We start from the raw sequence: 72,089 nt of genomic DNA on the forward strand, positions 1-72,089 counted from the left end.
ATTAAACAACCGACCACTCCCAACCCTCCTAACCCACCAAAGAGGAGGTGGTATCTTGGAGGTACCAACGGTTAGCTCTATTATTAATTAAGACTTGTATCTTAGTTTTTTGTATTTTTTTAATTGATTAGTTAACTCTATTACTAATTAAGACTTATATCTTAGTTTTTTGTATTTTTTTAATTGATTGGGTTGAAAAATATATGGTTTCTGTATGTTATGGTTTAGGAAAGATGAAAAAAAAAAAAAAAAAAGATAAAAACCGATATGATAGTGGGTTAAGTGGATTGGAACTTTGAAAAATTGTAAAATTGACTTTTCTAGTTTCCATGCAATTTGAAAAACGAAAATTTTCATTTTCTTAGAAAACTTTGGAAAACTAAACTAAATAAACGCATTTACAAAATTTACGTTTTTCTTTAAGAAAATCTAAGAAACTGAAAAAAAATTCACAACCAAAAATTTTTGTACAAAAGCTCTAATTTAAAAAGAAATGTTCAGATGGGAATGGGAGTACTAGTATATAAAGTTATAATTTAAATAGAATGAAGCCGAGTCCAAAAGTCACATTGATGAGCTTCTAAGGGTTTTTAGTTTTTATAAGCCACTTTCAGATTTCAGATTTTGAGTGATTTTAACATTAAAGAGTTTAAGGAAACTTTTGCATAAAAGTTTCAAATTCCAATTATTTTTGCCAAACTTCTCTAAAAGTTACATCTTTTAGCTATTAGATTCCAAACAACTAGTTTTGTCAAATACAGCTTTTTAGATTAATAACTTTTGTTCTAAAATAAAAAGTTTTAACTTTTAAACACGTATTACAAATCTCAAACCTCAAAAGCTCTTGCGTTGCCAAACACCATAATTATCAAACAATTACTTTTTTTTTCATTGCATAAATTAATATTTGAAAGACAGCCACTAATCAATGTTAAATGTTACAAAAATTGCTTACATTTATGATTTAATTCAAAAGCTAATAAACGCTGTTAAGTTTCAAATCTCAACAATTTATTTAGAGTGGATGTGGATCATCAACACAGCACAACACAGGATGAGGTTTAAACCAGAAGAAAAGACAAGCAATCTACAAACTCCATTTCCAATCCTCCATAACACCAGAAAGAGACCAATCACAATCACTGCAATCATAAAACACAACTGTTACATATTACACCTTAGAATGGAAGAATAGAGAAACTAAACTCACTAACTTAGATATGAATTAAGGGAAATATAAAGCTAGATTCTTTATCATGGCAATATGGCATTTATATTGGACTGGAACATACATATAATTAACAAGCTAGGGCTCTACAACTGACATTCTACCAACAAGAACCCGAAATACCACCTCTCAACATATATTATAATGTTCTGCAAAGTAGCACCAGAATCCTATTTGAATTTATCAGATGTAATCAAAACCCAATTAATTTGCAGAGGATCGATGCGGGTGCTTTTTAAGATATCAGTGCTCAGTATAGATTTTTATGAACCTAAAAATATGTAAAATTGAGCGAGAGATGAAGAAAAACAATAAGTGACCATAGACTTGCTAAAATTGATCACGCCCCAAACATTTGATAAACGGTTATGCCACAAGATCAAAAGGAAAGGGAATCGAATAATCAATGTAGAAGTGTATAACCCACCTTGAATATGATGTGCAGATTGTTGCAGCAATCAGTGGCCACCGTGCTCCTTGATATGCTGCTGATGTTCAAGGTGACGGCGCTCCTCTGGAAGGGCGATGAGGTAAGAGAAGATCATGCCGCCGAAGCAAAGATGATAGAGAGGTTGGATGGAGTCAGTTTGAATGTATTTGACATGGTAATTATCCAACGCTCTCTGTGTAGATGTTTTCAAGTTGCTCACTGTTAGCAACGGTTTCACGTGCGCCGCCGCATCTTTCACCTTCATCCCTCTGATCTCGTTGAGAATTTGCCTCATCGCCATTTTCAGATTGATTGACTCGGTGAAACCCTAACCCTAAACTTGGATCTACTTCTCTACGATTCCGATTGTATATTTACTCACGAGTCGCGAGCGTAACTATCCGGACCCGGATCCTTATCAAATACTGGGCCAATTCAAACAGAAACCGGTTCATTCCTATGGACAACAATAAAATTTTAAAAAATTTATGGTGTTATTTGAAGATAACAAATTTTTATTTTTGTTAGTATTTAGTTATTTCTACTTTATTATTTATTGTTGAACTTATATTTTATGTTCAAAAAATATCATCGTGAGGATTATTATACATTATTTATCATTAAACTTGTATTGTATGTTTTCATTTAACGGGTTTCCAATGACTTTGCATCTCCAATCATCTTGTCCACTGAATGTCCAACTTACATGAGTTTTCCTGTGAGTTACAACCAAACATGCACTTCTACATATTGGGTCAAAAACCCATGAAGAAAAGCTTTAAGCTTTTAGAAATGAAAAGCCACATAAAAATCGAACTTCCGGATCAAATGGGTTTTTCTAGGTTTTCAAATTCTTGAAGGTGAAGAGAAGCTTCGAGTTCTTATGGGTTTCTTAGAGACGAAGATTTGGTGGGTTTTTCTGATGTTTATGTTTTCATGATGTGCCAAAACACACCGAAAAATTTATGTTAGTTAGAGACTAGTCGTAGGGGACATTAATATTTTTTAGGGCACCCCTTAGCCCTGTAAAATGTGTTTTTGGCCAATTTTAGTATTTTTATTGAAAAACCTTGTACGTATGAATTACTAGTATAAACTATCATTATTTTAGTATAATATTTTACTAGGTGTGAGACCCGTGTAATACACGAGTTTTAAAAAAAAATTAATATATTTTATTAAGCATTACATGTTAAATAATTGACAAAAATGAATTTGAAAGAAATATCGATATTAGTTGTGAATGAACCAATTTTTACAAGGTTTCTGCAAATTATCTTGAACTTAAAAAATATTTGTTGAAAATTATGTTTTTCAATTAGGAATGTTGATTTAAATTAAATTGAACTTAATACATTAATTGACAAATTACATGAAAATTTATAGAAACATTTAAGTTTTCTTATTTTCTTTATTATATTTTTAGATTAGATTTTTTATAATTTAATAAAAATCCAAAAAACCACAATTTGCCAAGTGGATTTAAATGAAATTGAAATTTTTTTAAAAACTGTCACTTGACCTATTGAATTAGGTGATGGAATATAACAAAAAACCTTCTTTTATAGGATAAAACATTGTAAATTTGACAAATAACTGTGAACAATTCATAACAAATGAAGAGTATAATAGGACCGTTTAAAACTGATAATATCAAAAGTCAAAACTAGAACAGCCTGGTCTTCTTCCTCTCATGATTCCGACAATAGGAACGATGTAATTTGGATGAATACGTAACCCAAACATTAATTAATTCGACTGATCCAATTTTATAACAACAGACTATCCACGGGGATTAATATTTATATCAAGAAAGATGCATTGCTTCATAAACATTTTTAAAAAAAAAATAATAATAACAACTAGACACTTCCCCCACACCAAACAAATATAAATTAATCAATAATCATGTGTTGTACGTGTGAAAATAAATGTACAACAAACACAACATAATGATACTCTCTCTCTCTGAAATCTCATATATGAATATACAAATGTTCAATACAGACCCAACATTCTTAGCTCTGTGATATGACTGGGGTCAAGTTCAGTAACACCCTTGTTCACTTCTCTGTCTTCAACAATGTACTCCTATTATAGCAACCAACTTTCCTCAATAAAAATTTAACAATTACAAAAAAAAAATCATAATATATATATAAAAATTAGCAGGCTTTTGTTAACCTTTGTGAGTTCTTGTTTGGCAAGAATGTGATAGTGGCGCTCATTGATTCGTTGTCCACATATTATGGCTATAAAAAACCCATACAGCAACCCCACCAAAACAATTGCTAACACTGAAATTACACAACATCACTCTAAATAATCATTACAAAAACCTAAAAATTAATTTCCACAAAATGTAAAACAAGCAAAGAGATAGAATCGAACTTACCAGCCATGGTATAAAACCCATAAGGATGCTCTTCATATCCAAACATTTCTCTCAGTTCATCTCCATAAAATTTGTACACCAACACACCTAAGAACGCCACAATCTGCTCAAAGTGTCCAAACAAAATTCTTATGTTATAACACACACCAAATGGTATCAAGAACATACAAAGATAAATGAGTTGCATTTTTGCATACGAGTTGAACAATGACAAAAATGAATGCATGATCTCTAGCAACCAGCAACTGAAATTTCAATCTCAACCACCATCTATCAGGAGGGACATTTGCACGCAGTATAAACACTGCCCTACATTCTGTGCAATGAGAGAAAGCAAATCCTTCCTGCAACAATGGTGGACACACATCAGCAGTAATCAATAGAATCAAGTTAGTGCTATTAACATGTTTTAGAACATACCCTGGTTGACCTCCAATTGTCTAGACATGACCTGTGGACATATTTCTGAGTGCCTCTACAATGACATGGTGCAATCAAATCATCTCCTGTGAATCAGTTGAACAGGATAAGAAATGGATCTTCTTAATCACATGATTCACATCCATAAAATTGTTTTTAACAGAACTTTGAAGCTTTATGAAGAAGAAAGAGCTACAGAGTTACAGAAAAACAGACCTTCTGTATCAAGGCATATGCGGCACTGTGGTTGGTCTGAAGCAACCAGACTAGTATTTTCATTGGCATCGGAACTTTGTGAATCTTCAACAGATATGGAGCAATCACTGCTACCTTCGGTTCTTATTTCAAATGTAGATGAATGGTTGTCAACTCCCTCTGCACTTCTAGACTCGTTTAAGATGGGTTCTGTTTCTGAAGAGCCTTCTCTTGGATTGTCATCTGACATTAATTGCATCTTGAGAAACTTGGAATTTGGATCAAAGTAAAGCTTGCAAAGAGGTCTCTCCTATGTACCATTTCAACAGCAACTCCAAACCCTACACTTAAATCAGAAATTGAATTTAGGATTGGAATCGGCAATAAGATACCTGCAAAACATTCAAACCAAAATTATTTGTAATGAATCTCTTTGATTACTCATATAATTCTAACATCGCTAAGCCATGTCTCTCCACCTATCCTATTATCATACAGCCAGTAGATCTAGAAATGCTCTTTGGAAGGCTACCAGCTCATAGCATAGCAGAAAGAGGACCAAAGTAAGATTAACAATAAGGAATAGAAACAGCTTGAACTTTCATAAGACAGTGACGCTTAAATCAGAAGAAAATAATTGGTTGTAGCAGTTGGATACAAATCACGGCAATGAAGAATTCAATGCTCGCACAGGTGTTCAACAATCCATTAACATCAAAATCATAAAAAGTTATTACGATTGTAGCAATCTGTATGTGCTGATAATGAGATATTGAGAAAAAAATTGCAGAAAAAATAGGGATAATTGGGTGAGGAGCTGACCTAGCTTTCAAGAAATGATAGGTTTTCTACAGACATTTGAGGATCGTAGGGCTGAAACAAGTCTTAAGGATTGGCGGCAGATGGAGATTGGGAGCCTGAAGGAGATCACCAGAAAGACCTGGATTTGATCAACACGAATAACGATGACAAACTCAACTTTTGTCTTTATCCATGATTAATTACTTACAACTTTTATTCAAGAAAAGTTGTGTATTTTTATTTTATCTTAAAATGTGTCAAACGATAAATTCAATAATCTGCATTTTTTATGACAAAAATAGTCGGATTAATTAAAGATTATTCGTTAAATAAGAGTAAAACAAATAGAAAAAATGACTAACATAGCCATATTTCTAAATGATTTTTCACTTTTTAGTTAAAAATTAGCACTTAGCCCTACATAGCCAAGCAAAACATAGATTATTAAAATCTACCCTAATAAATGAAAATGACTTTGTCACATGTCATTCTCTCATAAAATTAGCCACATGTCATTTTGTCATAATTTGAAATATATTTATTTTCCACTTGTTATTACTTTAATTTTCATTTTCAATATATCACTAATTTAGTTTCCATAAATTAAACATACCATAATAACTATTAATTTCAAATTTTAAATTTCAAATTTAATTTCAAATAAATTTACAGTTTAAACCTTTATGTTTAATATTTTGTTATAATTAACCCGTTTAGTACACACTAAACACATAATTTTAATTAATTTATTTTTTGCATGTTTTTTATAATTTTCACTTATTTCAATTTCAAATTCAAATAAAATTTCTATTTAATTGTTCGTACTTAACATTTTGTTTTAATCAACCCGTATAATATACGGGTCTCACAACTAGTTGTCTATTATTTCGATTAGGTTTCACCCTCGTGAATATAAGAAAAAGAAAATCAAAATTCATTACGAAATAGTAGGCAAGGCTATCGTTTCCTTTGAGAAGTCCACGGCTTTCTAAACTGTAGATTTCAAAAAACTTATGTTTTTTTTTTGTATTTGACTACTATTTGATAGGAGTTGATTATTATTTGAATTCACAAAATATACATTACCTGCTATGCTACCGTAGGTTCAAATGAAACCTACAATTTCCTTTTTTTTTTCAAATAAAAATCAACACATTCATATTATAAGAGGATTGTATACATACAAGCTACAAGCAAAAAAATCGAAAAACATATACAAATACGGTAGGTTCATATGAAACCTACGGTGTACAAGAAGTTATGCACAAAATATGCATTACCTACTTCTACTTGTACATCGTAAGGGTACGTTTGGTACAGAGAAATGAAATTGTTGCAGATAATGAAAATGCAGAGAAAGAGAATTGACTCCTCTGTTTCGTAGAACTGAGAATTCATTAAAGAAATGTTTTTTTGAAAATCATTTCTCTTGTTTGGTTGTATTAATAATGAAATGAAAATGAGTTTTTTTACCTTGTTTATTCATTTTCAAACAACATTCTTTTATAAAAATGCATTATGATGTATATCTTATTTAAGAGTAAATTACACGAATGGTCCCTGTGGTTTGGGGTAATTTGCACGTTTAGTCCCTAACTTATTTTTTTAACTCGGAAGGTCCCTATTGTTTGTTTTTATTACGCGTTTGGTCCCTACTGTTTGTTTTTGTTACACGTTTGGTCCCTATCTTACCTAAAAAGACTATTATTTAAATAGAAAAAAATGATGGGGTAAGTAAGGAAGGTGAAGGGTGTGGGATTGGAGGTGTGTTTATTTAAATAAATAAATAAATCAAGGGAAAAATAATATTTTTAGGTAAGTCAGGGACCAAGCGTGTAACAAAGACAAACAATAGGGACCTTCCGAGTTAAAAAAATAAGTTAGGGACCAAACGCGCAAATTACCCTAAACCATAGGGACTATTCGTGTAATTTACTCCTTATTTAATCAAAATATGCATCTTTTATGTTTTTACTTTTTTTTATTTTAATATTGATTGTTATTAAATAATTCATTTTCTAATTAATTAACATTATTTTTTATATATCTTGTATTGGAAAACATATTTCTAATATAAAAGAATAACATACAAATAGATGCTAAAGAAATATAACAATCATATTATTCAAAAACTATATATAATGTAGCATATGCAAAAAAATATAATTCAATATTCCTAACAACCAAAAAAACATAACTATGTCCAATACATAATGTGCAAATAGTCAACTTTAATATTCATAAAAAATAAAAATAAATAAAAATAAAATAAAACATAACTTAAAAAAACCTAATCATGATATTAAGTCATCCCCAATCACTTCCATGTAACAATTCTTTTCTTCTCCTGTCATCTTAAAAAACATCCAGGCACAAAATTGATCTTTGCTAAACATGTCAATCGCCTTAATTCGTTGTTTGACATTGATATTTGGCATGCATTATATATCTTCGATAATTTTATCTATCATATCACATGCTTCCTTATTTTCTTGCATTCGTATATTGTATATTGTATATTGTATATTGTATATTGTTTCATTAAGTTTTTCACCAACCTCCTTGAAAGTCTCTTTCATTTCTTTCGCAACTTCCTTATAAGAGCTTTCGGTGTCATCTGTTGGAGGCCTTTTGCGTTTACTACTACCACGAGCAATCTGTTACGTCTCTTTGACAATATCTTCCAACCCTTCCACATCAACAAGTGAGCTTCTTTGTGTCTCTTCAGTCATATCTTCTCCAAGATCAATAGCTTCATGACCAGTTGCTCTATCCTTACCGAAGATTTTACATAGGTTATCAAACTGGGGAAATGGTTTATCGCAAAAACGCAGCACCTTTATGACTCTATAAGAATGGCACAAAAATAATTGGTTATTATTCATTTACAATATGTTTTAATGATACAAAAATACTACAAACATAATCATTATAGTACCTTTATGTACTCATCCCAAACTTCAGCATCGACGGTAACACAACATTTATCTGTATCCCAGCCGAATCCACTAGTGTTTGTTCTGTATACCATGTCGTGCATGATGTTGAAATGATTTTTCCATGTCTTCATCCTCGATTTAATATGAGGCTCTGCTTTCAAACCCGAGTTAGGAATACTAACATCTAGTAATTGTTGCACTGCCTTTAAATACATGGTTTGGTGAGTAAATGGTGCAAGCATACAAGTCAAAGTTTATTCATTCCTTTTGCCTTAATATGAAAAACGATATCTTTGGTCCCCTCGGTGATTTGGTGTTGACTTATAGTGTCGGGCCCGAGCATGACTAAATTGATATGTTCAATTAGAAGTTCTATGTCATTACAAATCAAAAATCGGGAAACAATAACATTCGACAGTGACTTCTGGAAGCTACAATTTTGTTGATCTGTAACATCCCAAAAATCGAGACCGGAAATTTTTTTGTTTTTAATTATAATGCTTGTAAAATTGTTTGAGTAAACCATTATTGATATCACATCAAACCACAAAACCATAGTTACATGTTTCAAAAACCATTATGTCAAATAGTATAATGTCATAGTACAATCCCAAGGTTCTCAAATGCGGAATCATGTGTGCGATGCGTTGCTACCCTGTCGGTTCCTTCCCCTTAGATGAAGAGGTACCTGAAACCAAAACTGAAAACCGTAAGCACAAAGCTTAGTGAGTTCCCCCATCATACCACATACCATACAACCATACATATTGTCGGGCAGTTATGGGGTGCCCGACCTACCCATGTCAAGCCATTATGGGGTGTTGACCTACCCATGTCAAGCCATTCTAGGGTGTTGACATACCCGTGTCAAGCCATTCTGGGGTGCCTGCCTACCATCCGTTCTATCTCACCCAGTCACGGGGACTATTTCACCCCCTAATACTATCACATAATAATTTATCATAATCATCATGTCAGACATATATGGGGTATCCGACCTACCCTTCGGTCCTAACGACCGAATCGGGGACTATTTCCCCTCCTACAACCACTATCACATAGAACATATCATACCGGCACATAGAACACGTCAAATAATAGCAAACCAGACAATTATCACATAGACAAACATCTTCGATGTAATCAACTAATAGTGGGTCGGCCTTGGTGCCTTAGACCTACTTCTACTGGAAGGTAACTCACCTCAATGTCGTGTAGTGTCTGCACTGTCCTCGGTATGGAAATCAACTCTTCTCGACTCCTCGATCCCTACAAAACATCCTTTATAAGTTACCATTTCATGCTCATAACCCCTACAAGGGTCAACTCAAGTCTAAGTCAAAGTCAAGGTCAAAACCTTGGTCAAATTCAACATTTGGTTGACTCGACTCGTTGAGTTTGTCCACCAACTCACTGAGTCCCCACGTCCATAAAAGGCTACAATATCGTCCCTACTCGTTGAGTTTAACAGGAGCTCAACGAGTTATCCTTTAACAAACATCGAGACCTTCTTCAACTAACTCGCCGAGTTCGTCCTTGAACTCGTCGAGTTCATCTTCATCTGTATGAAGGTATTTAGTCTATGACTCGCCGATTTATCCCTGAGCTAGTCGAGTCCTTCTTCATGTGGTTGGGACATTGCCTTCAACTCGCCGAGTTAGCTCATACACTCGTCGAGTTCTATGATTTCCTGGTCCCTAATGAGCGTAGACAACTGAGTGATCTTCAATATTATTAACTGGTCCTTTAAAAGAAAGGATTTGATGGAAAATACGTCCCGACTCATCGAGTCCTATGAACTACTCGTCGAGTCCTTCTTTGTCCCAAACTATATAGTTGATTTTACTTGGTCTAAATGCATCCAAACTATAGATCTGACCTCCTAGGGTCCATATTATACATAAAGCTACGAACTTGATGTCCATGCATGGGGTCTTTGGCTCAAAAAACCATAAAAAAGGGGTTTATATGTTGCATGGGTCTGTCATGGCCATAAAGTTGGCACCTTTATGCCATGGGAACCCTCAATGGTTCCAGATCTGAAGTACAACTCCAAATATACACACAAATCCTAATATAGCTTCACTACAGCTTTGAAAAGGTAGAAAATAGCCCCAAATCAAGATTTAAGTAATGAATAGCCAAGTTATCAGCTTTATACCTCAAATGAGCAGGAAATGTGCCAAGACTTCTGGATCTACTTGCTCACTCTTGATCTCCCAAGCTTCCTTCTCCTTTTCCAACTTCAAATACACACAAAAGGCAACAAAAAGCTCAAGAACACTCAAATAAGGCTTAGGGTTTCGAGTTAGGGTTTTCTCTGGGTTGGGAGGGGGACGATGGGGGCTGGTTGAGGCAGAATAAGTCGTTTAAATTGGGTGCAAACCCTAAATATTAGGGTTTCATCTAGACAACTTCTACTCGTTGAGTCGGTATCCTGACTCTTCAAGTAGATCATTAAACTTCCCAGTCAAAAATCGAGTCTACTCGACGAGTTGGGCCTCTATCTCGTCGAGTCCCAAAGCAAAACATGAACTTACTAGAATTTAAATATGTACCAAGAACCGGGTGTCTCATGATTGATTTTGAAGTTATATTGACAATTGTAGTTATAGACTTATCCATGTGGGAGACTATTAGATTAGGTGTCTAAGCCCATAACCAAAATTGGTAAATACTTGCATTGATAGTAGCACGGCCCTTTTGGGTTACCCTCAAACTTAGCAATTGGACATGACGATTTTTTGGAAAGATGGGTTAATTATTATGTGAATAATAAATTAAATAAATGGTTTATTAATGTGTTATGAAAATAATATATTAATTAGACATCATATTATTTAATTAATAATTAATTAGATATTAATCATAATTAATTTTGTGATTAATTAAATTAAAAGTACATATATTGTTTTGTTATTTATTAATAGTTGAGAAATGAATGTTGTAGAACCTCTTGAAAGCGGTGGACGAAAATTTCTAGGGAAACCCTAAGATATTTCGCCTTGAAAATTTATAGGGAAACCCTAAGATATTTCGTCCAAGGCCTTAAGGTAAAGGGATTGGGCTACTTAGTCACCAAGCAAAGGGATCTAGGCATATCTCTTAAACCCTGGCTTTGGCACTAAGTTTCCTCAACTATATAAAGATCCCCCTAGCCCTTGATTTCGTCGATGCCTTCCCTCTACAAGCCTTGGAAGAAATTCCCTCATCTCTCTCCTAATTCATTCTCTTGCTAGTTTGGGTGTGATTCCATTAGAGGCACAACATGTGACAGCCCTATATTTTTCCAAAAGCAATGTAACACTCAAAAGTCAAATACAACGAAAACTATTTGGAATCAACGAAATTAACCTCAAAAATAAAGTGTTCAAATATCTAAATTGGGATGCATCAAATGTTAGATATCGTGCCAAGGTTTCCAAAAACATAAAGAACATTCGAAACCGGGTTATATTGAAGAAATTATAACCACTCAAATATTTACGACACACCCAGTAAAACACTATTTAACGTAAAAAGTGAATTTACAATGAAATGCATTTTAGCCTGAAGTATCTAAACAAAAGTTGTAGAGTTCGTTAAATTGTAAACGTACATAAAAAGATCGCCCAAATTGGACCTCGTATGAAAAAGTTGCGAATTTTCTAAGTTTCGTGACAGTAGTAGAGTGTTAAAAACTCAAATTGAAGATCGAGCGATATTTAGCTAATGCAACCTAAACGAAAGTTGAAGGTCTCCACAATAGGAGTAAGATGATAAAAAGACAAACGAAAACCGACGTCGGATAAAGAAACTATGAATTTTTAACGGACTTTAGCAGTCCCGACCTATTAAAAACATAGCATTAAAAATAAATTCAAAACTAGCCGACGGAGTCTAAATGAAAGTTGTAGAGCATAATCTCACCTACGCGTGGATATAAAGAACGCGAAAAACGGAGCCCGTACTCGAAAGTTACGGAATTTAGAAGATGGAAGCCAGGATTACGCCCAGCGTAATGTAGGGGTACGCCCAGCGTACTCAGGTGCAGGGTCGAGTCCCATCAGCTGCAGCTCTACGCCTAGCTAGACTCGATTCGTAAGCCATGACGCAAAGTTACGCCCAGCGTAACCGAAGTACGCCCAGCATAACGCGTACGCCCAGCGTACTCGCATTTTCAGCCCTATAAATAGAAGGCTTAAGCTCCGGATTTTAGCACACCTCTCACTAAATCTCACTTACTCCCACACACTTTCAAGCACCAGAGGCCGTCCTGACACCCTCGATTCCCGCACCCGAGCCCCCGACTAAGGTTCTACGCTACTGAGATCCCCGAGAAGCTCGAAGACGCAGCTTTCCGCGGATGAAGTTCTGCTCGACTATAGTCCCACTCTCTCCAAACCAAACAAGTGAGTTCATACCCCTAATTTTCAAGTCTTTTCATGTTTTAGGGGGGGGGGGGGGAATACAAGTACAATACAAGTAAATGTATCGTTTTATAAACATAAATGCAACATCTATCTTATTATTTATCGATACCAACATCTTACTTTACGTATAAAGTTTAGTATATCACCAAGTTATTTTCACCAAATGGAACATACTTTCTGAAAAACTATAATGGGTATAGTTAGCGAGTTATTCATACATTCTTACGTATACATCTTGAAAAACGAAATACTTTCATCTAAAGTGAAATAATGACTTTCTTATCGTAAATCTAGTGATGTGAGATATTTAAACTTCAACGTACTCTTATGTATGCATTTCAAGTCCTGTATTATAAGTCATAATCTCTTGGAGGGAGAGCGTGATACTTGTGTATAGATCTATACGGGATTGACAACCCCTCACCTAAACTGTTAGCTACTTAGACCGGCAGGTCTGGGGTGACAAATGTCATAACACTACAACACCTGAAGAATGTTGTTACAGACAGTCTGTGTCAATAGTATGGTTATAAAACTCACACGAAAGTATAAAAACAAGATGGATTTACGAGACTCATATATGCATTCAGTATTTACATTATTTTGAGCACAAAGTTTATCTTTATCATTCGAGTACGAAAAATACTAACGCACTCCAACTTTGGAAACTTTTCAAACTATATATAGAAAAATATTGGATTTTCTGAAAACCACGTTCATCGATTTTCTACCAAAAAGACATACTTTTCAATATAAAACACTTATGAACTCACCAACTTTATTGTTGACACTTTTTTCGAAACCACTTGTATTTCTTAGGGAATCAGTAATACAGGTAACTACCAACTTTTGAAGAAGGAACGCTAAGGACGTTTATTATTAAACATTTTACATCATCATATTGTAATATTCTTTTGGAAACATGTATAACGCAACAATGTACGTTTTTATTATATATATGATGGTTGTGTTACTTTCTTTACAATATTCAATTGTTATGGTACTACGTGAAGTCGTCCACCCCCGAATGTTTCCGCCATCTTGGTTTGGGGGTGTGACACAACACTTGTGGTGTTAGCTTCCAAGAGATCTTCAAGAGGAATTCTAGTTGTTTAATATAACAACTAAAAGGTATGTAATCCTAAAAACCTTCTAATGTTAATTTCGAAAATTGATTAGGGTTTGCATGTTTCTTTTTGATGTTCTTAGTTATAGGTATAATAGAGAAAACATAGATTCTATTTAGGTTGCATGCAAACTTAAGGGTTTATTTTTGTTTGTTTACCTAAATCCTATCAAAATTTTGGATTAAACCACATTATCTTCATGAAACCACCTTCAATCCTTACATGATTAAAATTAATCCACCAATACTCCATTTTTATGCTCAAGGGACGTTAGAAACACTAGGATCTCACATTATAACCTTCTGGAGTAGCTCATACTCTCAAGAAATACCTTAAGGACCATTTTATGATGAAATAAGCCCTAAACTACAAACTAACACATGGAGTCATCAAGCTAGAAGCTTTTTACCTCCAATAAGCTAGAAATGATGAGAAACCTCCGTGTAATGTCCCAAAAATAAGACCCAAAAATTTCATTTTAATATTTATAAAACGGTAATCCAGAACATTGTCATACAACCAAGATGGATCAAAGTGTATCACTACATTATAAAATACCAGAGTAGATCACAAAATGCAGCATGGGGTGGTGTGTGCTCTGCAATTATCATGAGCTCTTCCCTTTCGAACTAGAAGTACATGTTGTTGGATTAGTGTCTAACTCCATAACTATTTTGGTATGTACTTGACTCGATGGTGCATGGTCCTTTTGGGTTGCTTTCACCAAAGCAACTTGATAGGATGAATTATGGAGAGAGAGGATTAATTTTGATTTATTAATATATTATGAGAATAATATATTAAAGGAGAAATCATAGTGTTTAATTAATATTAGTCAATATTTAATTAAGAATTAATTTTGTGGCTAAAAGAGATTAATTAAGTTTAGGGGACTAGAACTATCAAGTGTGTGATAGTTGAATATTGGGATAATGGACTCCATATTAGAGGAGTGGACAAATTCTATGGGGAAACCCATTAGAAATCGTCCAAGGCCTCTAAGGAGGGAGTCCATGGGCTGCTTATGGTCTAAGCAGTCAAATTAGGGTTTCCTTGTTAGATAACCCTAATAGCCTCACTATTTAAGGACCCATAGGGCACCAAAAACGTGGCTAAGAGTTTCCTTAGGGTTTCTAGACGTTTTTGGGTGTCTCTCCTCTTCTCCTTCTTCATCCTCTTTCTCTTGGTGTTTGTGACCCATTAGAGGTGCAACATTTGAGGCACTAAGCTTTCAAGAGTCAAGATCAAGAAGGTTTGTGATTGTTATTGCTACATAACAATCAAGGTAAGATCTAAACCTTATTTACATATATTAATTTGATTATAGTATGCTAGATCTAGGGTTTATGAGCTTTGGATAATTTGCATGTACAATTAGATAAACCTAAATCCAAAGTTTTAGGGTTTTGCATGTGCACCATAGGATTGATGATTTGATCAAAACCCTTCACCTGTAAGATAAACTAAAAACCGTAAGCACAAAGCTTAGTGAGTTATCCAAGCTACCACATACCATACATAATAATAACATATTGGGCCCCTGCTCCTCATCGGGCCTCGCCCGACATTGAGTCCCACCCGGCCTCAGCCCGACATCGAGCCCCGCTCGTTTTACAATTACGTCAATCATCAGGCCCCACTTGACATCGGACACCGCCCGATACACATATAAAAATATAAACATATAATCATACTAATGTGTGCGATAATCACAAAGACAATAGCACACAATACAGTCATCAGGCCTCGCCTGACATCGAGCCCCGCTCGGTATGCATACCAATGCATACACATGCAAGAGTCACGTAAACATCTAACATCCTAACATAATAAGCCATGGGATGGCATTGGTTCCCTGCTAAACACATTGAGGAAACTCACCTCAAGCTTCTGAGTCACTTAGAGAAATCTCTATCTCCTGGTCCGATAAAAATCACCGTACTATCATCATAAGATAACATCCAATTAATAATTAGATTCCGACCTATAACTAAGTGTATAAACCAGGGTAAAAGACCATTTTACCCTTTACCTAACTTGGCCCAAGGCCAAGGCCCAAACCAACTGCTCAAAAGCCTGGTCCGGTCTTCCAAATTGCGCCAAAATCCCTTCATGGGCCTCCATCTAAAAGAACCCAATACAACAGAATCAACCCAAAAATATAAATGTGATGGCCCAACAAGACCATAATATCCTAAGGTTCAAACACGGGCCCAAAACCGAGAAGCTCAGATCCGAAGCCCACTTGCTGAGTACGCGGGGCGTACTCAACTCGTACGCTTAGCGTACACCGTCTGGGGCTAGTACGCGCAGCGTACCGGCTTGGTACGCCCAACGTACTCTCAGTTGGCCACCCACTCCATTAAGCACTTAATCTGTTGAGACTTCAAGCCAAACTCTCGTATCTGATTCTACAAGACCACCTATTACGTAAAGTTGGCAACTTTACACACATGCATGGCTTAATGGGGGTTCTCAAGAGCTCAAAAAGAGCTTAACAAAGGTCTTAACACATGCATGGTTCAATATACACCATAAAGCTTGCATTTTTATGATCGAGGGGACCAAAAGAAGCCTAGATCTAACACCAATACTTCTGGAGTGAGTCAAGAAGCTCGTCGATCACTCCAAGGACTCAAAAAGCATAAAATAACAACATAACTAGATCTAGCATCATGGATCATCAAGATGTGAGCTTTTTACCTAAAAAATCTTGCAAATGAAGAGCTAACCCCAGATCTTAAAGCTCAAGACACTTCTCCAAATGGTCCTCTTCTTCTTCTTTTTCATAAACCACCAACAAACACTATGTAAGACTCAAAACTCACAAAAACACACTAGGGTTTCGATTTCTGGACAAAGGAAGGTGGAGGATGGCTAAACGTGACCAAATGAGGCTATAATAAGGTTTAAATAGGGTGCAAACCCTAAAAATTAGGGTTTCACTTAAGCTCACGTACGCCATGTGTACTCCACGTACGCCCATCATACGTGGATGGGATCCACGATCATGATATCAGGCTAGTATGCTAAGCATACCACATAGTACCCCCCGCGTACTAGCTTAAGGACCAAAATGCAAAGTTTTTGATTAACAAGGGTTAAATGTGAAACTTAACAAACTCGAGTGTTACATTTTGGATCCACAAGCTCTTTCTAATCCAATGCTTCTTCACAATTCTTCTTCTTCTTCTTCTCTAAGCACCACACACACCCAAAACACACACACAAGCTCAAACTTTAGGGAAAATGGATCAGGGTTTCGAGACATGACTCAAGAGGCAAAGGAGGCTAAGAAGGTGATAAACTTGAAGGACTTAATGAGCTTAAATAGGGTGCAAACCCAAAAAATTAGGGTTTGCCTCTGGCTTGAGTACGCCCAACATATGTAGGGGTTATCATGAAACGCACATGCAAAGGGAGTACGTCGTACGTACCTTGAAATAATGTTTAAGGTTCATACATGGCGACTCATGGCGACTCAGGCATTACAACTTGGCTTCATAACACCGTTGCCCACACCCAATACTCTTAGACTGGTAGGTGTGGTCAACGCCCACACCACGTTATTAGGAAAATGACAAAAAAAAAAACACGTTATAACGTGTTATGGTGGTAACAGGGAGTAACGCGCAGTTTCATAACACCTAATAACGGGGAAGGGGAGCAGTGTTCATGTGTTATAATATGCAATAACACCCAGTAACGCCGTTGCCCATACCCACCTCTCTTAGCATTTACGTAAAGGCAAAGGGACAAGAGAAAAGTTAATTGTTTTTCTTTTTTCTCGAAATGACGTCATTTCGGTAATTCCATAAACCTAACAATTATTTTTGTGCGAAATTTACTTAGGAAGTTCTTTAATTTTTTTTGTTATATCTTGGAAAAAGCTAATTGTTTGACGATGAGCTTTGGATAATTTTTAGCTTATAACTTTTAAATTCAAACTAAAGAAAAATGTATGATTGGTAGTACGACATTAAAACTATACTTTATGAAAAAAAATCATAACGCAAAAGTTACTTAGAAGCTTTTAAAAGTTTTTAAATTTTAACTTTTATATAATTCGATACATTTAAAAACTTATAATTTTTTTTCAAACCATTATATACAAATAAAATCTATATTGTTTCATCTTTTATCTACCAATTTTCAATTTGCTACCAATTTATTTTATTCAGTTATATTTTTTTGACTTTCATCTTTTAAATACTCTGATATTTATTAATTAACATTTTATAATGTTTTATATACAATGTTTTAAATAACATCAGACGTGACTTGACGGCAATGTCAACCTTCAAACTTTTACGAGTTGTGATGATCCACATCGTTTGTAAAGCACAACTTAAGGCATGAATTTTTTATATAATTAATATTTTTTATATAGTTTTTTTATTATATTATTTATTTGTATAGACACATATGACTTAAGACGATATTTTATTAAAGTTTAGCGTCAAACTTTTTAGAACCTGAGTTTATATCTTTATATAACTATATGTGATATTGATAAGTAATATTAATCATGCGTGTGAACTTTATAGTCAATTTTTTGTCTGATTCTGTTAAATTTATGAATCTGTATGGCTAATCGATGTTTAAACTTTGAATACAGGTTATATGATGTTAAATAGGAATGGAGAAATAGAGTTCTTGTGGATTTCATTCTTATTTTTTAATTATATGTGATTTTTTTTGGAATGAAATAGTTGATGAATTTGACTTGATCCAAAATATTTTGATCTATCTAATTTGGTTCGGTTATATAGTTTGATCCAATGCCCCAACATGCAAATTCTTGGATTCGCTACTAACCACCATTACAACCAAGAAATTAATTATCTAAAACTCAAAATCAATTTGCAATATAACCATAAAAATCAATTCAAACTTAAACCTAAAAATTGCTTGAAACTCATATTCCAACAAAAAAATGCATCATTGAATGGAGGTGGTTACACGTGTTGCATGGTTCACAAAAAAAAGGGTGAGATATATAGGTGTAGGGTGGTTTGCGCAAAGAGATGGAGATGGAGATGAACATAGAAAAATGTGAGCGGCGACATGAGGGAGGCCAACTGTTGTAAACGGAAGATGGAGTCTGTTCACTGGAGAGAAGGAATAGGAGACAGTGTCTTGCAATGTTTTTCAAAAACAAATTAGTAAAATGATGTTTTCTTTCTTCTTTGAAATTATGTAAGCCGAAGAAGATCACTAAAAAATTATGTATTTCTTGAACATTATATGTGGGTTTAATTGTGTTCTTGAACAAATAAGTTAGACGGACCTACAATAGTCCAAAATGGTGTTTATTAAACAATAAATATGAATTTAATGCCAAATCATGCATAAAAAAGAATTAAATGATTAAATGTATACATCAAAAAGGCCTATCTCAATAAAGTCTATGATTGATTTGAAAAACTTCTCGAGATTCGGTCATTGCCGTCTTCATTTAATGTAATTAATAGAAAAAAATGAAAGACAAAGAATTTGACATGGTTAGGATTTAAAGTTATATAAAAATGAAGCAATTATGAAGTTTTGTTATTTGTAAATGATATTATTCCCATCTTTAAATATATTTATTAGAACATTGAAATAAAACTAATATTTTGTCATTTGTCATAAAAATCATTATATTTTTTCTATAAAAAGCTTAAATGGTGAAGTTGAACTTCGGTCATTATCTTGTTTGCTCGTACTTGGTGTTAAGTTGCTCTTTCGTGCAATACTTACAATCCATATTTGCTGATAAAATTGCACCTTAACTCCTCTCCAAAAATGATAAGACGTTTGTGAATTACAAGTCGTCTTGTCTTCCGATGCGTCAACCCACAAATTGGCTAAGATGACTTTTTCCTCAGTTGTCCACATTAGAATAGGTTGCTTGCCTTTTCTTATGAACCCAACTAAGTCCAGGTTGGATTTTTGGAACATATCCAGGAAAAGGAGTGAAGTTGGGAAACATCATTTGGGGTTAAGTTTTGTGTTAGATAAAACAATGACAGGTCTTGAAATTGAAATTGATTGGGAGAGTAGATAAGAGTGTCATGTTGTGGCTGATAACAGATGTTGTGGAATCGAAACAAACATTGTTTCTAGTAGGTCAACTTGAAGTATTTATCCATGAATATGATTGGTTTCTTACGGATATTGGAGAATTGTTGGAAACCAGGTTAAAAAATATAATTAAAAGAGTATAGAGCATTCGGTTTTACTGTGAGTAAATGAGTTATTTGGGTTGCTATATACATAGATTATAGAGTATGAACAAAAATTGTTAAGGAAGCTAGGAAAGAGCATAGTGAATTTCTACTGTAAAGTCCGACCTCTCCGATCTTATGATCCAAAAGAGTCGCATTTTAACCCTTAGCATATAAAAATCAGTAAATCACAGCACTCTCGCTAACAAATGGATAAAATCATGAAACTCAACATCTCTCTACGCTCCGCCGCTCCTCCTCATAGTTTTCTCATTTGCTCCTCCTCCTCCTCCCTGAAGGTCTCATGCTTTAATAATATCAAGAAAACGACATGGAATAACGAGATGAGGGCGATTCCGGCTCGGGACAGAGTTATAGACATCGGGAAACACAAAGGGAAGATGTTAGGGATGCTGTCGTCGGAGTATCTGAGATGGATGTCAAAGAATCTGATAACCGGAGATTCCGAGAAATGGGGGAAATTAGCAGAGGATGTGCTGGAAGACGAGGTATACGCGGACAGAATGGAATGGGAGGTGGCGGAGAGACTCCTGACTGGAGAGGGCATGGTGGGGTCGTCGGGTAGTGGTGTTGCCGGCGAATTGAAGGAACTGAGCAAGAGGTTTGGGTGGGACTACGACGACAAGGTTGGGTGGAGCAAGGTTGACTTTAGATTGTTGGGGACATCCAAGGGTGGTCGGTTACCTAGGGTTCAAGATAAGCGGCAGCAGGTCGAGAGCAATTTCAAGAAACCTTCCGGGAAAGGGAGCAGCGGTGGTGGTGGTGTTGGGAGGGAGAAAAGACGAGAGAGGGCGGCGAAGAGAAGGGAGAATCAGACTGCTGTAGCTGGTAAAAGGAACACTACTGAGAAAGAAGAGACGGATGACGATAATGATGGAAGAAAGGTGGAGGAGATTAGCCGGAGCCGATTTCCAGGGCGACAATCTCTTATTAACAAGGTGCTACATGAGGAATGACGACGTGTATAGTATCGAGATTAACAGAATCAAAGAAGATGGGAATCGGGGTTTGAAAAATAACATGTTGCTAATCAATTGTTGGTTTTTCCATATTCATCATATATCTCATAAATTGGATGATATTGTGTTGAACTTGGTATGCCGATTTTCAAAAAGAAGGGTTCAAGCTATCAATTCCAGTTTAGGATTGGTACAATTTCAAGGGTGATGGATTAATGGATAGGTTGTTGTTTGGCTTTCTTCAGATGTATGGAGAAATTGAATCTTTTGGAAGTTCGTTTCTTCTCTTGGGTTAAAGATTGTAATCATCTTATTCTTATCAAAGGAATGAACGATGGATTGTATTACAGCGAGCTTTGGCAGCTATATTCAAAATATGGGATCGTGATTGATTAGCATCTTGCTAAGAAGTTGAGTAAAGTTGGAAAACCTGTTGAATTTGTGCAGTTTATTAATGTTGATAATGTGGTATAATGTTTTCGTTATCTGATTCACACTTTGATTGTCCACCATCATGAAACTTTGTTCCTAGCAACTACCAAATGGCGAAATGGGGTTTGCAGCGGTGGGAAACTTTTTTTTTTTTTTTTTTTTTTTTTTTTTTTTTTTTTTCACATTAGACCATGAAAATCATGTTTTATGTTTTACCTGTTAATGTAGTCATTTTCCATGATTTTAATAGGTTTACCGGTTGTTTTGAGTAAGTAAGTGGCATTTAATATTTAGTTTTTTTTTTTTTTTTTTTTTTTTTTTTTTTTTTAAGAATATGGTGACATGTATGATGAGTAAAAGTCCCCACATCTTAAATCCCCATTCGTCTAGCCACACACATTCACCATATCCATCTTCTTCCCTAAATCTTATTTTCTTTTCTCTTTTACAGCGGTCAAATACCGGAAAGAAGATGTGATGGTGTGTACAGTTTTTTTTTTTTAATTTTTTTAATTTAGGGTCTTGATTAAAGAGAAAAAAGCTACTTATTAAAAGTTTAATAATAAAGTTTAACCGGGGAAACCGGAAAAAATTATGATTTTAATGGTCTAACGAGCAAAAAAAATAATTTAATGACCTAATGGGACAAACGTCATTTTCCAATATTAAGAAATATATAATTTACACCCTTTAACTTTTCAGATACGTCCAAAATGCAGTTAACTAACTAACTGCCCTCATGTTTTCATATATAGTCCTTTCCTAAAAGAATCTTGAGAAAATTACACGGTTGGTCCCTATGGTTTGCTCTTACTTGCACGCTTCGTCCCTGGAAAGAATTTTTAACTCGGACAATCCCTATAACTTTATTTCGTTACCCGCCTAGTCCTTTAGTTAACTTTCCGTCTTATTTGGGGTTAGGAACTACTCACGTGAGTGGCACGCTGGGGGCATTTTTGTCCTTTCAACCCTACAACGGACTTAAAACTACTTCTCTTTCCTTCTTTTCTCAATCGATGCTTCCAGTTCTCCTCTTCTACTCCATTTCTTTTGCTCGTGAAGATTGAAGATCCACAAAATTGATTATGGTGAAATGCAAGTGTGGAGCTGTAGGGATCATACGAACTTCAGGAACAAAGAGAAATCCTGGTAGGCCTTTTTATGCATGCCCTTTACAGGTATTGAGTTATCAATTTTTTTGGTAATTTCTAGGATGAACCCTAGTTTGTGCTAATCGAGGGTATTGAAAACTTCAGGGACCAAGAAGTGGATTTATTTCGTGGGTAGATGAAGAAAAGCATACGTATGAGGCTGAAAGCCAAAATCTTGAGCTTGAAATCCATAATGAAGAACTTCAAATCCAAAATCGTGACCTTGAAATCCAGAATGAAGAACTTGAAATCCAAAATCGGAACCTTAAAATGTTGTTAATTGTCAGTTGGATTTTGTTTTTGGGATAATTGTTTACAAGTTGTAGTATTAGGTATTTCAGTAATGGTTTTTGGTTGAAGATAATCTAATGAAAGGGTAATATTAGCATGTTTGTATTGCTGCATTTTAATGAAATGGTATATTTAGGTACAATTAATAGTTGCACTTTGTTGTCTTATAAAAGATTACAATGGATTATTACCATCTTGTATTGCTGGAATTGGGAGAGAAAGGGTATCTATTGGTACAATTAATAGATGCAATGCAACTGTAATCTTTTGGTATTTTTCATTTAACATATGACCAAAAACATGCCAAATGAAATGACCAAAAAACATGCCAAATGAAATGACCAAAAAACATGCCAAATGATCCATTATATAACATTAAATGAAATGACCAAACACATGCCAAATGAAATGTCCAAAAACATGCCAAATGAAATGACCAAAAACATACCAATAATTGATCCATTAGATAACATTAAAACAAAAGCATTACATAAGAGTTTAACCAAAAACAAATGTCTAAGTACCAACTGTAATTGTTTTGGTGATACTAAACACAATACAGTTTAATCAAAATACAAACATCACATGACATAATAGTTTAACCACAATACAAACATCACATTACATAATAGCTTAACCAAAATAAGAGCATCACATGATAAAAGAGTTTACAATGGATCCTTCTCTTTTCCTTTCTTCTTCTGTTTTCCTTTCTCATTCTCTTTTCCTTTATCCTTCTCTTTTCCTTTCTCATTCTTCTTTTTCCCTTCTTCCCAACAGTTGGTAACTGCCCTTTGCAAGTCCTGGCATTGTGTCCTTTGTTGTTACATTTGGTACATGTAACAGTTTTTTGTGCTCTAGAAACTGTATTCCCTTTGATCATATCCTCTTTTTCTGTAGCTGACTTCCTTCGTTTCTTTTTTGGTCTTCCTATTGGGACACGGTGTTTTGGAGGCAACAAAGTAGTTGGACAAGGTGACTTAATCCACAATCTTCTACCATTTATCGGATCCACTTTGAAAGAGTACATGTTCCTCCAGGTTGATAGCCAATAACATTCATGAACAAAGGTTTCTGGAATACCAATTGCACCATTATTTCTCCTCATGTCCCAGATTGCAGATACAGCATGTTTGCATGGCATTCCAGTTATTTCCCACTTCTTGCATGAACAGGTTCGTTGATTCACATTCACTACACACTGATCTTGCCAAGGTCCACTCACTTAGTACTTCCCATTTCCAAAAAATGATGCTGTATACTCCTCTGCCTGATCTTTGATCTTTTGCAATAGCTTGGTAGCTGTTGGAGTCAAAGGGCCTGTTGCTTTGTCAATTTCTTTTTCAACATTCACAATCCTCTTCATGATGTACTCCCGGATGAACTCTAAGCAATTGATAATTGGTGTGTCACGTCCGTCTATTATTTTGCTATTAAAGCACTCACATACTATGAGTCATAACAACTAAATAATATAAAATACCCATAATGCCCCTGTACCAACAAGATGCTCTTTATTTGATGATTACCCCAAACTACCCTTTCTCTAAAATAAGGTGACCAGAGTGGGTGCATAACAAGTATACAACAATAGTTATCATATATTATAATATATAACATGGTCAAACCTGTAAAATGAGAACGTGCCCAATGTTGAGGTGGTATTTGTTTAAGCCACTCATAACATTCTTGGTTTAATTTTCTAACTTCTTCCATTTCTTTTTCAAACTCTTGCACAGTATATGTTGTTGAACAATTCCAAAGCAGTTCTTTAAACTTATCCCCTCTCCAACGTGACCTCATATTTTCGTGTATGTGGCGAACACAATAACGGTGCTCTGCACAAGGAAACAAATCTGCGATGGCAGAACTTAAACCCTACAAGAAAGATACATTATGTCAATGATTTCTTTTCCTTTAGATATTACTATTCAAAACACAAGAAAATAACCTTTTGCCTGTCTGATATAAATGTAAAATTTGAATTTGAAGCCAACCCTAGGTCATCACCCAAGTGAGTTAAAAACCATGTCCAAGAGTTCAGTGTCTCAGCTTCAACCACAACATATGCTAAAGGATATATTCCATTATTCCCATCTAAAGCCTGTGCAATACAATCCAATAAATAAAAGTAAAAAATAAATCAAAATATATGGTTCAACCACAACATAAGAGAAAATGTACCACATCAGATAAAATTTGACCATGGAAAGGTCCTTTCATGAAAGCCCCGTCTACCCCAAGAAAATCCCTCTTCCCTGCTGCAAATCCTTGCTTCAAAGCACCAAGGCACACGTACACGCGTCTGAAGGTTCTTGTCTCAACATCAGGATTTGGTTCACTTTCGACATCAAGCTTGATAGTGGTGTCTGGGTTTTGAGTCTGCACTTCTAACAAATAATCTTGTAAGATCTTGTACTGAGTGGCATAATCACCCCTGATAATTTTTAAGGCTGCTTCTCTTGCCCTAAAGGCTTTCATCTTAGAAATATCTACTTTGTAGATACGTTGAAGTTGTTCCCTTAAAGCCTTGACTGGAATTTTTGGGTTTGCTTCCACCAGTTGTAGAATTTGCTTTGAAAGAAACTTGTAATCACAAGCCCTAACCTTTCTTGTTTGAAGACATTTATGTTCACTAACATATGTTTTAACTGTCCAATCCATGTCACGTTTCCACTTACTGGCTAAAAGAACCCAAGGACACTTACCTTCTTCATTGACTACTTCTTGACCGGTCCCACCACCTAGGCTTGTTATGGTTCCCCTGCATACAACCCTTACTCTGTTTTTATCATTCTTCTCAAAATCCAACTCCCTTCTTGTATCTATTGCATGTTGGTTAACCATATCTTTAAACTCCTTTGACGAATTAAATTTCTGATATAAATAGAAAGGCTCACTGACTTGAGCATTTTCGTTCTCATGCGCCCTTCTAATAGCTTTAATCTTTTTGTTTCTTTCTCCTTCGATCCCATCATCTGATGAAGAGTCGGACAAGAAAAGTTCCATATCTATAACTTCAAGGTATGCTTCATTCCCATCTTCTGTAACTACATGATTCTTTCTTTTAGAAGCACCTCCAATCCACTCAACATCTGGGTCAACATTCAAGTGGAATTCTCTCATGTCAACTTCAACATCATCAATGATATTGTCTTCGTCCAGAAGAAAGTCACCATCTTGACTCTCACTATCATCACCACTGTTGATCTCATCACCACTGCTATTATCATCACTACTATGTTCAATTTCAGTTTCCATGATGTTTGCGTTATCACTTACCATGTCCACCTTGTCAATTGAAGGCTCATTTCTAGTAGGTGAAACAGGAGGGTTGTTTCTATTAGGCTCAAATGTCAACACATCATTAGGCTCAACTTGTGTATCATGCCATTCCAAAAACAATCTTTTTGGGGTACAATCAATCTCAACTATACGTACCTTAGATGGGTTTGGTGACATCGAGTATGTGTGTAATTTCGTTTGCCCGTGCTCTGTATACACCTCTATTAGCTTATGCTGGCCAACATATTTTGCTAAATGCCTTACATCATCATCTGAAGCTAAAGCAAACAAGCCAAAATCCAAATCGCATAGTGGCCTTCGAAAATGATAGTACATCTCCACATGTAGATTTTCATCGATATACCCAAGTTTCACCATCATGTCATCAATATCGTGAACACAGAAAGTCTCGATGTCTATTAAGTCAACGTATTGTCTCTTTCCGTTTACATACTTCCTTCCAGGAAAATCAGTAAACTTTCCACCATGGTTTAATAGCATGCAAAACATGGTCGGATGATCACCTATTAAGGAAATGCCCCAAAAATTTTGATTAACATTTGATTAGGGTTGTAGGATTTCACGAAGCAAATGCAAATAAAAACGAGATTAGGGACTAGGCGGACTTACCATATTGAAGACGAACTTCTGCTTCACTGATCATCCGTCCTCGTGCTTCACTTAAATTCCAAACCGGCATTGTTGATTATTTGGAAAAGCATACAAAGTTTTAGCTAGCGACTAGGGTTTTCGTTTGAGAGAAGAAAAGGAATTCGTCTGACAAGTGTGTGTTTGTGTGTGTTTTGGTTTGACGATGATCGGAATCGTAAAACCATCCGTCTGTATTCTAAATGGCGCTAATATATTGTAGGGTTGAAAGGACAAAAATGCCCCCAGCGTGCCACTCACGTGAGTAGTTCCTAACCCCAAATAAGACGGAAAGTTAACTAAAGGACTAGGCGGGTAACGAAATAAAGTTATAGGGATTGTCCGAGTTAAAAATTCTTTCCAGGGACGAAGCGTGCAAGTAAGAGCAAACCATAGGGACCAACCGTGTAATTTTCTCAAGAATCTTAACATAATGGTAGGTTAGCAAAGTCAAGACTTGATTAAACAGAAGGGTTTTATTATTATTATTATTATTATAAATTTATCAAATAGTTTTACATATTTGCCAAAGTTAACCTTTTAATTTAGTTTTAACTAGAGAAGGTTCCCCCGCGTTGCGGGGGTTAGAAGCCTTCAGTATTTATGGTATGTACAACCGAAATGTATTTTTGGAGTACCATGGAGGCGAGTGAGGTACCTGGAACAAACGACATCATCTCATCTGAATTAACCAAACATAAAATGGGTATTGAATTGATTTTAAGGAACGAGAAGAGAGAAGCACCTGGTATCGTAAGCAGAACTAAATTCAATTATCATTTGAACCAACCAAATTACAATTCAATTTGTCTAATGTCATAATTAAATTCAAATAATTAAATCGACTAAAATAGTCGTCGGTCTTGTTGGTCGTGATATGGCCGGAATCGAAGAAGGCTATTGTCGATCGATCTCAGAAGTCGTTGGGGGTGTCATGTGACATCCCCATTTTCATGGCCAGAAAAGACCGATTTCGTTTATGCTTTGTTTGAAAATCAGAGTAACATTTTAAATAAAAGTGTTGCGGAATTTATCCCAAAACAAAATATGATAAAGATTTATCAAAAGAATTTCCATAGAAATGTATTTCATTAAAAGACTTGGGATGTCATGTCCGTACAGATCAAAAGCATAAACAATACAATATAAGCCTTACTACATTATTTCATATCTACAGGCCTATATCCGTAATCCCTCGTCCAAACATCATATTTATGCTCAAGCGCCACTACCTGTAATACATAAAATTGAGTGGGTCAGGCTTGGGAGCCTGGTGAGCACATATGGTTTTCAACCCACAATAAATAAGTTTATTAATTTCATCAATCATAAATAACCCGATTACCCATTCCCGTTATCCTCACTTTACGTCCCTAAACACCTATCATAAGGGACCTAGTCTAAGGATCATCATCGGGATGGACACTACTGCTAAGGGGATTCCTTAACAATAAATGTCCTAAAGGTAGAGATGGCAAAAAAAACCCGTACCCGATGGGTACCCGAAACCCTAACCCGAGTCGACCGGGTAAATCCCCGAGTCAGGGCCGGCCTGAAGGCTGGGAGAACCAGGCCATTGCCCAGGGCAGCAAATGTAAGAGGCAGGGCCGGCCTGAAGGCTGGGCGAACTGAGCCATTGCCCAGGGCAGCAAATGTAAGAGGGCATAATTCTCCGTACAATTTTTATGGGTTTGTATTCGTTTGAGCTAATTTTTATCCTCGATTAACTCCCTCAAACAGGGGCAGCGACGCAACGGCTTGTATGGGGGCAAAAGAAAATGCATCTCCTATTTCAGAACACGAAGAGACACGTCTTCACGCCATTTCAGAAAACGAGGAGACGGGTAGCTTGCATAATTGAAATCTGGAATGCATCGCTCTATGTTTGTGAAGAGTGGATTTAAAGTGAAAGGCTTGAAGCTTTTCGAGTGAATGTATGTTTTGTTGAAGTCCTTGAAATGAAATAAGTATCCAGAGTATCTATTTTGGATTGGAATTAGCAAATGTTTTTCTTATTCTGAAATGTTTTATTTTTTTAATTATTTCTTACTTTTGTGAGCATATTCATCAAAATTACCCAATGGTGCTTCGTCTACTTCCATGGCTACCATCTTTATGCTAGGGAGAAAAAGATTGACGATTAGCCTAAAGTATGTTTCAATTCGATGTTTGTATAACCATCGGTATTTGAATTTTCTAATATTATGTCTTTTTTTTTCCTTTCGTTACATACATGAAAAAACTTGAATTTATGGGAGCATATACATAGCAATTCTTATTAATTTTGGCAATGTTAAAAGCGTATGCCAAATGTTCGATGAAATGTCTGAACGAGATAAAAAAAAACATTTGTCACATATTTTTTATGCTGTGATTTTTCTAATCTATCCACCATGTCATGAAAATTCACTGTAATATGATAAAAGGGTGGGATAGATTTTTGTCATGTTACTGAAAGCTTTTATAATTTGTATACAATCTTATATCTTTCTTAACCATTTTAGATTTCGCCTTATTTGTTTGGTCACAAAGTGTTAGGATTTTATCTTTAAAATTTATTAAATGTTATTTTCCTGTTGATTCGAGATGTGTTTTACGTGTGGATTATAAATATGATTTTTTTGGCTTGCCTGTTAAACATTTACTCAAAACAATGGCTTGAATTTTTTTTTAGCTTGTCTATTATACATTTACTCAAAACAATGGTATTTTTTATATAAATCCTTTAACATGAATAATGGCTGCATTAAAAATAGTTATAATGTAATATCATGTGATTATGTTAATATCTTATGAAAACATGTTTGTTTCATAAAAAATAGTTGAAATATATAATGGCTGAAATTTAAAATGAATGAATATTAAATTTAGTACTGTTTTAAAGTATTGTTGAGTTATTTGTATCAATATATGTATTTTCTCCATTGTATAAACATTAGGGCATTATTTTTATTATCTCGCCCTGGGCATGAAAAATCAATGGACCGGCCTTGCCCCGAGTTGACCGGGGATGGGTATTACCCGAATATAAAAAGCTGGGATGGGGATGGGGATGGTTCTACTTGTCGGGTACCTATACCCGTACCTGAAACCGGCCCCGATGGGTACCCGATATATATATATATATATATATATATATATATATATATATATATATATATATATATATATATATAGTATTACACTATTACTTATGTTTTTATTTTTAATAATGCATAAGCAAATTTTCAGTAGACAAAGTAAGGTTTTTTAACAATCAAACGTATAGCTTTGGGAAGAATTTTTATATATTTTTTTTGTAAAAAATGATTTTATTTGTAACCTTGAATGTTATTGTTCATGTTTGAAGACATTCAGTGATTATAGTGTTTTATATTAGTTTTGTTAGTTTTTGTTTTGTTGGTTAATATATAATTATGAGTTATTTTTCATAAAAGTTCAAAACTTTATAACGGGGAAAAATCCCCGATTACCCATTGGGGATCCCCGATACCCATTGGGGATGGGGATGAGGATAGATTTTTAATCCCCGATGGGGATGGGGTCGGGTATGGGGATGGGGATGAGGATTCGGGTATGGGGATGGGGAACACGAAACCCGGTATACTCGTACCCATTGCCATCCCTACCTAACGGCAACCATGTGGGGGATGGAGTACACTGGTGAACACATCGTTCACAAACACCTACAGGTTGCGAGTCTGCTAGTGTTCCACTGGACTGTCTAGAAGAGTCCGTGGTCGTCATCCATACTCCGCTAGATGACAGAATCAACAACATCAACATCGAGGTCTCTCATCATTTTATCACACATCACCTATTACATCTACCCATGTTTTACCCCAACATTTTTGTAGATATAAAATACATATACAGTTTAAATCATTGAAAACATGTATAACAATGTTCATCCAGCATAGATAGCAAGTGTTCAGATAATATGCACACATAGCACGCAATTTATATAAAATACTTCATATCTATGTGTAAGCTGAAAGTAACTATGCACTCACCTGGTAAGGTGGTGACTCGGCACTCGGACAGCTCTTCGTTACTTCTTAAAACAATAATTCCTTGACCAAAACCTAGTATTAATACCACTAGAATTTAGTTTTAACGTTAATCGCGACTAATTAATAGTCTAGCTATTATTACTATTATATAAGCGTTAAATAACACTCAATATAACTCATAATAATAACCCAAATAATTATTTTAAAGTCCTAATAATGTTACTATAATTAAATAAAAGCTATATGAAATATAGTATAGGCGTAACTCACTTACAACGGGGTTTTATTAAAAATCGGGCTTCGCTGGAGCAGCGTTTCCGAACCGAAAGCTTTTCTTCTCGGAGCCGTCGGGCGCTTCGGGGCTTTCTTCTCGTGATAGGGAGGTTCCCTGGACTTGGGAGGGGTTTAGGGAGGTTAGAGAGAACTTAGAGAGAGAAATAAATGTTTGAAGGTGTGAGGAAATAATGAAGACTTCATCTCTTATTTATAGGAAGTGTATAGTAAAGTAGTCTCCAAGCTTCGTCCGTAACTTTTGCATACGAGCTTCGTTTTTGTCTGTCTTTTTACCATTGAGTTCCTATTAATGAGATCTTCAACTTTCATTTAGACCTCTTTAGTTAATTCTCATTCTATCTCTGATTTACAAAACTGTATCGAATTCGCCGCGCTCGAAAAGTAGAGACTAAACTTCGTCCATAACTTTCGCATACGAGCTCCATTTTTGTCTGTCTTTTTACCATTGAGTTCCTATTAATGAGATCTTCAACTCTCATTTAGACCTCGTTGGCTAATTCTCATTTTATCTCGGATTTACAAAACTGTATCGAATTCGTCGCGCTCGAAAAGTAGGGACTAAGTTTCGTCTATATCTTTCGCATACGAGCTCTATTATCGAAGTTCTTTATATCCACGCGTTGGTATTTACGAGTACTACAACTTTCATTTAGATCCCGTCGGCTAAAAATCGACCGATCTAAAATTCCGATTTCGGGCCTTGTACTGCTATGCTAAATCTTAGAAAAATCATAACTTCTTCATACGAAGTCAGATTGGGGCGTTCTTTTTATCGATGTTCTTAGTTTAACATATTCTACGACTTTCGTTTAGAGCGCTAAAGCTAAATCTCGCTCTATCATAAATTTACTATTTACGCTTCCCGGTATCGTGTCGGTTAAACTTCGACGGGTCATAACTTCTTCGTTATAACTCGGATTTCGGCGTTCCTTATATCCCCGGAATCCTTGTTTCGACCACTAAAACTTTATGTAGAGATATCGGGTTTATCTTACACTTTAATTTTAACGTTTATTTTTATTCTTTATTAATTATACATTTATAATTAAATAATAAGCCCAATAACACACATAATTCACATAATACTCAAATATTTCATCTTTATTACTTCAAAAAGAGTTACAATAGTTGACCTAGACTATTACATTGACAAATATGCTTAGCCCTGAAACCCGAGCATTACAATTCTCTCCCCCTTAGGATGATTCCGTCCCGGAATCATGCATCAATAAACATATGTGGATAGTGACTTATCATGTCATCCTCTGTTTCCCAAGTGAGATTTGGCCCATTCGAATGTTTCCATCGGACTAGCACTAAGTCGACCATCTTGCGTCGTAACTTCTTAGTCTTACGGTCAACAATTGCCTCAGGCTCTTCGATCAGCCTTTTATTTTCATCTATCCTTAACTCTGAGATTGGAATTATGTCGGGAACATCTCCCGCGAATTTCCTCAAATAACACACATGGAAGGTGTTATGAATACCATTGAGTTCTTCGGGCAATTCCAGCTTGTAAGCTTGGTTCCCAATCCTTTGAAGAACTTTGAACGGTCCAATAAACCTTGGACTCAATTTTCCTCGTTTCCCAAATCGTATAAGTCCCTTCCATGGTGAGACTTTTAGCAAAACTGAATCCCCAACTTCGAAGGTTATCAGTCGTCTTTTCTTGTCAGCATAGCTCTTCTGACGATCCTTGGCTGCTAACATCCTTTCCCTAATCACTTTCAACTTCTCAGCAGTCTCATGGACTATCTCGGGGCCCATAAACTACTTTTCTCCGGCTTCAAGCCAACAAGACGGGGTACGACACTTCTGTCCATACAAGGCTTGATAAGGTGCCATCTTGATGCTCGAGTGGAAACTGTTGTTGTAGGAAAATTCTACCAGAGGTAAGTGCTCGTCCCAATTCCCTTGGAACTCGAGGGTACATGCTCTCAGCATATCTTCCAGTGTTTGAATCGTTCTTTCGCTCTGACCATCAGTTTGCAGATGGTAAGCAGTATTCAAACACAACTTTGTACCCAACTCCTCTTGTAGACTCCTCCAAAACCTTGATGTGAAACAACTATCACGATCTGATACAATTGTAAGAGGAACACCGTGAAGTCTTACAATTTCCTTTACGTAAGCATTTGCGAGCTTATCCATAAACCACTTCTCGTTGGCTGCTATGAAGTATGCACTCTTGGTGAAACGATCCACGACCACCCAAATCATGTCGTGACCGCTCTTTGTCCTGGGTAGTTTGGTCACAAAATCCATGGTGATGTCTTCCCATTTACCCATGGGTACAGGTAAAGGTTCTAAACTCCCATACGGTTTTTGATGTTGTGCCTTAACCCTTGCACATGTTACGCACTCGACCACATACTTCGCAACATCGAGCTTCATCGTCGGCCACCAGTAGTAGGGTTTTAGGTCCCTATACATTTTATTGCTACCGGGATGAATTGAGTACATGGTCTTATGTGCTTCTTCCACAATCGTCGAGACGACTTCAATTCTCAACGCTCTTGGCCTTTTCCTTTCAAGATTGACTTTCCGACTGAGAGCATCATCAACAACATTTGCTTTACCTGGGTGGTAAAGTATCTCACAGTCATAGTCCTTGAGTAGTTCTAGCTAGCGTCGTTGCCTCATGTTCAATTCTTTCTGATTAAAGAGATACTGGAGACTCTTATGATTAGTGAACAACTTGCACTTCGTGTCGTAGAGGTAATGCCTCCATATCTTTAGAGCGAAAACTACCGCTGCCAACTCCAAATCGTGAGTGGGGTAGTTCTTTTCGTGCTCTTTCAATTGTCGAGATGCGTATGCTATCACCTTTTCTCTTTGGGTCAGAACACAACCCAAACCGACTCTAGAAGCGTCACTATAAACCGCGAAATCTTCAACTCCATCGGGTAGAGAAAGTATCGGTGCTTCACATAACTTCTTCTTTAGTTTCTCGAATGCCTCATTGTGTTTTTCACTCCACGTATACGTAGCTCCTTTATGGGTCAAAGCTGTTAACGGAGCAACTATCGAAGAAAAGTCTTGGATAAATCGTCGATAATATCCGGCTAATCCTAGAAAGCTTCGAATCTCCGTGGGACTTTTCGGACGTTCCCACTTCATCACAGCCTCGATCTTTGCGGGGTCTACCATTATTCCCTCCTGGTTAACAACATGACTCAAGAATTGAACTTCTCGGATCCAAAAATCACACTTAGAGAACTTTGCAAAAAGCTTCTCCTTCTTTAACACTTCTAATACTTCCCGTAGATGCTTGCCATGCTCCTCTTGGCTTTTCGAGTAGATGAGAATGTCGTCGATGAACACTATCACGGATTTATCGAGGAATGGTTTACAAACCCTGTTCATCAAATCCATGAATGCTGCAGGAGCATTGGTTAGTCCAAATGACATAACCAAGAACTCATAGTGTCCATATCTTGTCCTGAATGCAGTCTTCTCAATATCCTGCTCTCTCACCTTCAGCTGATGATATCCTGACCTAAGATCGATCTTTGAGAAGTAGCTCGAACCTTGCAGCTGATCGAATAGGTCATCAATCCTCGGCAATGGATACTTGTTCTTCACCGTTGCCTTATTCAGCTCTCGGTAGTCTATACACATTCTCATACTTCCGTCCTTTTTCTTCACGAATAACACCGGAGCTCCCCAGGGTGATGAACTAGGTCGAATGAACCTGTTGTCCAACAGCTCCTGAAGTTGCGTCATAAGCTCCTTCATCTCCGTCGGTGCTAATCGGTAAGGTGCCTTTGCTATCGGTGTTGTTCCTGGTAACAAGTTTATACGAAATTCCACCTGCCTATTAGGTGGTAATCCGGGAAGATCTTCGGAAAAGACTTCCGGATAATCACCAACAACCGGTATATTCTGCACCTCTTTCTTCTCCTTCTTAGCATCGATCACGAATGCCAAGTACGATGCACATCCTTTGGACAAACATTTCCTGGATTTCATCAGGGATATGATTCCAGAATTCACTCTGCGCTTGTCCCCGTACACCATAAATGATTCTTTTCCGGGTGGGTTCACCCTTACTATCTTCTTTCGGCATTGAATCTCAGCATCGTTGGCGTGAAGCCAATCCATACCCAAAACGATGTCGAAACTGTTTAACTCTATGGGTAATAGCTCTTCGTGGAATTCGTTTCCGTTTAGGTCAATGACGATGTTCCTAATACGATTACTAACAGGTACGAATTTGTCACTGTCAACTTCTACAATCAGGGTATTATCTAGTTTTTCTACAGGCAATGGTAATTTACCACCAAATTTATGCGACACAAAGGAGTAGTTGGCTCCGGAATCAAATAGTATATTCGCAGGCAAACCATTTACAAGAAAGGTACCTAAAGCGACGTCTGCTGCCTCCTTCGCAGCCTCGAGCGTCATCTGGAAGGCTCTCGCCTTCGGCTTTGGTGGTATGTTGGGTCTTCCTGCCTCCTTCTTCTTCGGGCAATCCTTTGAAATGTGCCCTTCCTCATTGCACTCATAACAAATCTTCTTAGTGAACGTGCATTCGTTGGCATAGTGCCCAGGCTTTTCGCATTTGAAACAACTGACCCCTCCGTTACACTTCCCAGAGTGCTTCTTCTTACACTTGTCACGCCACTTCGCTTCTGATCCTCCTCCTCTCGAACCAGAGTTCGAGAATCTACCCTTCTTACCGGACCTCGAGGATCCGTCAGATTTCCTTTTCTCTCCCACCTCCACTCTCTCCAGACCCTTCTCTCGTATCTGGGTCTCCACATTCTTAGCAGCCCAGATGGCAGCTTTCAGAGTGGTAGTTTACTTGACCATTGGACCGAAGTCCGCTGGTAATCCGAGGGCAAATTTGTTAACCTTGGAGAGTTCAGTTGGAACGAGGTGAGGAACAAGCTTCATTTTCTCAGTAAAGCTTGCAGCGTATTCAGTAACACTCACTCTTCCCTTCTTTAGATTCTGGAATTCATTGTTAATCTCCAGAAGATCCTACTCAGAGCAGTATTTCATCTTCAACTATACCAGAAAATCCTCCCACGATATCTTGCTTGCTTCACCTTTGGGCATTGAATCAGCTAGTAGCTTCCACCAGCTTAGTACTCCAGATTTCAACAGAGGAACCGCGAGAACGGTCTTCTGCCTGTTGCTACACTCGCAACTCTCAAACATCGTCTCCATTTCAGAGATCCAGTTCATGACTTCCACCGGTGTCGGGCTTCCAGATAGAATCGGTGGTTTGGATGCCATGAAATCCTTGTATTTGCATCCACGTCCGTCATTTCCACCATCCTGGTGGTTTTGCCTAACTATCGGTGGGTTGGCTTGACCAACAGTCCCACTGTAGTTCCCTTCCTCAGTCTGCCCTTCGTTCAACTCGGGCTGTTCGATCTGAATAGTCTCTTCCTCTCGATTTTGCTAGAGCAAACGTCTGGTTTCCTCCATTTGACGATCCAACATCGCTTGGATCATCACTTGCACTCCGACCATCGTGACTGGCTCGGGTGCAACTTCTTCAACAACAGGTATTTGCTGAACCACTGGGGTTGGTTCCTATCTCCATTTGCGTTCACGTTTCTGCTATGAGTCCTTGCCATCTTGATCTATACACCGAATAAGGTGAATTTAGATCTTTATTTAGGATAGACGTTTAAATTGTCCTTATCAATATGAAACATTTACATGCTAGTTCTAATATCGTAGTCGTACGTTTAGAATCCTAAACACATAAGGTTTCCAGATCCGGTCGGCAACAGACCATAGATCCGAACAAATAACAACATATCATGCACAAAACATTTAGCACATAAAAGCATTTTAGGCACAATTCCTAAAATAAGCTAGTGCTCACACCTCACAATCATCGCTTAACATTCTAAGTTTAAGTCTAGAAATCCTACAAATTCCTAGTTCGCTTAAACTAATGCTCTGATACCAACTGTGACACCCCCATTTTCACGGCCAGAAAAGACCGATTTCATTTATGCTTTGTTTGAAAATCAGAGTAACATTTTAAATAAAAGTGTTGCGGAATTTATCCCAAAACAAAATATGATAAAGATTTATCAAAAGAATTTCCATAGAAATGTATTTCATTAAAAGACTTGGGATGTCATGTTCGTACAGATCAAAAGCATAAACAGTACAACATAAGCCTTACTACATTATTTCATATCTACAGGCCTATATCCGTAATCCCTCGTCCAAACATCATATCTATGCTCAAGCGCCACTACCTGTAATACATAAAACTGAGTGGGTCAGGCTTGGGAGCCTGGTGAGCACATATGGTTTTCAACCCACAATAAATAAGTTTATTAATTTCATCAATCATAAATAACCCGATTACCCGTTCCCGTTATCCTCACTTTACGTCCCTAAACACCTATCATAAGGGACCTAGTCTAAGGATCATCATCGGGATGGACACTACTGCTAAGGGGATTCCTTAACAATAAATGTCCTAAAGGCAACCATGTGGAGGATGGAGTACACCGGTGAACACATCGTTTACAAACACCTACAGGTTGCGAGCCTGCTAGTGTTCCACTGGACTGTCTAGAAGAGTCCGTGGTCGTCATCCATACTCCGCTAGATGACAGAATCAACAACATCAACATCGAGGCCTCTCATCATTTTATCACACATCACCTATTACATCTACCCATGTTTTACCCCAACATTTTCGTAGATATAAAATACATATACAGTTTAAATCATTGAAAACATGTATAACAATGTTCATCCAACATAGATAGCAAATGTTCAGATAATATGCACACATAGCATGTAATTTATATAAAATACTTCATATCTATGTGTAAGTTGAAAGTAACTATGCACTCACCTGGTAAGGTGGTGACTCGGCACTCGGACAGCTCTTCGTTACTTCTTAAAACAATTATTCCTTGACCAAAACCTAATATTAATACCACTAGAGTTTAGTTTTAACGTTAATCGCGACTAATTAATAGTCTAGCTATTATTACTATTATATAAGCGTTAAATAACACTCAATATAACTCATAATAATAACCCAAATAATTATTTTAAGGTCCTAATAATGTTACTATAATTAAATAAAAGCTATATTAAATATAGTATAGGCGTAACTCACTTACAACGGGTTTTTATTAAAAATCGGGCTACGCTGGAGCAGCGTTTCCGAGCCGAAAGCTTTTCTTCTCGGAGCCGTCGGGCGCTCCGGGGCTTTCTTCTCATGATAGGGAGGTTCCCTAGACTTGGGAGGGGTTTAGGGAGGTTAGAGAGAAGTTAGATAGAGAAATAAATGTTTGAAGGTGTGAGGAAATAATGAAGACTTCATCTCTTATTTATAGGAAATGTATAGTAAAGTAGTCTCCAAGCTTCGTCCGTAACTTTTGCATACGAGCTCCGTTTTTGTCTGTCTTTTTATCATTGAGTTTCTATTAATGAGATCTTCAACTTTCATTTAGACCTCGTTAGCTAATTCTCATTCTATCTCTGATTTACAAAACTGTATCGAATTCGCCGCGCTCGAAAAGTAGAGACTAAGCTTCGTCCATAACTTTCACATACGAGCTCCGTTTTTGTCTGTATTTTTACCGTTGAGTTCCTATTAATGAGATCTTCAACTCTTATTTAGACCTCGTTGGCTAATTCTCATTCTATCTCGGATTTACAAAACTGTATTGAATTCGCCGCACTCGAAAAGTAGGGACTAAGCTTCGTCTATATCTTTCGCATACGAGCTCTATTATCGACGTTCTTTATATCCACGTGTTGGTATTTACGAGTACTACAACTTTCATTTAGATCCCGTCGGCTAAAAATCGACCGATCTAAAATTCAGATTTCGGGCTGTGCACTGCTATGCTAAATCTTAGAAAAATCATAACTTCCTCATACGAAGTCAGATTTGGGTGTTCTTTTTATCGATGTTCTTAGTTTAACATATTCTACGACTTTCGTTTAGAGCGCTAAGGCTAAATCTCGCTCTATCGTAAATTCACTATTTACGCTTCCCGGTATCGTGCCGGTTCTGTCGCGAAACTTCGACGGGTCATAACTTCTTCGTTATAACTCGGATTTCGGCGTTCCTTATATCCCCGGAATCCTTGTTTCGACCACTACAACTTTATGTAGAGATATCGGGTTTATCTCACACTTTAATTTTAACGTTTATTTTTATTCTTTATTAATTATACATTTATAATTAAATAATAAGCCCAATAACACACATAATTCACATAATACTCAAATATTTCATCTTTATTACTTCAAAAAGAGTTAAAATAGTTGACCTAGACTATTACATTGACAAATATGCTTAGTCCTGAAACCCGGACGTTACATGTCACGAGCAAGAAAGGATGAAAACTAAAAGAGTGAATGTAAGGGATAGGAAAAAAAGGAGTGAGAAACACATCTGATTGGGAGCATAGGAGGTGGAAGAGGGGACATAACACATGTGAAGGACACTAATTGGGCATTGACCATGGAGTAAAATAAAAATTATTGACCAGATATTAATTGGGATGTAAAAATAATTTGACGAAGGGTTAAAGTTAACAAAACCCACAAACATAAAGTCCAGGGGCTAAAGTGAAAAATGGGCTACTTTACGGTTCATAAAGGGGGTTTAGAATTTATATGTATATATAATTATATAGTTAATTTTTCTCAAGGACTATTTGTTTTATTTTATTATTTGTTTCTTTAAATTTACTTATTTAATTATTTTAACAAAATTTTAATTATATATATATATATATATATATATATATATATATATATATATATATATATATATATAGAGAGAGAGAGAGAGAGAATAAAGAGGCACACCTAAAAGTTTCCTTTAATTTTTAGTGTTTAAGAGGAGTCTATGTCGCTGGTATTGATTCCTATCTCCTACGTCAAAGAATCCTTACATAAGAAGGTTTGAATCCTAAACATTATATGACTAATAATATGATCCTTACATAACAATGTATGAATCCTAAACATTATATGACTAATAATCTTAGTTGATTAGTTTGGTGTCTACTTGAATCCTAGTTTTAGGAATTGTAAAATTTCAATATGTTATTTTCACTAGACATTATTCGTAAAACCATTTTGAATTGTTTAATTACCAATAATCTTCATAATTTTGTCCATATTGTTTTTCAAAAGGTTTTGAACATAGAAATACATTTTTTTCTTCCTGTTTTTTCTTGCTTTGTTCTCCTATGTGTATAGTTGGCCTTGTACATATTTGTTTGGTTGTTTACAAAGTCGATGGTGATTGTCCAAACACCGACATCAATGTTAGAAGACTAACTGACGTGGTTGGCAAGGCCGGTCCATTGATTTTTCATGCCCAGGGCGAGATAATAAAAATAATGCCCTAATGTTTATACAATGGAGAAAATACATATATTGATACAAATAACTCAACAATACTTTAAAACAGTACTAAATTTAATATTCATTCATTTTAAATTTCAGCCATTATATATTTCAACTATTTTTTATGAAACAAACATGTTTTCATAAGATATTAACATAATCACATGATATTACATTATAACTATTTTTAATGCAGCCATTATTCATGTTAAAGGATTTATATAAAAAATACCATTGTTTTGAGTAAATGTATAATAGACAAGCTAAAAAAAAATTCAAGCCATTGTTTTGAGTAAATGTTTAACAGGCAAGCCAAAAAAATCATATTTATAATCCACACGTAAAACACATCTCGAATCAACAGGAAAATAACATTTAATAAATTTTAAAGATAAAATCCTAACACTTTGTGACCAAACAAATAAGGCGAAATCTAAAATGGTTAAGAAAGATATAAGATTGTATACAAATTATAAAAGCTTTCAGTAACATGACAAAAATCTATCCCACCCTTTTATCATATTACAGTGAATTTTCATGACATGGTGGATAGATTAGAAAAATCACAGCATAAAAAATATGTGACAAATGTTTTTTTTTATCTCGTTCAGACATTTCATCGAACATTTGGCATACGCTTTTAACATTGCCAAAATTAATAAGAATTGCTATGTATATGCTCCCATAAATTCAAGTTTTTTCATGTATGTAACGAAAGGAAAAAAAAAGACATAATATTAGAAAATTCAAATACCGATGGTTATACAAACATCGAATTGAAACATACTTTAGGCTAATCGTCAATCTTTTTCTCCCTAGCATAAAGATGGTAGCCATGGAAGTAGACGAAGCACCATTGGGTAATTTTGATGAATATGCTCACAAAAGTAAGAAATAATTAAAAAAATAAAACATTTCAGAATAAGAAAAACATTTGCTAATTCCAATCCAAAATAGATACTCTGGATACTTATTTCATTTCAAGGACTTCAACAAAACATACATTCACTCGAAAAGCTTCAAGCCTTTCACTTTAAATCCACTCTTCACAAACATAGAGCGATGCATTCCAGATTTCAATTATGCAAGCTACCCGTCTCCTCGTTTTCTGAAATGGCGTGAAGACGTGTCTCCTCGTGTTCTGAAATAGGAGATGCATTTTCTTTTGCCCCCATACAAGCCGTTGCGTCGCTGCCCTTGTTTGAGGGAGTTAATCGAGGATAAAAATTAGCTCAAACGAATACAAACCCATAAAAATTGTACGGAGAATTATGCCCTCTTACATTTGCTGCCCTGGGCAATGGCTCAGTTCGCCCAGCCTTCAGGCCGGCCCTGCCTCTTACATTTGCTGCCCTGGGCAATGGCCCGGTTCGCCCAGCCTTCAGGCCGGCCCTGGTGGTTGGAATGTTTTTTTTCTTCCACTTAGGGAGGGATCAAACATTGTTTCTCTACTAATCGTAACAAGGTGCTCGTCGTTTGCTAAATATGAATTACAAACGACACTTACGATGAAGTGTTAGTGCAATAGACTCTACATTCTTGGGCTACTAGATCATGAATATGGATAAGAGGGTTTCACATGTAATATATAAACATTAGAAAAAGGGGCTACTAGTATATTTTAATATCGCGATCAACCCAATGGCGAAACTAAATAGATCTAACGTGGCGTAAAAGTGGGTCCACCATTATATATTATTAATTATTTATAAAAAAATATAGAGCTTTTAAAAGTATTGACATCAATTAGGGATGGGCATCCGACCAATGGGACCGGATTGGAAAAGAACCGGGATCGGACCGGATTATCATATTTAGTGGGCCGGTTTTCAAGTTTGGTTTTTATCAATAATCGGGTTTCGGTTTGGACTGGACCGTATCCGAATTAAAGGATTTAGCCCGGACCGGAAAATCAAAAGTTATTATTTTTTTTAATCGACAAATAGTAAGCGATACTTACTAAAATAAAAAAAATGTTGTCCGGTTGAATTGATTCGGCCTCCCCTTTGGATCACATTTTTTTGTTTCCGGTCTCTTCTCTTGATCGCATTATGATGTTGATTTTTTTTTTCTTGAAAAAACAAAAGTTATTTCCTAGTACAATTTTTTTAATAAAAATAGTACAGTTTTTTTTTTAAAAAAAATTAATGTAGTATTTTTTTAATAAAAATAATGTTGAGTGCAATTTTTTTTATAAAAATGGCGCATTTTTATTTTATAAAAATAGTGCAGTTTTTTTTAATATAAAAACAGTGATGTTAAGTGCATATTTCTTTGTATAAAATAGTACAGTTTTTTTTTAATAAAAATAGTGTAGTTTTTTAATATTGTTTATATTTGTTTGCATACACCTCATTTGCACGTGTTTTAATATTTATGTATATTTTTAGTCGAATTGTTCAAACAACAAATATATGAATGATGGATATTAAGATTATAATTTGAAATATTATGATAGAGAGTAACATGACAAACAAACCTAAAACATAAACAACAAACATATGAAACCCACTTTGGTAGCAGGAACATGATTGGACCGAAACTGTAAACAACAATATCAAAGTCAAATTCGGTCCAAAACCCAAAACCCGGCTTAGTACTCGGAACCGGACCGGACATAACTCGGACCGTTACAGTAAAAAATAGTCCAGTTTTCAGGTAAAGTGATTCACGATTTTCAATATTCTGGTCCGGTCTGGATTCGGCCCGTTGCTCATCATCATCAATAGAGAAATTTTTTGAATACCGTTGTTTTCAAGTTAAAATTTTATTTATTAATTTTTTTAGTTTTTTTAGGACGCCATGAAGATTACAAATAAAATTTTATTTGTGTACTTTAATAATAACAAAAAGAAAACGTTGACGAAATCAAATATGCTTTTCTTCTACAAAATATAAAGAAAACCTTTCAAAAACAGTCCATGTATTTTCCCGGCTTTGTGTTTCGAGCAGTGTCCTGTCTTCGATAGTAAAGAGGGGTCGTGCCTCTTTCTGACAATATTCTCTGAACGTCTTCTCTCTCTCTCTTTCTCTCTCCTATTTCTTTTGTATTTCTCTGCTTCTCGTTTGTCTGGGTGCTTGTGCCCCTCTCACTAAATCTAATCAAACCTCGGTTGGCTCTAATTAGTAGCAAACACAACAGTTAATTCACCAACAAATCCGAAAAACACATCAAGTGGAAGCAAGCAAGCATCAATGTCAACACTGTTTGCACTTCTCCTACTCCCTTCCCAAACTCACTTCTTTTAGGGTTTCTTTTTCTACCTTCTGGCTACTTGATTGCTACTACACTTTCCCGCATCGCTTTCGCTGGATTTCCCGTTGCTGATTTCTGGTATGTATCGCAGCGAATCTACTTTACCAAACCTTTCTCATTGTTTCATCTCTTGTAAATCGATCTCTGTGTTTACTATCACATCTTTCGAGATTCTATATCGTTGCCAATTCCGTTCAAGAAGAAAAAATCCCTCTTTTTTAACGTGAAGAATCTTGGTGGCGAAAATGGAGTTAGATCTATGGATTCTCAGTCCATTTGATGATTTTTAACCTGATCAGTCTTTTGACAAGTTGTGGGTTCGTCATTGTTTGATATCACCGTTTCCTGTATGCTCTGTATTTCCTTTTTGCTTTATTGAGCTTGCTTTTCTACCAGGATCCTAATACCAGTACATTTGCATCTTTATATCCGAAAATGGAGTTCCTTAAAATGAGAAAGTTCAGAAAAGCCCACAAACCAAACCCAGAAAAGGAATCCGACAACAATCCTGTTCCTGTTCCGGGTCCAGAAGAGCCCAAGAAAGATAACGACGATGACTTGGGGAAATCGGCGACGGCGGATGTTGATAATGCTACAGAAGCCGATGAGGACGACGATGACTTTATCATGAACGAGGTAAAGAGAAGACTGAAAGAACTGAGAAGGAACAGTTTCATGGTGCTGATACCTGAAGAAACATGTCCCGAGGAAGAGGAACCAGAGGAGGAGGAGGAAGACGAAGGTCAAGCCAGCTCCAATGAGTGGCGGGATGTAGAAGCCGAAGGCCGACAATTATGGTCTTGTTTTGGTGCTTTCTACGATAAGTACTGTGAGCGCATGTTGTTCTTCGATCGTCTCACTACACAGCTCTTAAAAGAAATCGGTAATTTTTACCTTTTCATAACTTCTCTTATCGATTGATTTGTAACGTCTAACTTCTAGGAATCTAAAATGTCACACAGGTTCACTCAATCCTTCGACTCCATCACCAAGATCTGTGTCCAAGAAGCTTACATCCCCTCTTCGATGTCTATCTTTGAAAAAATTCGAACCCCCTGAAGATGAAACAGAGCACCTGCAACAACAACCAGAGAATGATCCATATCTGGATCTTGAAACAGCATACGTATCTCAACTTTGCTTGACATGGGAGGCACTTCATTGCCAGTATTCTCAACTAAGCCAGATTCAATCTGAAAATTCCAAATGTTACAACCATAGCGCACAACAGTTTCAGCAGTTTCAGGTTTTGCTGCAACGGTTTATTGAAAACGAACCTTTTGAACGTGGTCTTAGGCCTGAAGTTTATGGTCAAACAAGAAACTCGCTTTCTAAACTTCTGCAAGTTCCGAATATATTAGGTGAATATCATTACGCATTGGGTATTGCTTCTATTTGAAGAATAAAATGACGGTTTATAAAAATTGTTGATGGTTATATCTAATTACAGGTCAAGATAGAAAGGAGATGACAGAAGAGGAATCGGAAATGGTTGTGGAAGCTTCAGATCTTCTTAGAATAATTGAGACCTCGATTCTTACTTTTCAACTGTTCATAAAGATGGACAAGAAGAAGTCAAATGGTGTCCGGAATCTATTTGGAGGTCAGAATCAGATGGTTACCCCTGTTCAGCAGGTGCAGGCGTCACTGGAGAAGGTGAGGAAAGGGTTAATTAGTAATTTCATCTGGCACCATGAATCTATTTGATTGATGATGATATTTGTTGATTAATGCAGAAGAAGGTGAAGTTGAAGGAGCTGTGGAAGAAGAGGAAAGGTGGGAAGAAGAATCAGTGGCCTGGAACACAAGAGGAGGTGGAGTTGTTACTTGGGGTTATAGATGTGAAGGTGATAAACAGGGTGTTGAGGATGGTGAAGATTAGTAAAGATCAATTGTTTTGGAGTGAAGAAAAGATGAAGAAATTGGATTTATCAGCAGCAAGTGGAAAACTTCAAAGGGATCCATCTCCTATTCTTTTCCCTTGTTGATATAATAATGTTTTGAGTATCTATGAAAAGATGTAGTCCAAGCTTTTTGTTTAAAGACTCATTATAAAGTCAACCTCAAGGGATTTGTTATTTCATGATCTTGGATGAGGTAGGGTATATGCAATGCAAATCTTTCTTTATTATTTTAAATCCATAGTTGCATGCTCGTTAGGGATTGAGTAAGATTATGACTACAAAGCTTGCTTGGGATCAAACTTGTGCAAGCCTTAGCTTCCACCTAATAACGAAACAAATCTTTTTTAACGAAAATGTGTTTTGCAACTCGAGAAAGTTGCAAACTACCCTTAGATCCTCCAAGTACACTGTGCAAACTAGTTCTTGACAATACATTTTGTCAGTTTTGGAATACAATGAAGTTCGATATTTTGTTAGATTCGAAATTGTGATGCTCATAATCTCTTTTTGGAGTTCCCTTTTTTTTTTGGTAAGCATTGTGTCTATCTCTAGTCACTATCTTCAATATCTTGAATACATTCCTATAAATCTTCAAACACCTTTAAAAAAATTGAAATCATCATGGTAATATTAGAGTACTTCATATCAGAGGGGTATGTAAGAGAATCAATAATGACGTTTTACAAAATAATGGAATAAGATGCATTTAACATTAGAATGGAAGGAGTATGATATATATTTGCATTTGTATATGTTACTTTGGTTTGGTTCATTTGGTGGCTAGTAAGATGCATTTAACAAAATAATCAGTTCATTTTATCTTTCCAACTTCTCATAATGCATAAGGTTATCGAGCTAGTTGGTGACAACGATGTGAGAGATATAATGAGATTTTTTTCCTCAAAATATGACATTTTTGTATGTTGTTGATGGTGTTATCCTATAGATTTGCACCCCGTTTCCGAGTTAAATTTAAGGATGCAAAAGAAAGGAAGTGAGGAGAAGTGAGAGGAAAGTAAAAGAAATTGGTGTTCCCGAGTTTCATTAAAGGAAGGAAGTGGAAGGAAACGAAATGATCACTTTCCCTCCTATATTTCCTTTCGATTTGGAAGGATTTGGAGAGAAAGAACAAAATGTTTAACTTTCCTTCCAATTCTCTCCAATCCGGGAAACATAAGGAGGTGTATGATCACGCCTTCGCCTTCCCGCAATCATCAGAAGTACCTGAAACCAAATCAACAACTGTAAGCCCGAAGCTTTGTGAGTTTCCCCAAAATACCAACGTCATACAATCGTAATCATATCATATAAACAAACAACATGCATAATGAGCCATCAGCTTGACTGGAGGGCCTCGCAGGGCCATCAGTCTATTTGGACCGCTCTTCGAACCTTTGACACGTCTGGACCGCCTCTCAGGGCCTTCAGCCTATCTGGACCGCTCGTCGGGATTTCGACCTGACTAGTATGCCCTCCCAGGTTATCCGTTCCTCCCAGGGTATGTTGGCCTTCAGCACAAAGCAGGTCCGCCTCAACCCAACCCCCAAATCAAACAAACATGTGCACATAAATATCATACGCTAACATATATATAACAGTTAAACCAATCTAACAAATCACTAATCATAGTTACATCCTATAACCAGGATACCGACTTAACCGGTCACTAACATAGAATTATCCTATATACCAGGATACCGACCTACCAGGTCACTAAGTATATCACCATCCTAACTACCAGGATGCAAATCAATAAGCATATCATGCAATAAACACTGATACAAATCCGAAAAGGTCCGACATTGGTGCCTTAGACCCTCTTGATATAGTGAGAATAACTCACCTCACAAGTAGCTCGGAGTGATAATGTCAAACTCCTCCAAATACAGCTCCAACGCCAACACCTACATCCACCAATGATCCACTTCCATAAATTCCAAAATTACTAAAATACCCCCAGAAGTCAAACTGGTCAACCCTTGGTCAAAGTCAAAGTCAACGGTCAAGGTCAATAGTCCATGTTGACCCAACTCATCTAGTGCGGCTCACTGACTCATCGAGTCCTTCTAGAATTCGAGAAATCGTGAAAACCCTAGTTGAATCGCCGAGTTCCCAGACAACTCGTTGAGTCCATGCGTGTCCAAAAGTAGGGTAAACCCTAACTAACTCATCGAGTTGTCTCACTGACTCGCCGAGTCCTTGCAGAACTAATACATATAATCTTCATCCGACTCATCGAGTTGGCCATGCAACTTGTCGAGTCCCTTTAGTTCATTTCTCATTCAAACGTTTAAAGCTACCCCAAAGCTCCAAATTGCATATGTAACCTCCCAGGGCATGGTTTCCACATAAAGTTGCAAACTTTACGTACATGCATGGTCCTAAATGCCAAAACCAAGCTAAGGGAAAGGTTTAACCCAAAGAGAAGGGCCAAAGCTTGCTAAATCTAATAACTTTATGACTATAGGGACTTAGAGGAGTCCATATCTGAAGTTACAACTCCAAATCTTACCCAATACCCGAAATGCTTCACAATCATACTAAAAATGGCCTTAAACCCAAGAAAAAAGGGATGTAATGCTAGAATGATCAAGGTATCAACTTGTTACATTCAAATGGATGCCCAAACGTTGTAGATGTTGGATATACAAGCTCCTTCCCGTTCCAAGATTCTCAACCTTCCAACTTCTTCAACAAAATACACCAAAAGCACTCTTTTCATCTCACAGGCTCAAGGAAACAACAAATAACGACTAGGATTTCTTCTCTGGGTAATGAAGTGGTAAGGGAGGCCACAAGGGGCAAATTAAATCCTTTGTATAGGAGGCAAACCCTAAAAATTAGGGTTTCATTTTCCAACTCCTACTCATCGAGTCGGGGTCCTTGAACTCGTCGAGTAGACCTCATAAATCATGCGAGTTGATCCGCTTCTACACGACGAGTTGGGGGCAACCAACTTGTCAATTAGGTATAAGAATATGACTTTAAGCTTTTAAAATTTATACCTGGGAGTCGGGGTGTTATAATTCCCAAAGTTATAGAGCACAAAGTGGTGCAGAAGCAGGGCCGATCTAATGATATTTCATGCCCAGGGCGAAAAGACTTAAAATGCCCATGTCGGACTATAAGGAATACATATACACTATACAATATAATGATAATTACTACAACTAAACACTTAGAAATATATTTAAAATACATATATATTCCTATGATAAACCAAAAACATGGAACAGGGTCTGGGACTAAAATGCCAATAAATAGAAAACTTAAAATAAATACATGTATCCTATGATGATATAAATTGCTAAATTAAAACACTTAGAAGCTTCAGTTTAGTGCCTCTACATGAATTGAATCTGTAAACAAATTTGAAAATACATTGACTCACTAGTTTCTCACATCCAACCAGGTTTGGATAATAGATAGTTTAGAGACGATCAAGCTACATAAAAATTTAGTGCTGATAAAAATTTATGCTCTTTCATTTTTTAATCAAACTTACTAAACAAAAGATATTCCATACACGAAGGTAATTATTCCAATATGCCATTTATGAAATCTGATAAATACAATTGTAATGGCTTTTGACTGACTTATAACTTAAAATCAAATATAATTAAAACTGGAAGTCCCAAAGTGTACTAAATTGAAAAGAAAAAAAAACAATTAAAATATAGAATTTACTTGAGAGATTGTAGATCTGTAGCTAGAAAAATGTAGATGAGGCAACACAGACCAAGCCACTAGGCAATTGCTAATTGGCAAAATCAGGAATCAGGTTCAGCCTGCAGAGTGCGGCAAACCTCAACTTCCAAGCCATAGAGAAATTGGGCAAACTTGCAAAAAAAATAAAAAAAATAAAGTTGTGGTTTTTATTTAATATAGAGAGGAGAAGATATGCATGTTTTATCTATATTAAAATTGAAAGCTAAAAACGCAGAAGGTGAGAATGAGAAAAGGGGGCAACATGCGAGAATGAGAAGGGCAGAAGCAAACTCACAATGCGAAAAATCAATAATTAGATTGTCAGATTGAGAGAATCAGTTGGAGATAGGGGCGTGATTCACAGATCCGTGAACGATAATTCAACGATCAACAACTGGAGGATTTTTGTATACTCTTTGATTTCTGAACTTCACTTATGTGACATCCCCAAAATCTCGGCCAGAAAAGACCGATTTTCATTTATGCTTTTAAATAATTTCAGAGTAAATCCTTTTGATTTGAAAGAGTTGCGGAATTTGTTCCCAAAACAAAACATGATAAAATAATATTTATCAAAGCATTTCATCAAGAGATGCATTTCATTATTTAATCAAAACTCGGGATGTCATGTTCCGATACAGACCATAAAGCATAAACGATAACATTACAAGTCATTCAACAAATATATACATATACAGACTTGTAAACAAAACAACAAGATGATCCATCCATCTTACGCCCTTGTGCCACTTCCTGTAATACAAATAAAACTGAGTGGGTCAGGCTTGGGAGCCTGGTGAGCATATAGGGTTTTCAACCCACAATAAAGAAGTTATATTTAATTTCACCAACCAATCACTATCCCGATTACCCATTCCCGTTATCCTCACTTTACGTCCCTAAAACAACAACTATCTCAAGGGACCTAATCTAGGATTTTCATCGGGACGGACATCACTGAGAAGGGGTTTCCTCAACAATAGATATCCTAAAGGCAACCATGAGGGGGATAGAGTACACCGGTGAACACATCGTTCACAACACCTACAGGTTATGAACCTGCTAGCGTTCCACTGGACTGTCTAGAAGGAGTCCGTGGTCGTTATCCATACTCCGCTGAATAAATAGATTAACAACAACAACAACATCGAGGCCTCTCATCTGTTTATTACACACCGACTATCTACCCATGTTCTACCCAACATATTAGTAGATAAGAATATATATTTTCATACATAGTTAAAACCTGCATATCATTTTCATTCAATATATATTCCACATAACAGATGAGGCATACCACATAATACGTATTCCATAGAAAACAATTCAAATTTATGAGATAGAATAAAGTGAATATCCATTCACTCATACAATCACAAAATATACACATAACAAGTATATCGCATAAAATACTTCATAGTTACTTGTTAGAAGAAAGTAACTGCACCCTCACACATATAAACCACAATTTACTTAATACACTCAAACTGCACTTGTATTATTATCGTGTTTATGAAAGGTAGTATACACTCACTTGATCAGAAGATGATCAGACATCACTACGACTTGCAGAAGTAGTAATCCACAGCAGATCTGGAAGATCTCCACAAAAATCGAACTTCTCGCGGGCAGAGCTTCGGCTCGGGAACCGCACTTCTCGGGATCTTTGGGATCTCGGGACTTGCCTCGGGGCTAGAGTATGATACCGGGGCTTCGGGGTATTTATGGCATGCAAAACGATGCAAAACGGGAGAGAGAAGAGAAGAAATGAACAAAACTCTCGGCTGCCCTCGCAAGCCTTTTATAGGGGCTGAGCCTCGCACGTACGCAGGGCGTACTGGTCCGAGAAACGTCATTGCTTACGTATCCGAAGCCACTTGCTGCGATGTCAACACCTTCGGAGTACGCGGGGCGTACACGAGTACGCGACGCGTACCTCGGATCAGATTGCTGACTACTCTTCGGATAAGGCTTCCGAATTTTCAATTAAAAATAAATACAAATTGATTATCAAACTTCGGAAATTCATATCTTCTTCATACGAACTCCGTTTTCGACGTTCTTTATATCCACAGAAAGGTGAGACTACGCTCTACAACTTTCGTTTAGACTCCGTCGGCTAATTTCGACTTTATTTTTATTATTTATTTTTAATAGGCCGCGACAGAAAAACTTCGTTATAAATTCATAACTTCTTCGTTTGACGTCCGTTCTCGCCTAACTTTTTATCGCTTCGATACCAACAATGAGATCTTCGATTCTCATTTAGATTGTTTCGGCTAAAAACCGCTCGATCTCAAATCGAGTATTTCAGGTTGCACACCGCTAAGTCGAAACTTCGATAAATCATAACTTCCTCATACGAAATCAGATTTGGGCGTTCTATATATATTCGGAAACCTCGTTTCAACTACTACAACATTAACCAAAGATATTAAGTTTATTTTACACTTAAATTTTGACGCTTATTTTTATTCTTAATTAATCAGACCACATAATTAAGCAATTAAACACAAAACACATAATACTCAAATAATACATTCTTATTATTTCAAAATGGGTTACAAAGGTTAACCTAGACTATTACATTGCTAAAAATGGCAAGCCCGGAAACACAGGCGTTACAATTCTCTCCACCTTAGAATGATTCAGTCCCCGGAATCAAACATCAACAAACAAATGCGGATAGCGACCCATCATGTCACTCTCCGTCTCCCAGGTGAGATTCGGCCCATTCGTGTGTTTCCATCGGACAAGCACTAACCCAACCATCTTGCGTCGCAATTTCTTAGTCTTTCGGTCAACAATTGCCTCTGGTTCTTCAATCAACCTTTTGTTCTCATCAATTCTCAATTCAGAGATTGGAATTATGTCAGGAACTTCTCCCGTGAACTTCCTCAAATAACACACATGAAAAGTGTTATGAATTCCATTCAGTTCTTCTGGTAATTCGAGCTTGTAAGCTTGGTTCCCAATCCTCTGAAGAACTTTAAACGGTCCAATAAACCTTGGACTCAACTTTCCCCTTTTACCAAATCTTATAAGTCCCTTCCACGGCGAGACTTTAAGTAAAACCGAATCCCCAACCTCAAAAGTCATCGGTCTTCGCTTCTTGTCAGCATAGCTCTTTTGACGATCCTGAGCTGCTAACATTCTTTCCCTAATTATTTTCAACTTTTCAGCAGTTTGATGAACCATCTCCGGTCCCATAAACTGCTTTTCCCCAACCTCAAGCCAACAAGACGGCGTACGGCACTTCTGTCCATACAAAGCTTGGTAAGGTGCCATCTTAATGCTCGAGTGGAAACTATTATTATAGGAAAATTCTACCAACGGTAAATGTTCATCCCAATTACCTAGGAATTCCAGAGTACATGCTCTCAGCATATCTTCAAGTGTTTGTATCGTTCATTCGCTCTGACCATCAGTCTGCGGATGGTAAGCTGTACTTAAACACACCTTGGTACCCAATTCCTCTTTTAAACTTTTCCAAAATCGTGAGGTGAAACGGCTATCACGATCCGACACAATCGTTAACGGAACACCGTGAAGCCTCACAATTTCCTTCACGTAAGAATTCGCAAGCTTTTCCATAGACCATTTCTCATTGGCGTCTATGAAATGCGCACTCTTAGTGAATCGATCAACGACCACCAAAATCATGTCGTGACCATTCTTTGTTCTGGGCAGTTTAGTGTCAAAATCCATAGCAATGTCTTCCCACTTACCCATAGGCACAGACAAAGGTTCTAAACTCCCATACGGTTTCTGATGTTGTGTCTTGACTCTCGCACAAGTCACACACTCGGCCACATACTTTGCAACATCAAGCTTCATCGTCGGCCACCAGTAGTAGGGTTTCAGGTCCCTATACATTTTAGTGCTACCCGGATGAATCGAGTACATGGTCTTGTGAGCTTCTTCCATCAGAAGATCTCTGACTCCTCCTATCTTAGGTATCCAAATCCGATCTTGGAACACCTTCAGTCCATGACTGTTTACACCGAACACCAATGTTTGCCCAAACGTTCCTCCTTTCTGTCATTCTTCTCAGAAGCTTCACTCTGAGCTTTCTTTATACTTTCCAAAATAGTCGAGACAACTTCAATTCTCAACGCTCTTGGCCTTTTCCTTTCAAGATTGACTTTCCGACTGAGAGCATCAGCAACAACATTAGCTTTATCGGGGTGGTAAAGTATCTCGCAGTCGCAGTCCTTAAGTAATTCTAGCCAGCATCGTTGCCTCATATTCAATTCTTTCTGATTAAAGAGATATTGGAGACTCTTATGATCAGTGAAAAGTTTGCACTTCGTGCCATAGAGGTAATGCCTCCATATTTTCAGAGCGAAAACTACCGCTGCCAACTCCAAATCATGAGTCGGGTAGTTCTTTTCATGCTCTTTCAGCTGTCGAGACGCATATGCTATCACCTTTTTGTTGGATATAGTGTCTAAGCCCATAACTATATTTGGTATGTACTTGACCCGACCCGGCATGGTCCATTTGGGTTGCACTTCACCCGAACAATTTATGGATAATATTTGAGAATAGTACAAGTTATGATTTATTAATATATTATAAGTTCTAATATATTAATATAAGATCATATTATTTAATTAGTAGTGATCTATAATCAATCTAGGATTAATTTAGTGATCAAAGATATTACTAATTAAATATGGGCTTCTATATTTATATAGTGTGGGCTTATGCTTATTTGGAATGGGCTAGGCTTGCATGGAAGAAGTCCATGAATACTCCATGGAGCTTTAACCCATGGATCTCATGGAAATGAAGAGACATGGGTATTAGGGTTTACATGGATGTAACCCTAATCCACCACACTATATAAAGGAGGTCTTGGCTCTTGAAATCATACTAGTTGACACTTGTTGAGTGAGGGCCGATTTCAAGATAGTAGTGACTATTCTCTCAAAGTTCCAAGTTTGTGGTGATTTGTGATTTCCATTTGAGGCATCCACACTATTGGTGCTAGGCTCTAAAACTCCAAGGAATCAACTACAACTACAAGGTAAGTATTTCTACTAGCTTTATTTGATTCATGTTCCCCATGCCATGCTAGTTAGGATATGAACCTTGGAAAAATAATTATTTGCATGTATCTTAGACAAACATAGATCCAAGGTTTATTAGGGTTGCATGTACACTTAGGAAGTGTTAGAATGCTCAAAACCCATCAGTGGTATCAGAGACTAGGCTTGTTTGTTTGATACTTGATGCAAAATAGTTGAAAAAGTCGAAAATGGACTAGAAACTTTACCCTAAACTGTTTTGGTACTTGAAAACTTGTTTTAGATGGTGTAATGTCTTTGCTAATCCATTTACAACAACTTGTTATCAAAATTACAAAGTTTTATGTGTAATTTTTGATTCATGAAAGTGTTCATATTCATGTTCTTGATCTTATGATGTTTAGATGATCATAAGAATTATTTGTAACCTATGTGGTAGTTTAATTCTTGATCATAATGTGTTTTAATGGAGTCCATAACTTGTCCTCAAGTTATGGAAAACCAAAAGTCACTTGAATTTAAAAACCATTAAAAGAACACAAGAGTTAGAAAAATGAAGAGTCTTCATTTTATTACTCTATTAAACTCATAAGTTACAAGAAATGAAAAGTTTTGAAAGTTTACAAAACTTGCCCTCAAGTTTTGGAACAAGTAAAGTCAAGTTAAAACTTTAGTTCCAACCCTTAGAAATTTAAAAATTAAAATTCAACCCTTATACTTATATTATTATGATTTAATAATTATATATATATATATATATATATATATATATATATATATATATATGTATGTATAAGAGCAAAGTCGTCTTACCGCTAGTACGCCTCATTCACGAAGCCGGTCTATAAGGTGGGTATAAGGTTGTTGCCTATAAAATGGTGACTTAATGGGTGTCCACTCTCACCCACCGCTTGCTTGACTGGTGGAGGGTCGTTAGCCGAACGGGTAAGACAAGGACTTATAAATTCTCATTAAAAGTATGATGAATATTATAAAGTAACTAAATGTTTTATTAAATTCCCAATCTTAGTTACTTTAGGAAAAATGTGAATAAGGTGCTAATCCATGAAATCACACTTTACACTTTGATTAAGTCGTTGGTGGAGCGTGTGTGGTTAACCGACACACTAACTTGGACTTAACAAGGTAGGTAAAGGGTGACTTAGGGTTTATTATAGTATCGATGGAGCGTGTGTGGTTTACCGGCACATCGATTGAGTGATAAACCTTAAGGGTACCAAGTGATTTGCATGGTTACTTCACACCTCGTTTTGTGATCCTCGACATCCCAGTCACAAAACTTGGAGGTCACACTCGAGATTGAAACATGCCTTTGAAAAGTTCATTGAATCTCAAAGAATCTAGGAATTTCTAAGAACCAATCAAAAACCTAATATTTAAACATTTCGGTTTTCGTGGTGGAAATTGGTGAATCGTCATTCACCTACCTTTCAAATATGGTATAGCTTAGATTACGGCATACCTCTTCTAAGTTATATTATATTGTGATTGGATCCTAGCCTTAATATTACATTTGGGTGTTTTATTAAGGACTCTCTTATATCTAAAATAATCTTGTTCTCTTCTTTTCAGATGTCTTCAAACAATGCTGCTTCTGGCTCTAATCCTAATGGCTCATTTACCCTTATGAACTTGTGTGGGAAAGTCACCTTTGATGGATCCAACTTCAATGAGTGGATCAGGAACATCAGGATGATTACCCGCTACGAGGACAAAGAATATGTCCTTGACAAGGAGCTTAAGGAAATTGATGAGACCACTGCAACTCCTCAGGAGATCGCTGACTTTCGGGCACATGAAAGGGATGCTACGAAAGTGGCTTGCATCATGATGGCCACGATGACAGCGGAACTCCAAAAGTCTTATGAGGATTTCTACCCTTATGAAATGCACCAAGATTTGATGGAAAGATACCATCAAAGTGCAAGACAAGAGAGGTATGAAATCATCTGCTCCATGATAACAACCATGATGAAGGACGGGGAATCCGTCACGAGCCACATGCAGAAAATGCAAAGATATGTGGATCGTTTGCTGAAGCTTAATGTGAACTTCCATGAGGATCTTGCAATAGATATCATTTTGCACTCCTTACCATCGTGCTATGATCAATTCCGCATGACATATCACATGAATAAGGAAGAGGTCACACTCAGCAAACTTCAGGGACTTCTCAAGACCGCAGAATCAGGTCTTAAGGGGAAGTCGGTTGCTATCACTCCTACTCCAAACTCAACTCCGGTTTTGGCAATTGGCAAAAGTCGATGGAGGAAGAGAAAGAGATCCTCGAAGGGTACCAAGGCTCGGACCCTTGATGGATCTTCTTCAAGTGGAACCAAGAAAGGTTTCATCACTCCTTTTTCTGACCCAAAAGAGGCTGAATGCTTCTATTGCCATGAAAAGTCTCATTGGAAGCGGAACTGCCCAAAATACCAGCAGGATGTGAAGGATGGGAAAGTCAAACCCAACCATGCAAGTATTTACACTATCATTTCTAATAACTCACCCCATTCTAAATCTTGGGTCCTTGATACCGGTTGTGGTATTCATATTTGTTGTGACTTGCAGGGACTAAGAAGAAGTGAGAATGTGGAGCAAGGAAGAATAAACTTGATCATGGGGAATAGGAAAGCTTCACCTGTCACCAAGATTGGAGTTTATACTTTATCGCTAAGTAGTGGGTTTAATTTAGATTTGAATAAATGTTGTTATTCGCCAGGAATGGCAAGAAATATTATTTCCTTTCATGCTTTGTACAAACAAGGGTTTACCTTTTCTTTTAATAATGAAGTTGGTTCTATTGATGTTTTCTATAATAATGTTTTTTATTTTAAAGCATTACCTTGTGATGGTGTGTATGAAGCTGTATCTGTTGTAGATAACTTAGGAAATAATGTTTTGTGTATTGATTCTACTAATCATAATAACTTGGATAAAGCATCATTATGGCATTGTCGTCTTGGACATATAAGCAAGAAACGCATAGGCCAAATCCAAAAGGATGGAGTCTTGGAGTCGTTTGACCTAAAGTCAGATGATAGTTGCGAATCATGCTTACTTGGAAAAATAACAAAGTCACCCTTCACAGGCTCGTGTGAGAGGAGTGAAGGTTTGTTGGACCTTGTACACACGGATGTGTGTGGACCATTCAAACATGCCACAAGGGATGCTAATCGTTATTATTTGACTTTTACTGATGATTACAGTAGATATGGATATGTCTACTTAATCAAGCATAAGTCAGAGACTTTCGAGAGGTTTATGGAATTTAAACAGGAAGTCGAGAATCAATTGGTCAGGAACATTAATATGCTTCGATCCGATCGAGGAGGTGAGTATCTTAGTTTAGAGTCCCTCGACTATCTTAGGGAATGTGGGATTGTCTCACAATTGACACCTCCCAGGACACCACAGTTGAATGGTGTGGCTGAGAGGTGTAATCGAACCTTGTTGGATATGGTTCGTCCCAAGAATTGGACTTCACGAATCCAAAAATCACATTTTGAGAACTTTGCATACAGCTTCTCTTTCTTCAAAACTTCTAACACTTCTCGCAAGTGTCTGCTATGCTCCTCCTGGCTTTTCGAGTAAATCAGAATGTCGTCTATGAACACTATCACGGATTTATCAAGGAAAGGATTGCAAACCCTATTCATCAAATCCATGAACGCTGCAGGAGCATTGGTTAGTCCAAACGACATAACCAAGAACTCGTAGTGTCCATATCTAGTTCTGAATGCAGTCTTCTCGATATCTCGCTCTCTTACTTTTAGCTGATGATATCCTGACCTTAGATCGATCTTCGAGAAATAGCTCGAAGCTTGCAATTGATCAAACAGGTCATCAATCCTCGGCAACGGATATCTATTCTTTATTGTTGCCTTGTTCAGCTCTCGGTAATCAATGCACATTCTCATACTTCCATCTTTCTTCTTCACGAATAACACCGGAGCTCCCCAGGGTGATGAACTAGGTCTAATGAAACCTTTATCCAATAACTCCTGAAGTTGCATCATTAGCTCCTTCATCTCCGTCGGTGCTAATCGATAAGGTGCTTTTGCAATTGGCGTCGTTCCTGGCAACAAGTCAATACGGAATTCCACTTGTCGATCTGGTGGTAATCTAGGAAGATCTTCGGGAAATACTTCCGGATAATCACACACCACTGGAATATTCTGCATCACCTTCTTTTCCTTCTTAGCATCAATCACGAATGCTAAATATGATGTACACCCCTTGGTCAAACATTTTCTGGCTTTCATCAATGAAATGATTCCAGAATTCACTCTGCGTTTATCTCCATACACCATAAACGAATCTTTCCCAGGTAGGTTTACTTTGACTATTTTCTTCTTGCATAAAATTTCGGTGTCGTTGGCGCTAAGCCAATCCATTCCCAATACGATGTCGAAACCATTAAGTTCGATAGGCAATAATTCCTCGTGGAACTTATTCCCATTCAGATCAATAAAGATGTTTTTCATGCGATAGCTAACAGGTACAAACTTGCCACTAGCAACCTCGACTAATAAGACATTATCTAGTCTAACAACAGGCAAAGCTAGCTTTCTACCAAATTCATGCGATATAAAGGAGTAGTTGGCTCCAGAATCAAATAAAATTTGGGCAGGCAATTCGTTAACGAGAAAGGTACCTGAAGCGACATCAGCTTCATCTTTAGTAGCTTCCAGTGTCATCTGGAATGCTCTCGCCTTTGGCTTTGGCGGAATGTTGGGTCTAGCTGCCTCTTTCTTCTTCGGGCAGTCCCTCGACATATGACCCTCCTCACCACAACCATAGCAAACTTTCTTTGTGAGGGTACACTCATTGGCATAGTGCCCTGGCTTTCCACACTTGTAGCATGTGTTCGCCACCTCACATTTTCCATGATGCTTCTTCTTACATTTGTCGCACCATTTCGCTTCACCTCCACTTCCCCTCGAACCAGACTTCGAGAACTTGTTTTTCTTGTTGGACCCAGAAGTTCCATCAAACTTCCTCTTTTCACCAACATCCATTCTTTCCAGACCCTTTTCCTTCTGCTGGGCCTCCACATTCTTAGCTGCACGAATAGCCATTTTCAGAGTGGTTGCCATTTTGACTGTTGGACCAAAGTCGGCAGGCAGTCCATTAGCAAACCTCTCAATCTTGGAGAGTTCCGTTGACACTAGGTACGGAAACAACTTCATCTTCTCAGTAAATGCAGTAGCATAGTCATCTATACTCATCTTCCCTTTCTTCAAGTTTTGGAACTCATTGTTTAGATCAATCAGATCTATCTCTGAACATACTGCACCCGTAGTTGTTCCAAGAACTCCTCCCATGACATTTTCAGGGCTTCTCCTCGTGGCATAGTATCTGCCAACAACTTCCACCAACTCAAGACTCCAGTCTTCAGTTGTCTAACCGCAAAGACGGTCTTCTGTTTGTTGCTACAGCCGCAAATTTCAAATACCATCTCCATCTCGGAGATCCAATCCATTATCTCTACAGGCTTTGGGCTCCCAGTAAGACTTGGCAGATTGGCGCCCAAGAAGTTCTTGTACATTCGCCCATCCTTTTTGTTTCTCCTTTCTGGATCGTTCCTTCGTTCCCCTTGAGTCCCAACTTGACTCATCATGCGACTATTGTTCCCTTCCTCCGATTGCTCGGGAATCAATTCAGGTTCCTCAATAGGTATGATAGGTTCATCCCTATTATTATGCAACATTTGTCGCATCTCCTCCCTTTGTTCAGCTAGCATAGCCCGAATCATGGCTTGCACCGCAGCCATTGTTATTGGTTCTGGTGCTACTGCTACAACAGGTATCTGCTCAATCACAGGCGGTTGATTCATGTTTTCATCCGCGTTTCCAACGCCACTCCTTGTTCTCACCATTTTGATCTACACACCGAATAAGGTGAAATTAGATCCTCATTCACGATAGATATTCAAATCATCCTTATTACTCCGAAACGTTTACATGCTAGTTCTAATAACGTAGACGCACGCTTAGAATCCTACACACATAAGGTTTCTAGATCCGGTCGGCAACAGACCGTAGATCTGAACAAATAATATCATATATGGCAACATATAACATTTAGCACATAAAGCATTTTAGGCAACTTTCTTAAAATAAACAAGTGCTCGTGTCTAAAATCCAACAGACACACATCTTAAAATTCCACTTAGCATTCTAAGTTTAAGTCTAGAAATCCTACAAATTCCTAGTTCGCTTAAACTAATGCTCTGATACCAACTGTGACATCCCCAAAATCTCGGCCAGAAAAGACCGATTTTCATTTATGCTTTTAAATAATTTCAGAGTAAATCCTTTTGATTTGAAAGAGTTGCGGAATTTGTTCCCAAAACAAAACATGATAAAATAATATTTATCAAAGCATTTCATCAAGAGATGCATTTCATTATTTAATCAAAACTCGGGATGTCATGTTCCGATACAGACCATAAAGCATAAACGATAACATTACAAGTCATTCAACAAATATATACATATACAGACTTGTAAACAAAACAACAAGATGATCCATCCATCTTACGCCCTTGTGCCACTTCCTGTAATACAAATAAAACTGAGTGGGTCAGGCTTGGGAGCCTGGTGAGCATATAGGGTTTTCAACCCACAATAAAGAAGTTATATTTAATTTCACCAACCAATCACTATCCCGATTACCCATTCCCGTTATCCTCACTTTACGTCCCTAAAACAACAACTATCTCAAGGGACCTAATCTAGGATTTTCATCGGGATGGACATCACTGCGAAGGGGTTTCCTCAACAATAGATATCCTAAAGGCAACCATGAGGGGGATAGAGTACACCGGTGAACACATCGTTCACAACACCTACAGGTTATGAACCTGCTAGCGTTCCACTGGACTGTCTAGAAGGAGTCCGTGGTCGTTATCCATACTCTGCTGAATAACTAGATTAACAACAACAACAACATCGAGGCCTCTCATCTGTTTATTACACACCAACTATCTACCCATGTTCTACCCAACATATTAGTAGATAAGAATATATATTTTCATACATAATTAAAACCTGCATATCATTTTCATTCAATATATATTCCACATAACAGATGAGGCATACCACATAACACGTATTCCATAGAAAACAATTCAAATTTATGAGATAGAATAAAGTGAATATCCATTCACTCATACAATCACAAAATATACACATAACAAGTATATCGCATAAAATACTTCATAGTTACTTGTTAGAAGAAAGTAACTGCACCCTCACACATATAAACCACAATTTACTTAATACACTCAAACCGCACTTGTATTATTATCGTGTTTATGAAAGGTAGTCTACACTCACTTGATCAGAAGATGATCGGACAGCACTACGACTTGCAGAAGTAGTAATCCACAGCAGATCTGGAAGATCTCCACAAAAATCGAACTTCTCGCGGGCAGAGCTTCGGCTCGGGAACCGCACTTCTCGGGATCTTCGGGATCTCGGGACTTGCCTCGGGGCTAGAGTATGATACCGGGGCTTCGGGGTATTTCTGGCACGCAAAACGATGCAAAACAGGAGAGAGAAGAGAAGAAATGAACAAAACTCTCGGCTGCCCTCGCAAGCCTTTTATAGGGGCTGAGCCTCGCACGTACGCGGGGCGTACTGGTCCGAGAAACGTCATTGCTTACGTATCCGAAGCCACTTGCTGCGATTTCGACACCTTCGGAGTACGCGGGGCGTACACGAGTACGCGACGCGTACCTCAGATCAGATTGCTGACTACTCTTCGGATAAGGCTTCCGAATTTTCAATTAAAAATAAATACAAATTGATTATCAAACTTCGGAAATTCATATCTTCTTCATACGAACTCCGTTTTCGACGTTCTTTATATCCACGGAAAGGTGAGACTACGCTCTACAACTTTCGTTTAGACTCCGTCGGCTAATTTCGACTTTATTTGTATTATTTATTTTTAATAGGCCGCGACAGAAAAACTTCGTTATAAATTCATAACTTCTTCGTTTGACGTCCGTTCTCGCCTAACTTTTTATCGCTTCGATACCAACAATGAGATCTTCGATTCTCATTTAGATTGTTTCGGCTAAAAACCGCTCGATCTCAAATCGAGTATTTCAGGTTGCACACCGCTAAGTCGAAACTTCGATAAATCATAACTTCCTCATACGAAGTCAGATTTGGGCGTTCTATATATATTCGGAAACCTCGTTTCAACTACTACAACATTAACCAAAGATATTAAGTTTATTTTACACTTAAATTTTGATGCTTATTTTTATTCTTAATTAATCAGACCACATAATTAAGCAATTAAACACAAAACACATAATACTCAAATAATACATTCTTATTATTTCAAAATGGGTTACAAAGGTTAACCTAGACTATTACATTGCTAAAAATGGCCAGCCCGGAAACACAGGCGTTACAACTTATTAGGCGCGATCTCTGATTTTATGTGAATTTGGTTTGCCGCCTAAAGTCTCTCCGCAATTTCACTAAGATGACTAATTTCCCCCAAATCTGTTTCCCGTCTTCTCGTTTTCTCCCTGCTGCTCTTTTGCTGCGTGGCTGACGATTCGTATTTTTCCCCGATTGCCACTTTCGATTTTCAGTGACACGATCTACATGCAACCAACGAAGGCCCAAAAAATAAACATGCCCATAACAGATAATTAGAAACTGATGCCCCCATTGTACTTGCTGCCTTGGGCGGTAGCCCAGGTCGCCTTACGCCTGGGTCAACCCTGTGCAGAAGGCAGAGTATGGTGGTTAACATGAGAGGTGGTGAGTGACAATGGAGATGAAAGACTAGGGGTTTGTGCGTGCGTGTGTGAGAGAGAGAGAAAGAGAGAGTAACATCCATAAAATTCATGAAAATTTAAAACTTTTTCAAACATTCAAAAACCATTATTCATTACAAAATGTTTTCAAAATAGTTTCATATCAGAGTATCCCAAAAATCAAAATCATAAAATGTGAGGAGGTGTACGATCTATTCTTCACATTCCCACGATCATCCAAAGTACCTGAAACAAAATAAAAAACTGTAAGCCCGAAGCTTAGTGAGTTCCCCCAGAATACCAACACCATACAAACCAAAACATTATCATAGCAAACAACATGCATATAGAGTCTGCAGTATGAATGGACCGCCCTCACCGGGCCTTCAGTCTATCTGGCCCACTCTCAAATCCTTCAGCATGTCTGGTCCGCCCTTTCGGGCCTTCAACCTGTTTGGACGGTTCTCCGGGCCTTCGACCTGATTGGTATGCCCTATTGGGCCTGCAGTCTATCCGGGCCGCCCTGGGTATGTTGACCTACAACACAAAGCAGGACCGCCTCAACCCATCCCCAAGCATACATTCAACACATAGATAACAAATGCCATCATGTACAAACAATCATACCGATCTAACCGATCACTAATCATAACATCATCCTATATACAAGGATTGTAACATCCATAAAATTCAATCCAAATTAAAACTTTTTAAAACATTTAAAACATCAAGTTATTACAGTTTACTTTTAAAACAATTTAAACATCGGAGTATCCCCATAATCAATCATGAAAAAGTAACGAGGTGCACGATCACGTCTTCGCCTTCCTACGAGCATCAGAATACCTGAAACAATAGTTGATAAATGTAAGCTCGAAGGCTTAGTGAGTTATCTTCACTATATCAATTGGGTCTAAGGCACCAATGTCGGCCCTTTTCGGATGTGTATCCAGGTTTATTACACGTTATGCTTTATGATATGTATCCTGGTTATAGGATGGTTACTATGTTAGAGATCGTTTAGATCAGTATCCTGGTTATAGGATGGTTGCTATGTTAGAGATCGGTTAGATCAGTATCCTAGTTATAGGATGGTTTCTATGTTAGAGATCGGTTAGATCGGTATCCTGATTATAGGATGGTTGCCATGATCAGTGATATGTTAGATCTACTTGTTTACTTGTTTATATGTACGTGCACATGTTTGTTGGTTTGGGGAAAGGGTTGAGGCAGGTCCTGCAGTGTGCAGTAGGCCAAGACACCCTGGGCGGACCGGGTAGACTGCAGGCCCGGGCCGGGCAAACCTAGTCAGGACGAAGGCCCAACGAGCGGTCCGGATAGGCTGGAGGTCCCCAAGGAGGGCGGTCCAGACGTGCCAAGGGCTCGGAGATCGGTCCTGATAGACTGAGGACCGAGAGTCGGTCCAGTCAGACTGATGGCTTATTATGTGTAACGTCCGTAGATCCGGGCTAGTCAATTTAGAGACGATAGGCGTCAAAAATGGATTTTTGATGAAATATTATTTAGAATGAATAATCTCAACTAAGTTATAGTATATGTTACAAGGTGTCCGTGCATATAAAGAACGCCGAAATCCGAGTTATAACGAAGAAGTTATGACCTGTCGAAGTTTTGCAACAGAACCGGCACGACGCAACGCGACGTAAATAGTGAATTTATGTTAGAGCGATATTTAGTTTTAGCGATCTAAACGAAAGTCATAGAGTTCGTTAAACCGTGAGCTTGCATAAAAAGAACGTCCAAATCTGACTTCGTATGAGGAAGTTATGATTTTTCTAAGTTTCAGCTTAGCAGTATGCAGCCGGAATACTCGATTTGAGATTGAGAGGTTTTTAGCCGAAACAATCTAAACGAGAATCGAAGATCTCGTCAATTGTAGTGAAACGATAAAAAGATAGGCGAAAACGGATGTCGGATGAAGAAGTTATGAATTTATAACAAACTTTTTCTGTCCCGGCCTACTAAATATAAATAATAAAAATAAAAGTCAAAATTAGCCAACGGAGTCTAAATGAAAGTTGTAGAGTATGGTCTGACCTACACGTGGATATAAAGAACGTCAAAAACGGAGCTCGTATGCGAACGTTATGCAATTTAGAAGTTTAACGAGTCAAATTACGCCGAGCGTAATTTGAGTACGCCCAACGTACTCAGAAGGGTGTAAGTTGCCTGACCAATACTCGAGTGCCACCAAATGACGCATGCAATGACGTCGAAGTACGCCCAGCGTAACCAATTTACGCCCAGTGTAATTGGAAATTACGCCCAACGTAATCCCAGACCCAGCAGCATATAAATAGAAACCGAGATCAGCTATTTTCTCTTGTTCAAACTCTTTCTTCTCTCTAGTTTTTGCCTCGATTTGCATGACAATCATATCCCGAAGCCCCGGTATCATTCTCGAGCCCCGAGGATCCCGAAGAGCGTTATTCCCGAGCCGAAGCTCTGCCCGCGAAGAGCTCGATTTTTGTGAAGATCTTCCAGATCTACCGAAAAATACTACTTCTACAAGTCGTAGTGCTGTCCGATCATCTTCTAATCAAGTGAGTCTGTAGTCACTTTCTTCTTACGCATAAATATTAAGTATTTGCTATGAAATACGTGCTATGTGTATAATATATTGTTGTTTATTCGAGATGATTGTGGAATGGATAAATTATATAAGTTTTAATGATTAAACTATATATGTATTTTGTATCTAAAAAAAAATATGTTGGGTAGAACATGAGTAGATGAGGTTGTTGGTAGGTGATAAAAGATGGGTTGGACCAGGAGATAAAAAGGTAAAGAGATAAACTTGTTTTAGATCTGGATGTATGGATCAGGTCAGGAGGTTAGTTTTAGATCTGAGAGTATGGATCAAATCAAGAGGTTAGTTGTAACAGCCAAGATCAGAAAGGCCAAGAAAAAGAAAGAAACCCTAAGTCAAGGAGTGGACTCATCGAGCCCGGGGAGGAACTCGACGAGTCGGAGTGGGATTCGGGGGATCGAGTAAGTGACCAACTCGGCGAGTCGGCTCGTGAACTCGGCGAGTTGGGTCTGAACGAGGAAACCCTAATTTCAGGACTTTGTACCCTATTTAAGCATCTTATTCTCTTCCCCAGGGCTCATTTGCGGCCCTATAGTACAGAACCAGAAACCCTAAGCCTCCATTGTTGCTCATTCAAGCTTTCTTGCCATTTTGGGTGATTTGAAGGAAGAAGGAAGAAGGCACTCATTGGGGATTCAAGAATTGGCAGTAGATCCAGAGTTTGTGAGGTCTTCCAGAGCATTTGAAGGTAATGTGTCGCTACCTTCCCTCTTTTGCATATAGATCAACCTTTATCTTGGGATTTAGGACTTTTAGGACAAGTTTATGAGCTATTCCGAGTTAGAAGCCCAGATCTGAAGTTGCTACTTCAGATCTATGTGTATCTTGGCCTAGAGAATCATAAAGCATCAGTCTATGGGTTGATTGTTGAGCACCTTTGTCTCAAACCCTAGTTTATAGTGATTTGAGCCTAGATCTCGTTAGCTACACGTAAAGTTTGCCACTTTACGTAAGGAATAGGCTTTAGAAGAGTGGATCTACAGTTTGGAGTCCATGCATGACTCTAAATTCCTCTGCATGTATGTAGATCTGATTGGACTCGGCGAGTCCTTCGAGTGGACTCGGCGAGTAGCTTGAAGATGAGGAGGAACTCGACGAGTGGGATGAACAGCTTGTCGAGTCGGATGAAGTTAGGCATAAACTCGGCGAGTTGGAAGAACAACTCGACGAGTTGGTTGAAGATTGCATTGGGCTCGGCGAGTCTATTCTTGGACTCGGCGAGTCAGGTCGCGAAACCCCAAACCCTTCGAGTTGAAACTCGAATCAGTGAGTCGTGTAACATCCCAAAATTTAAGACCAAAAATTTCTTTTTAATAAAACATTACTTTAAACAAAGACATCATTCCAAAACATAATCTGAGTATAAGTTTTCAAAAAACATGTTTATTATCAGAGTAAACATTCCCAGGCTGACTAATCTATGGTGTGTGCCATGCGATCACCCCGAGCTCCTCCCTCCGCTACCGGAAGTACCTGAAAACAAAACTGAAAACCGTAAGCACGAAGCTTAGTGAGTTCCCCACCTTACCACATACCATGCATAACCACATACTGCACATGCTGGGCCACGCCCACTATCCGGGGCCTCGCCCCCTACTTCGGGCCTCACCCGCTACAGCGGCCCCGCTGCTCCAGGCCCCGCCTGGCTTCGAGCCCCGCTCGGATACAGATCTGTTTCACTTAGGCCTCGCCTGTCACAGGGTCTCGCCCACTAACATATAATAGCACATAAACATATCACATAACATTACATAACTAAACATATACTAACAACTCTTGCTCTAAGGCCTCGCCTATCTCTGGGCCCCGCCCGTATCCTGCTACTGATGAGTCATGGAACCTCGTCCATACTCTTACTGATAGTGAGAGACGGGCCCAGCCCACCCTCACTCCTTTCCTGACTTGGGCCTCGCCCCTGCTCTGCTACTACTGAGATGTGGAACACCATCCACACTCTGCTATTGGTGAGATACGAGTCCTCGCCCACACTCACCTCCCTACCAGGCACATACAAGTATCACACAGACAACAAGTATAAACTATCACATGAATCGCTCCTTGGGCACCCGCCCTTTATCATTGGACCTCGTCCGAATATCATACTAGCATACTGTGCCTAGGGCTAACCCCCGGGTCTTCTACTCATAACTACATGGGCCGGCATTGTGGCCGTAGACCTATTCATACAAAGGGAAACTTACCTGATACTGCTGAACTGCTGCTGCTAACCCCTTTGACCGCTACCTGACCACTGACTCCGAACTGCTGCCCCGCTAGCTCCCCGAGCTACCAATATCAACATAACACTTAGTCTAACTGACCTTCAAAGGTCAACCAAGTCAACTCTGGTCAAAGTCAACGTCCTGGTCAAAGTCAACCTTCCAGGTCAACCCTACTCGTCGAGTCACCCTACTGACTCGCCGAGTTCATAAGTCCAGAGTCCTTCCACTCGCGACTCTACTCACCGAGTCAGCCCCTGACTCGCCGAGTCTACTGATTCCCGATTCCTATCCTGTCCAACTCACTGGGTCTTGGCTCGACTCGCTGACTCGAGACTTAAATCGAAGGGTTTGGGACCACGCGACCTGACTCGCCGAGTCTAAGAACAGACTCGCCGAGCACACGACAATCTTCATCCAACTCGCCGAGTTGTTCATCCAACTCGCCGAGTTCATGCCTATCTTCATCCGACTCGACGAGCTGTTCATCCCACTCGTCGAGTTCCTCCTCATCTTCAAGCTACTCGCCGAGTCCACTCGAAGGACTCGTTGAGTCCAATAAGATCCACTTACATGCAGAGGAATTCCGAGTCATGCATGAACTCCAAACTGTAGATCTACCCTTCCCAAGCCTATTCCCCACGTAAAGTTGCAAACTTTACGTGTAGAGAGGGAGATCTAGGCAAAATACACCCATAGCTAGGGTTTAGGACCAAGAGGCTCCAAATTCCACCCAATGGCTGATACTTTACGGGATTCTAAACCAAAACAAGCATGGATCTGAGGTAGCAACCTCAGATCTGGACCTCAAGCTCAAGATTGATCTTAAACATGGCTTAAAAGCCCCAAAACTCATAACCCAGGAAATTCTGGAGGAGAGAAACGACTTAATACCTTCCAATGCTCTGAAATGCTCCCCAAACTTCGGAACCAAGACCACTCCTTGATGCTTCAAAGATTCCCACTCCTTCTTCTTCCTTAAAACCACTCAAAAATGGCTCAAAGCTTGAATGAACACAATGGGGGCTTAAGGTGCGGCGTTCTGGGTGTGAGAGGCTGTAAAGGAGCCCTAGGAAAAGATTGAGACGTTTAAATAGGCTCCAAGCCCCGGATTTAGGGTTTTCCTCGCACAGACCAGACTCGCCGAGTCCACTTGGCCGACTCGCCGAGTTGGTCACTAACTCCTCGACTCGGATCCCGCTCCGACTCGCCGAGTCCTTCCTTGGACTCGCCGAGTCCCTCCTAAATTTAGGGTTTCCTTTACTTTCTTGTCTTTCAAAATCTTGGGTGTTACAAGTCGGGTGGAGACTCAGCGAGTTGGACTGGTCAAGACTCGGGAATAATTGACTCAGCGAGTCGAGTCGCGAATAGAAAGACCCTGAGCATATGAACTCGGCGAGTCATTAGGTGGACTCGGCGAGTATGGTTGACCTGGAAGGTTGACTTTGACTAGGATTTTGACTTTGACCAGAGTTGACTTAGTTGACTTTTAGAGGACTGTCAGACTAAGTGTCATACTGATATTGGTAGCTCGGAGAGCTGAAGGAGCAGCGGCTTGGGGGATTGTCGATCAGCAGCCAGAGGATTATCGGCAGAGCTCAGCAGTTCAGGTGAGTTTCCTTCCAGTAGGAACGGGTCTAAGGCCACAATGCCGACCCGTTTAGCTAGTAGTAGTTTCCGGATTTTGATCCGATGCAGTAGTTAGTATGTTTGATGCCTTCGTGGCTCAGACAGGATTTATGTGTTATGTGTTCCGGGCTACGGCTCGATGTAGTATGCAGTATATGTGTGTTCATGCTAGTTGATATGTTTATGTTATGTTTTGTTCAGTTAGTCCGGACTTCGGTCCGATGCAGGGGGCAAGGCCCTAGTTAGTCCGGACTTCGGTCCGATGCAGGGGGCAAGACCCCAGTTAGTCCGGACTTCGGTCCGATGCAGGGAGCAAGGCCCCAGTTAGTCCGGACTTCGGTCCGATACAGGGGGCAAGGCCCCAGTTAGTCCGGATTTCGGTCCGATGCAGGTGGCAAAGCCCCAGTTAGTTCGGACATCAGTCCGATGCAGGGGGCAAGGCCCCAGTTAGTCCGGATTTCGGTCCGATGCAGGGGACAAGGTCCCAGTCAGTATCCGGACTTCGGTCCGATACAGTGGGCAAGGCCCAGTATGTGCTTTATATGTTATTGTATGGTATGTGGTAGATTGGGGGAGCTCACTAAGCTTCGTGCTTACGGTTTTCAGTTTTGGTTTCAGGTACTCAGTTTTCAAAGGAGGAGCTCGGGAAGATTGCAGTGCACACACCATAGTCAGTTAAGCTGGGAATGTTTGACTCTGATAATGATAATATGTTTTGAATTAATACTCGAAAATTATGTTATGACTTATGATACAGTTTTTATAAATATGATTTAGTAATGTTTTTAAAGAAATTTTTAGTCGTGATTTTTGGGTCGTTACAAGTTGGTATCAGAGCCTTGGTTTGAGGGATTCGGGCGCACTCCCGAGTGTGTCTGAAATCAAACTAAGGAAGTGGTATAGAGTTTTCAAAAGAAAAACCATGGTTACAAAAGGATTTTGAGAAAAGAAAACAATTTTAGAAAAAGTGTAAAGAAAAGAGTTTTAGAAAAAGCAAAAAGAGTTTTGAAAAGAGAAAAGGGTGTGGTGCATGCAATCAGCCGAGCTCAAGTAAGTACTCCCAATTTACCCATACAAGTTATGCTATGATTATCAGTATCAGTTTCAGTTTCAGCTTCAGTAGAACAGCATGCTAGAATAGGACTAAGGATCTAGGATGATGCCTTATGTGCCTGCTTTATGTGTTTCAGCTTGATAAGAATTTCATGCTAGTAATGAGTAGACAGTAGTAGGATAGCCTGTGTAGGTTATGCCTGATAGTATGAGCTTAGCATTGTATGCTAGTACAGTTTCTTGTTATGAGAATAGTTTTGCCTGAGTATGTTTCCTTTATCCGAATGCTGCTTGCTTCGTGCTTTGTGGGACTCTGAGTGATGGGAGTTAGCCATTAGGTGAATTCGTCACATCACATGTGATCAGGGTTGAATAATCTCAGAGTGTTGGATTTGGCCCTATTGCGCAGCTCTTGTCCGAGTCCAACCGTTGTAGGGACGAGACTTTTACTCGAAGGATTATCCGAGCCTCATTGCATGTGATGGTAATCAGGTGGTGGCTAATTGGCATTACAAGGAGGCCTTCAGTAGCTGAGGACTGTTTGGGTAGAGTCAGAGGTTCCCTGGAGCAAGCCTAGGTAACGACCCGTCTCCGGTATGATGATTCCATGGTATTTATTTTGAAGTTTGCAAGAGGGACTCGGCGAGTTCATAGCCTGACTCGCCGAGTAGGGACGGGATTTCGAGCACGTGTTAGTCGGCGACTTGGCGAGTCCATATTCGGGACTCGGCGAGTCTGTCTGTCTGGAAGAAACCCTAAATCCCCGGGTTGCTCACTATTTAAACGACCTTTCAGCCCCCAATCTCGCCTCCTTCACCCTCAGAGAGCTGTAAGAAAACCCTAATCCATCCTTGAGTGATCTAAGTGTTCTTGTGTGAATTTGTGAAGGCTTGAAGAAGAAGAAGAAGAAAGGAGCAAGGAGAAGAGGAGTAGCGCAAAGATCCAAGGGCAAATCAGAGTTCTTTGAGGTATTCTTCGGATTTCCTCCCCTTTTATGCTTCAAATTTCCATTAGAACTCTTCTAGTAATAGTTTGATGCCTTCTCAAGCCTTATGATTGTTTGGATGCCTTAGTAGATCGAGATATCCTTAGATCTGTTCATTTAGGAGTTGTAGAGCCCGGATCTATTGCCTTTTGATGATACCTTGCATGAAAACCCTAGATCTAGCCTTTTCTTTATGCTTTTGAGCTATTTTATCTTCATGGATGCATATGGGTACGTAAAGATAGAATCTTTACGTGCTAATCGAGTTA

General features: G+C 37.9%; 4 protein-coding genes across 9 annotated transcripts; 2 read left to right on the forward strand and 2 right to left on the reverse strand.

Moving 5' to 3' along the window:
* Window positions 1–865: 865 nt before the first annotated feature.
* LOC111913906 (uncharacterized) lies at window positions 866–2,011 on the reverse strand. The gene is made up of 2 exons (XM_023909623.3): window positions 1,656–2,011; window positions 866–1,142 (listed from the first exon to the last, which is right to left on the reverse strand). Exon 1 carries the CDS (start codon window positions 1,957–1,959, stop codon window positions 1,687–1,689), a length of 273 nt encoding a protein of 90 aa, XP_023765391.1. The 5' UTR covers window positions 1,960–2,011; the 3' UTR covers window positions 866–1,142; window positions 1,656–1,686.
* Window positions 2,012–3,528: 1,517 nt separating this feature from the next.
* LOC111913905 (uncharacterized) lies at window positions 3,529–5,647 on the reverse strand. Of its 4 annotated transcripts, none has more exons than XM_023909618.2 (7): window positions 5,491–5,647; window positions 4,690–5,009; window positions 4,474–4,559; window positions 4,251–4,397; window positions 4,054–4,156; window positions 3,843–3,955; window positions 3,529–3,749 (listed from the first exon to the last, which is right to left on the reverse strand). In XM_023909618.2, the coding sequence occupies exons 2-7, from the start codon at window positions 4,925–4,927 to the stop codon at window positions 3,657–3,659; spliced, it is 780 nt and encodes a 259-aa protein (XP_023765386.1). In that variant the 5' UTR covers window positions 4,928–5,009; window positions 5,491–5,647; the 3' UTR covers window positions 3,529–3,656. The 4 variants fall into 4 exon arrangements, with proteins under 4 accessions (XP_023765386.1, XP_023765388.1, XP_023765390.1 ...); XM_023909620.2 differs by having other exon boundaries at window positions 4,690–5,060; XM_023909622.2 differs by having other exon boundaries at window positions 4,690–5,014; window positions 5,491–5,642.
* A 14,576-nt stretch (window positions 5,648–20,223) lies between these two features.
* LOC111913904 (uncharacterized) lies at window positions 20,224–23,152 on the forward strand. Its single transcript, XM_023909617.3, has one exon. The coding sequence runs from the start codon at window positions 20,366–20,368 to the stop codon at window positions 21,131–21,133; it is 768 nt and encodes a 255-aa protein (XP_023765385.1). The 5' UTR covers window positions 20,224–20,365; the 3' UTR covers window positions 21,134–23,152.
* A 20,397-nt stretch (window positions 23,153–43,549) lies between these two features.
* Window positions 43,550–46,010, forward strand: LOC111913900 (uncharacterized). 3 transcript variants are annotated; one of them, XM_023909612.3, is made up of 5 exons: window positions 43,550–44,189; window positions 44,269–44,755; window positions 44,835–45,233; window positions 45,323–45,528; window positions 45,609–46,010. In XM_023909612.3, the coding sequence occupies exons 2-5, from the start codon at window positions 44,308–44,310 to the stop codon at window positions 45,858–45,860; spliced, it is 1,305 nt and encodes a 434-aa protein (XP_023765380.1). In that variant the 5' UTR covers window positions 43,550–44,189; window positions 44,269–44,307; the 3' UTR covers window positions 45,861–46,010. The 3 variants fall into 3 exon arrangements, with proteins under 3 accessions (XP_023765380.1, XP_023765381.1, XP_023765379.1); XM_023909613.3 differs by having other exon boundaries at window positions 43,550–43,950; XM_023909611.3 differs by having other exon boundaries at window positions 43,550–44,755.
* The last annotated feature ends 26,079 nt before the right edge of the window (window positions 46,011–72,089 follow it).

Source organism: Lactuca sativa, chromosome 1 (genome assembly GCF_002870075.4).
Source record: "Lactuca sativa cultivar Salinas chromosome 1, Lsat_Salinas_v11, whole genome shotgun sequence".
Lineage (NCBI taxonomy): Eukaryota > Viridiplantae > Streptophyta > Magnoliopsida > Asterales > Asteraceae > Lactuca > Lactuca sativa.

What these genes read in the sequence shown, in the direction of transcription:
- LOC111913900 (XM_023909611.3), top strand. Translation starts at nt 44,308, where the DNA reads ATGGAGTTCCTTAAAATGAGAAAGTTCAGAAAAGCCCACAAACCAAAC. An exon ending in ACAGCTCTTAAAAGAAATCG is followed by an intron (nt 44,756 to 44,834) that starts GTAATTTTTACC and finishes AATGTCACACAG; the next exon opens with GTTCACTCAATCCTTCGACT. An exon ending in TGCAGGCGTCACTGGAGAAG is followed by an intron (nt 45,529 to 45,608) that starts GTGAGGAAAGGG and finishes TGATTAATGCAG; the next exon opens with AAGAAGGTGAAGTTGAAGGA.
- LOC111913904 (XM_023909617.3), top strand. Translation starts at nt 20,366, where the DNA reads ATGGATAAAATCATGAAACTCAACATCTCTCTACGCTCCGCCGCTCCT.
- LOC111913905 (XM_023909618.2), bottom strand. Translation starts at nt 4,927, where the DNA reads ATGCAATTAATGTCAGATGACAATCCAAGAGAAGGCTCTTCAGAAACA. An exon ending in CATATGCCTTGATACAGAAG is followed by an intron (nt 4,560 to 4,689) that starts GTCTGTTTTTCT and finishes ACTGATTCACAG; the next exon opens with GAGATGATTTGATTGCACCA. An exon ending in TGGGTTTTATACCATGGCTG is followed by an intron (nt 3,956 to 4,053) that starts GTAAGTTCGATT and finishes GTGTAATTTCAG; the next exon opens with TGTTAGCAATTGTTTTGGTG.
- LOC111913906 (XM_023909623.3), bottom strand. Translation starts at nt 1,959, where the DNA reads ATGGCGATGAGGCAAATTCTCAACGAGATCAGAGGGATGAAGGTGAAA.